At 40.8% G+C, this 70,762-nt stretch overlaps 1 long non-coding RNA gene across 2 annotated transcripts; it reads left to right on the top strand.

The window, feature by feature from the left end:
- The first annotated feature begins 32,868 nt into the window (after nucleotides 1-32,868).
- LOC124095867 (uncharacterized) lies at nucleotides 32,869-52,738 on the top strand. 2 transcript variants are annotated; one of them, XR_009227209.1, is made up of 5 exons: nucleotides 32,869-33,038; nucleotides 46,143-46,326; nucleotides 47,922-49,880; nucleotides 50,195-50,475; nucleotides 52,038-52,738. It is a non-coding gene; the product is annotated as an uncharacterized LOC124095867 (long non-coding RNA). The 2 variants fall into 2 exon arrangements; XR_006852664.2 differs by having other exon boundaries at nucleotides 46,143-49,880.
- Nucleotides 52,739-70,762: the final 18,024 nt, after the last annotated feature.

The following is a 70,762-nucleotide window of genomic DNA, read 5'->3' as shown; positions in this document are numbered from 1 at the left end:
TTCTGGTGGTATATAGAGAATTGATGGTCAGGGGTAGGATGCTATGTTAAGGGGGAAAGGAGTGAGGGTATGAGATTAATCTATCTTAGCAAATTGGAGGAGAACTGTAATGAATAGACAGGGGTAATTTATGGAAGAATGTATAAATTCAAATTCCTTATCTGTATTCATAAAATTACCCTATGTATAAATAGTAAAAGTTGGGAGGTTGAAAGTGGGATAGAGGGAGCAAGAAAAAAGAAGAAAAAAATAACAAGGAAGAAAGAAAGAAAGGGAGAATGAAAATAAGAGAAAATAAAGGGGAAGGGTGAGGTGGGCCTATGCAATTCCTCTATATTATACTATTCTGGTGATTCAGTTCTTAAAGTCCAATTTCATGCAAAGTTCTTGGTTTCATGTATGTTGAGATTGTGAGGGCCAGAGGGGGAAGGGTAGAGGAGAATAGATGAGAAGAGTGAGAATAGAAAAGTCTCTCAGAACTCTGTTTTCTTCCAGTAGGTGGAGTTGTCTATTCCTAGCTTGAGTCTCTGTGCTAAGAGTGGTGGAGGTAGCCAGTTTGAGAGGGCTTGAGATTCTACCTGGAGCCTCCCTACTCTTAGTCTCTGAGTTGGAAACCAGGTACCTGTACAGTTGCTGTTCTGCATTGATAACTACACCCCCCCCAGAGCTTGTGAGAAAAATCTTGAGTTATCACAGCTGGAGGTAGGGGAGTTGGAAACCGGGTACCTGAGCAGCCACAGAACTGAGCTGGTAGCCACAGCCACCGATAGATGGTGAGTAAGGTTTTCCAAGATGGATTCCATCTGTTACCTGTGTAGGGTGTTTGGTGAGGTGGGTGGTTCTGGGGTGACCTTTGGCTGTGTCCAGAGCTTGGTCTGGTGACCAGCAAGCAAAACTTCTGTGTTCTGTGTTACCTACTCTCTGCACCAAGAGCACCTGCATGGCCAAGACTTCCCTCTGAGCTGAGAGCGAACCAACAGCCAAGACTTCCGTCTGCACCAAGAGCTCACACGTCGCTGAGACTTCCATCTGAGCTGAGAGCACATGTGCAGCCGAGACTTCCGTCTGTGCAGAGAGCTCATGCACGGCCGAGACTTCCATCTTCTGACTGAGCTGAGAGCAACCACACAGCTGAGCCTTCCATCTGCACAGAGAGCTCCAGCGTGGCCCTAGTTTTCTTCAAATTTCTATGATATTGGGCAAGATTCATCTTTTACTTAGCCTTACTATGCTCCACAGGTTTGGGCCTTCTCAGTTCAATGGTTCGCTGTCAGGAACAGTTTGTATTTTAAGATTTTCCTTCATTATGGCTTATTGATGTGAATGAAAATTGAGCTGGAAATCAAACAGGGTTGGTAGGAGGTGCTTGAAACTTCACAAATCATTTCTCAGTGGGCACTCTCTGGTTTCTTTCTTTTGAAGGTAGGCCAAAGCTGAAGCATGCAAAAGCAACTGTATCTGAGAGCCCTTAAGGAGAAAACACAGAAATATGTATGTATTGAAATAAGTCTCCCAATGATTTGATCAGATTTCTTTGATACTGTGCATATTCATCTTTAACTTGCTCCACTAGGCTCCACAAGTATGGGACAGCTAAGATCAATGGTTTTCTATACAGGTAAGTGTTAAGGTTACCGTTAGGGTTAGGGTTAGGTTTAGAGCTAGTGCTAGAGTTAGTTTTGTTCAAATTTCTTTGATGTTGGGCTGGATTCAACTTTTGCCTAGCCTTACTATTCTCCCCAGTTTGGGCCTTCTGGGTTCAGTGGTTCGCTGTCAGGAACAGTTTGTATTTTAAGTTTTCACTTCATTTTGACCTATATGGGTAAATGGAAATAGAGCTTGAAATCAAACAGAGTTGGTTTGAGTGTTTGCTTGAAACTTCACACACTCAATCAGTTCTCAGTGTGCATTTTCTGGTTTGTTTCTTGTGGAAGTAGCCTATGCTGAAATAGAAAGAAATAGCTTCATCTGTGAGTGCTTTAGGAGCAATCTTCAATATTTTTTGGTCGAATTACTTTGATACTGTACAGGATTCATCCTTTACCTAGCCTTAATAGGATCCCCAATTTGGGGCCATTAAGTGCAAATGTTCACTGTCAGGAACAGTTTTAATTTTTAGGTGTCACTTCATTATGGCCTATAGGTGTGAATGCCAATGAAGCTGGAAATCAAACAGGGTTGGTACTAGCTGCTTGATACTTCACACACTCTATTAGTTCTCTATGAGCACTCTCTGCTTTCTATTGAATATAGGCCAAAGGAGAAGCATGCAAAAAAACAACTTTATCCGAGAGCACTTTAGGAGACAACAGGGAAATAAGCATGTAATGAACTACCTCCCACAATTATTTGGTCAGATTTCTTTGATACTGTGCATTTTTCATCTCTTAGCTTGCCCCACTAGGCTTCACAACTTTGGGACTTCTATGATCAAAGGTTATCTAAACAGGTTAGGGTTAAGATTACAGTTAGGGTTAGGGCTAGGTTTAGACCTAGTGTTAGGTTTAGAGTTAGTTTTGTTCAAATTTTCTTGATACTGGGCAGGATTCATCTTTTACCTAGCCTTACTATGTTCCCCAGGTTTGGGCCTTCTCAGTTCAATGCTTTGCTGACAGTAACAGTTTGTGTTTTGAGGTTTCACTTCATTTTGAACTATATGGTAAAGGGAAATGGAGCTCGAAATCAAAGAGGGTTGGTGCTAGCTGATTGAAACATCTCACACTCAATCAGTTCTCTGTGTGCACTCTCTGGTTTGTTCCTTGTGAATGTAACCCTAAGCTGAAGCATGCAAAGCAACTTTATCTGAGAGTACTTTATGGGAAAACAAGAAAATAGGCATGTACTGAACTATCTCCCCCAATTATTTGGTCAGATTTCTTAGATGCTGCACAGGATTCATCTATTAGCTTGCCCCAGTAAGCTCCCCACGTTTGGGACATCTAGGATCAATGATTTTCTAAACAGGTTAGGGTTAGGTTTAGGATTAGGGTTAGGGCTAGCTTTAGAGATAGTGTTAATGTTAGAGTTTGTTTTGTTCAAATTTCTTTGATACTGGGAAGGATTCATCTTTTACCTAGCCTTATTACATGCCCCAGTTTTGTGCCTTCTTTGTTCAATGCTTTGCTGTCAGGAATAGTTTGTTTTTAATGTCTCACTTCATTTTGACCTATATGGGTAAATGCAAATGGAGCTAGAAATCAGAGGGTTTGTTCTAGCTGGTTGAAACTTCACATACTCAAGCAATTGTCTTTGGGCACTCTCTGGTTTATTCCTTGTGAAAGTACATGTAAGATGAAGCATGCAAAACTAATTTATCAAAGATCACTTTAAGAGAAAACAAGGCAATAAGCATGTATTGAAATGTCACCACCAATTATTTGGTCAGATATTTTTGATACTGTGCAGAATTCATCTGTAAGCTTGCCCCACTAGTCTCCCCAAGTTTGAAACTTTTATGATCAAAGGTTCTCTTAACAAGTTAGGGTTATGGTTATGGTTAGAGTTAGGGCAAGGGTTAGAGCTAGTGTTAGGGTTAGAGTTAGTTTTTTTTTAACTTTTTTGATACTGGGCAGGATTCATCTTTTTCCTATTCTTAGTATACTCCCCATGTTTGGGCCTCCTAGGTAAAAGGAGTTGCTCTCAGGAGCAGTTTTAATTTTCATGTTTCATTTCATTTTGCCCTATAGGGGTGAATGGAAATGGAGCTGGAACTCAAACAGGGTTTGTGCTAGCTGCTTGAAACTTCACACACTCAATCAGTTCTCAGTGCACATTCTCTCATTTGATTCTTGTGGAAGTAGCCCAAAGCTGAAGTAGAAAGAAACAGCTTTATCTGTGAGCACTTTAGGAGCAAGCTTCAACTATTTTTTTTTTTGCTTGATTGCTTTGATACTGTACAGGATTCATCCTTTTACTAGCCTTAGTAGGATCCCCAAGTTTGGGCCTTCAAGGTTTGCCAGTTCACTGTCAGGAACAGTTTGAATTTTTAGGTTTCACTTTATTATGGTCTATAGATGTGAATGAAAATGGAGCTGTAAATCAAACAGGGTTAGTACTAGCTGCTTGAAACTTCACACACTCAATCAGCTCTCTGTGGGCACTCTCTGGTTTGTTCCTTGTGAAAGTACCATAAACTGCAGCATGAAAAAATAATTTAAACTAGAGCACATTAGAAGAAAACAGGGAAATATGAATGTACTGAAATACCTCCCCCAAATACTTGGTCAGATTTCTTGATACTGTGCAGGATTTATCTGTTAGCTTGCCCCACTAGGCTCCTTTATTTGGGGACTACTATGATCAATGGTTCTCTAAACAGGTTAGGTTAGGTTTAGTATTAGGTTAGGGCTAGGTTTACAGCTAGTGTTTTGTTAGATTTAGTTTTGTTCAAATTTCTTTGATACTGGGCAGGATTCAGCTTTTACATAGCCTTACTATATTCGCTATGTTTGGGCCTCTTGGGTCAATGGTTAGATGTATGGAACAGCTGGTATTTTAAGTTTTCACTTTATTTTTACCTATGTGGGTAAATGGAAATGGAACTGGAAATCAAACAGGGTTGGTGCTTGCTACTTCAAACCTCACACACTCAATCAGTTCTCTATGGGCATTCTCTGGTTTATTCTTTGTGAAAGTAGCCCTAAGCAGAAGCATGCAAAGCAACTTTATGTGAGAGCACTTTAGGAGAAAATGGAAATATGCATGTGCTGAACTACCTCCCCCAATTATTTGGTCAGATTTGTTTGATACTGTGAAAGATTCATCTGTTACCCTGCCCCACTTGGCTCCACAAGTGTGAGACTTCTAGGATCAAAAGGGACTCTAAACAGGTTAAGCTTAGTGTTAGGGTTAGTGTTAGGACTAGGATTAGACCTAGTGTTAGGGTTAGAGTTAGTTTTGTTTTCAAATTTCTATGATACTGTGCAGGATTCATCTTTTTCCTATTTTGACTATACTCCAAATGTTTGGGCCTCCTACATAAAGGGTTTGCTTTCAGGAACAGTTTCAATTTTCATGTTTCTCTACATTTTGCCCTATAGGGGTGAATGGAAATGAAGCTGGAAATCAAACAGGGTTTGGGCTAGCTGCTTAAATCATCACACACTCAATCAGTTCTCAGTGAGGATTCTCTGGTTTGTTTCCTGTGGAAGTAGCCCTAAGCTGAAGTAGAAAGAAACAGCTTTATCTTTGAGTGCTTTAGGAGCCAGCAGAATACACATGTACTGAAAGAGCTTTGAATTTTATTTCTCGGATAACTTTGATACTGTACAGGATTCATCCTTGACCTGGCCTTAGTAGGCTCTCCAAGTTTGGGCCTTCAAGAGTCAATGGTTCGCTTTCAGGAACAGTTTCTATTTTAAGGTTTCACTTCTTTTTGACCTAAATGGAATTGGAGCTAGAAATCAAACAGGATTGGTGCTAGCTACTTCAAACTGCAAACACTCAATAAGTTCTCTATGGGCACTCTCTGGTTTGTTTCTTGTGAATGTAGCTCTAAGCTGAAGCATGCAAAGCAAGTTTATCCGACAGCACTTTAGGAGAAAAGAGGGAAATATAAATATATTGAAATACCTTCCCAATTATTTGGCCATATTTCTTTGATACTGTGCAGAATTCATCTACTAGCTTTCCCCATTAGGATACCCAATTTTGGCACTTCTATGATCATAGGTTCTCTAAAAAGCTTAGTGTTAGTGTTGGGGATAGAGTCAAATCTAGCATTAGAGTTACAATTAGATTTGTTAAAATTTATTTGATACTGGGCAGTATTAATCTTTTCCTTACCATTTTTAAGTTTCCCAGTTTTGGACCTTCTCAGTTCAAATGTTCACTGTCAGGATCACTGTTCATTTTAAGGGTTCACTTCATTTTGATCTCTATGGGTAAATGGAAATGGAGCTCGAAATCAAACAGTGTTGGTGTTAGCTGCTTGAAACTTCACATACTCAATTAATTCCCTGTTGGTACTCTCTGTTTTTTTTTTTCCCTTGTGAAAGTATCCCAAAGATGAAGCATGCAGAAAAAACTTTATCTGAGAGTACTTTAGGAGACAACAGAAAAATATGCATATAATGAACTACCTCCCCCAGTCATTCTGTCAGATGTCTTTGATACTGCACATGATTCATCTGTTAGCTTTCCCCACTAGTCTCCAAAAGATTGGAACTTCTATGATCAAAGGTTCTCTAAACAGGTTAGTGTTAGTTTTATGGTTACAGTTAGGGCTAGTGTTAGAGCGAGTGTTAGGGTTAGAGTTAGTTTTGTTCACATTTATTTGATATTGGGCAGGAGTCATCTTTTACCTAGCCTTACGATGTTCACCAGTTTTGGGCCTTCTTGTTTCAAGGTTCACTGTCAGGAACAGTTTGAGTTTTAAGGTTTCAATTCATTTGAACCTATACAGGTAAATGGAAATGGAGCTAAAAATCAAAGAGTGTTTGTGCTAACTGCTTGAAACTTCACACACTCAATCTGTTCTCTGTGGTCACTCTGTGATTTCTTCTTTGTGAAAGTAGCTCTAAGCACAAGCATGCAAAAACAACTTTATTCAAGAGCACTTTATGAGAAATCAGGAAAATATGCATGTCCTGAACTACCTCCCCCCAATTATTTGGTAAAATTTTTTTGATACTGCACAGGATTCATCTGATAGCTTGCTGTCCTGGGTTCCCCAAGTTTGGGACTTGTATGATGAAAGCTCTATTAACAGGATAGCTTTAGGGTTAGTGTTAGATTTAGGACTAGAGTTAGAACTAGTGTTATAGTTAGAGTTATTTTTGTTCAAATTTCTTTAATACTGGGCAGGATTTCTCTTTTATCTAGCCTTATTATGTTCCCTAGTTTTAGGCCTTCTATTTTCAATTGTTCACTGTCAGGAACAGTTTCTGTTTTAAAGTTCCACTTCAAGTTGTCCTATATGGGTAAATGGAAGTGGAGCTGGTATTCAAACAGGGTTCATGCTAGCTGCTTGTAATTCCACACAGTCAATCTGTTCTCTGTGGGCATTCTCTGGTTTCTTCCTAGTGAAAGTTTTTCAAAGCTATGGCAATGAAAAGGACATTATCCAACAGCACTTTAGGAAAAAATAGGGGAAATAGGCATGTATTGAATCACCTCCCCCAATTATTTTGTCAGATTATTTTTTATACTGGGCAGGATTCATCTGTTACCTTTCCTACTAGGCACCCCAAGTTTGGATCTTCTATGATCAAAGGTTCACTAAACAGTTTAGAGTTAGGGTTAGGGTTAGGTTTACGGCTAGGGTCAGAATTAGTGTTGGGGTTAGAGTTAGTTTTGTTCAAATTTCTTTGATACCAGGGGGGATTCATCTTTTACCTATCCTTACTATATTCCCCATATTTGGGCATTCTCCATTCATGGTTCGCTGTCAGGAACAATTTGTTTTTTAAGGTTTCACTTCATCTTGACTTTTATGTGTAATTGGAAATGGAGCTGGATAACAAACAGGTTTGGTGTTAGCTGCTTAAAACCTCAAACACTCAATCAGTTCTCTGTATGCACTCTCTGATTTGTTCCTTGTGAATGTAGCCCTATGCTGAAGCATGCAAAGCATAGGTTTAGGGTGAAGGCCATGTATAGGGCTAAGTTTAGTGTTAGGGTCAGAGTCAGGGTAAGGGTTAGTTTTAGGGTTAGGGTTAGGAGTCGAATGAGGGCTAAAGTTAGGGCTAGATGTAGGGTAAGGGTTGGTTTAAGTTAACATTTGGGGTTAGGGCTGTGGCTCGGTTCTGTTTTAGGGCTATGGCTTGTGTTAGGGCTAAATTTTGGATTGGTGTTAGAGTTAGAGCTGCTGTTAGGATGAGGTTTAGGATTAGGGTTAGGGCTAGATTTAGATTTAGGGTTAGATCTAGTACTAGGATTAGTTCTAGTTTAGGGTTCTGGAAGGGATAGGGTTATAACCAGGGATATGTCTAGGAATAGAGTTAGTTTTAGACTTAGTACCTGACCTAGGTTAGGATTAATGTTACAGTTAAATTAGGGCTAGGATTAGGGCTAGGGTTAGTGTTAGGTTAAAGTTTATAGTTAGTTAAGTCTTGAGTTAGTAGTAAGTTTAGGTTTAGGCTTAGGATAATGGATATTGTTTGGTTTAGATTTCAGATAATGTTTAGGGTAAGAAATGGGTTAGGTTTATTAATCGGGTTAGGGTTAGCATTAGGATTAGGGTTATTTTTAGTGTAATGGATAGGTTTAGAGCTCGGGTTAGGGCTAGGTTATGGTTTGCATTAAGTCTAGGATTAGGGTTAGGTTTAGGGATAGGGCTAGGGTTTGGTTTAAGGTAAGTATTAGGGTTACGATAAGTGTTAGTGTTAGGGTTAGTGTTTTGGTTAGGTTAGAGTAAAGGATAGTGTTTGAGCTAGGGTTAGAGCTACGGTGAGGGTTAGGTTTAAGTTTATCTGGGTTATGTTTAAGGATATGGTTTGGTTTAGGGTTAGGGTTATGGCTAGGGTTTTAATTAGGGTTAGGCTTAATTTTAGGTTAATGGATTATATTAGATGTAGGGTTAGGGTTAGGTTTAGGGTATGGGTTAGGGAGAGTGTTAGCATTAGGTTTAGTATAAGGCTTAATGTTTCAGCTAAGTTTAGGGCTATTGCAAGGGTTAGGTTTTGGGTTAGGTATAGGGTTATATTTATGTTTAAGGTCAGGATTAGTGTCAGGGATAGGGTTATAATTAGGGTTACTGTAAGTGTAATGGTTAGGATTAGAGCTAAAGTTTGGGCTAGGATTAAATTTAGGATTAGAGCTAGGATTAGGGTTAAGGTTTAGGATGGGGCTAGTGTTCTTTAGTGAAAGGGTTTTTCTTGAGCTAGTGTTAGGTCTAAGGCATGGGTTAGAGTTAAGGCTATGATTAGTGTTAAGGTTATGCTTAGATCTAAGTTTAGGCATAAGATTAGTGCTAGGTTTTATGTTAGGTTTAGGGCTAGGGTTAGAACTATTGGTAATGTAAGAGCTACAGTTATGTTTAGCGCTGGTTTTAGGGTTAGGATTATGGCTAGGTCTAGTTTTAGGTCTAGTTTATGGGTTAGGGTCAGTTTTCGAGCTAGGTCTAGTGTTAGGGTAAGGGTCAGTGTTCAGGATAGGGTTAGGTTTAGAATTATAGCCAGAATTAGGACTAGGTTTAGGTCTAGGCATAGGGTTAGTGTTTGGATTAGGTTAGGGGTTATTGTCATTGCTATGGCTAGGTTTTTGTTGTCTTTGTTTAGGTATAGGGCTAGAGTTATAGCTACTTTTATGATTAGCTTTAGGTCTAGGGCTAGTGTTAGGGTTAAGCATAGACATAGGGTTACCAGTAGGGCTAGTGTTAAGTTTTGGTTTAGGGATAGGGTCAGGTTTAGAACCAGGGTTAGTGTGAGGGTCAGAATAAGGGTCAGGGTTAGGGTTGGAGCTAGAATGAGCACTAGGGTTAGGACTAGTAATATGGTTAGTGTATAAGTTGGGCTAAGGATTAGGGTTAGTACTAGGGTTAGCATTTGGATTAGGGTTAGACTTTGGGTAAGGGAAAGGATTACAGCTAGGGTTAGGGCTAGGGTTAGTTTTAAGGCTAGTGTGAACATTATGATTTGGGTTAAATCTAGATTTAGGGCTTAGATTATGGGTAGGATTTGTGTTAAGTTTAGGGGTAGGTTTAGGACAATGACTAATGTATGAACTAGGATTATGATTAGGGCTAGTTTTATGGTTAGGGTTAAAGCTAGGTCTAATGCTAGGCTTAATTTAACGTGTGGGTAATATTTAGAGCTAGGATTAGTTTTAGGATCAACATCAAGTTCAGGGTTAGTTTCACAGTTAGGGTTAGGGCTAATTGTAGGGTGAGAGTTTGGTTTAGAATAAGGGTTAGTGTTAGGGCTATGGTTTGGTTTTGTTTTATGACTAGGGCTAGGGGTAGTTGAAGTTTTAGGATTAGCATTATTGTTCGGACTGTGCTAGGGTTTGGTTTAGGCTTATGATTATGATTAAATTTAGAGTTAGGTTTATATTTAGAGTTAGGATTAGGGCTAGGACTAAGGATAGAACTAGGTATAGGGCTAGGGCAAGTGTTAGTCTTAGGGCTAAGTTTAGGTTTTGGATAGGACTAAATTAGGTCTAGGATTAGTGCTAGGCTTAGTGTTATTTTTAGGCCTAGGTTTAGGGTGATGGGTTAGGGTTAGGTTTAGGGTTATAGTTAGGTTTAGGGTAGGGAATGAGGTTATAGGTAGGTTTAGGTTTAGAGCAAGGGTTAGAATTAGGTTTAAATCTTGGGTTATGTTTTGGGTTAGGAAATGGTTAATTTCAACTCCAGCCATATGGTTAAAGATAGTTTTAGGTTTAGGTTTATGGCTACATCTATTGTAATGGTAAGTTTAAGGTTAGAGTCAGGATTACAGCTAAGGGTATTATTAGGGTCAGGGTCACTATTAGTGTTTTGGATAGGTTAAGGTTTTAAGTTAGGGCTTGAAATAGCATTAGGGTTAAAATTAGGGTAATGATAGGGTTAGGTTTAGGTTTCAGGTTAGGTTTAGGGTAATGGATAGTGTTATGAGTAGGGATAGGGTTAGGTTTAAGCCTAGGGTTGTCATTAGGGTTAGGGTTAGGATTATGGTAATGGATCGGGTTAGAGGTAGGGTTATGGTTAGGATAATGGATAGGGTGAGAGCTAAGGTTATGGCTAGGATTATGGTTACAATTAGTGCTAGTGTTAGGGTTAAGGTTAGGGTTAGGTTTAAAGCTAGGGTTAGGGCAGAGTTTCGGGCTGGGTTTTGGGTTAAGGCTAGGGTTAGGGTTATGTCTAATATAAGTATTAGGTAGAAGAATAAGGGTAGTTTTATGGTTAGCATTTAGGGCTAAGTGTACTGTTAGATTTAGGGTTAGGGTTAGAGTGATGTTTAGAGCTAACTTTAAGGTTAGGTAAGGTTAAGGGTTAGTTTTAGTTATCGGCTTAAAATTCAAATTAGGGCTAAGGTTGGGGCCAGGTGTAGGGTTAAGGTTTGGTTTAGGTTAACGGTCAGGGTTAGGGCTATGGCTTTGTTTTGTATTAGGGCTAGTGTTAGGTTTAGATTTAGGCTTATGGTTGGGTTAGATTAAATTTAAGTTTAGATCTAGGGTTAGGACTAGGGCTAAAACAAAGTCTAGGGTTAGACCTAGAGTTAGAGCTAGGATTAGGGTTCTGCTAATGGATAGGGTTAGAACTAGTTTTAGGGCAAATGTTTAGATTTAGACTTAGTCTTGGGGCTAGGTTAGGATTAGGGTTAGAGATACAGCTAAATTAGGGCTAAGATTAGGGCTAGGGATAGTGTTAGGGTTAGGCCCAGTATTAGGGTTAGGGTTATGATTAAGGCTATGTATAGGGCAAAGATAAGGGCTAGGGTTTTTTAGGGTTAGGGCTAGGATTATGTTTAAGGCTAATGTTAGGTGTATGGTTTTTTTCAAGCTTAGTTTTTGGCTAGGTCTAGTGTAAGGGTTAGTTTTAGGGTAAGGGTCAGGTTTAGAGCTGGGGGAATTATTAGGGTCATGTTCAGAGTTAGGGTTTGTTTTAGGTTTGAGTTTAGGGTTAGTCTTCAAATTAGTATTAGCGTTAGGGTTATAGTAATAATAGGGTTAGGGTTAGGTTTCAGGTTAGGTTTAGAATAATTGATAGGGTTGGGGTTAGTGACTAGGTTTAGGCCTAGTGTTAGCATTAGGGTAAGGTTTATGTTTAGGGAAATGGATACAGTAAGAGTTTAGTTTAGGGCTAGGGTTACGGTTAGGCTTAGGCTTAGGTCTTGAGTTTGGGTTAGGGTAAGGGTTAGAACTAGGGTTATGTTTAGGGTTATGTTTACATTAGGGTTAGGTTATGAGGTATGGGTAGGGCTAGAGCAAGGGTTAGGTTAAAGGTTAGGTCTAGGAATAGATTTATGGTAGTTTTAGGGTTAGAGTTAGGGTAAGGACTAGGATTATCATTAGGGTTAGGGTTAGATTTAGTGTAATAGATACATTTAAATTAGGTTTAGGTTTAGGCTTAGGGTTAGATTTAAGTTTAGGGTTAAGGTTAGGGCTATGGTTATGTTTAGGTTTATGATTAGGGTTAGGTTTTGAGCTATGGTTAAGGTTATAGCAAGTGTTAGGTTTAGGTTTAGGTCTAAGTTTAGTTTTCTGGTTAGGGTTAGGGATATGGTTAGGGTTAAGCCTAGGGTTACCAATAGGTTTAGGGTTAGGTTTAGGGTATTGGGTAAGTTTAGAGCTAGGGTTAGGGCTAGGGTTATGGGTAGGATTAGGGCTAGGGTTAAGGTTAGATTTACGGATAGTTCTAGGTTTATATTTATGGTAAGTATTAGGCTTTGAGCTAGGGATGGGACTAAGGCTTAAGTTAAGATTAGGGCTAGGGTTAGGGTTAGGGTTATACTTAGGGCTAGGTAAGGCCTAGGATTAGCTCTATGTTTTGTGTTAGGTTTAGGCTTATGGTTAGGGCTATGGATTATGTAAAAACTAGGGTTATGAGTAAGGCAATTTTAGGGTTAGGGTTATGGCTAGGTCTAGTGTTAGGAATATGTATTTTGGTTAGGGTCATTTTTAGAGGTAGGTTTACTTTTAAATGCTGGTCAGTGATCGGGTTAGAGTTAGATTTAGGGTTATAGCTAGAATTAGGAATAGCTTTAGGTCTAGGGGTAGGGGTGGTGTTTGGGTTAGGCTAAGGGTTATTTTTAGGGCTTGGAGTAGGTTTTTGTTTAGGTCTAGAACTAGAGTTAAGGTTATATTTAGGATTAGATTTAGTTCTAAGTCTAATGGTAGAGTTAAGTTTAGGAATAAGTTTATCAGTAGTGCCAGTGTTAGAGTTGGTCTAGGGTTAGGGTCAGGTTTAGACCTAAGTTTAGTGTTAGGATCAGAATAAGGATCAGTGTTAGCATTAGAGTTTGGTATAGGATTAGAGCTAGAATGAGGGCTAGGGTCAGAACTATGAATGGGGTTATGACTTTGGTTAGCCCAAAGATTAGGGATAGGTCAAGGTTACCATTAGGGTTAGGGTTTTGCTTAGGGTAAGGGATAATGTTAGAGATTGGGTTAGGGTTAGAGTTGGGGTCAGGATTAAAGCTAGGCTTATAGCTTGGATTAGGGCTTGTTTTTGCTTTTTGGTTAGGCCTAGGGCTTTGACAATGGCTGATGTTAGAATTAGGGTTATAATTAGGGTTAGTTCTAGGGTTAGAGTTAGGGGTAGGTCTAGGGTTTAGGTTAGGTTTAAGGTTATGTGATATTTAGAGCTAGGGTTATTGTTAAGATATGAGTCAGGGTCAGCGTTAGGTTTAGGACTTGAATTAGCGCTAGGGTTACTGTAAGGTTTTGGTTTAAGTTTAGGATGGTGTCTAGATCTAGAGTGAGCATTAGGATACGAGTCTGTTCCAGGATTAGATTTAAGGTTAGGGTTGGGAGTAGAATATAGGGCTAGGGTTAGGTCTAGATATAGTTTTAGGGTGGTTTAATGTAAGGTTTTGGGATAGAGCCATTGCTCAGTTTTGTTTTACTGCTAGGGTTAGGGTTAGTTATACTTTTATGATTAACATTAGAGTTAGGGCTACTGTTAGTGTTAGGCTTAGGCTTAAGGTTAGGGTTAGATTTGGGTTAGGGCAAGGACTAAGGATAGGGCAAGCATTAATGATAGGTTTTGGGCTAGGTTTTGGGTTATGGTAAGGAATAGGTTTAGAACTAGGGATAGGGCTAGTGTGAGAGATAAAGTTAGTCTTAAGGCTAGGGTTAGGGTTAGGTTTAATTATAAGGTTACCGGTAGGGCCAGTGTTAGAGTTTGCTCTATGCTTAGGTTCAGGTTTAGAACTAGGGTTATTGTTTGTGTCAGAATAAGGGTCAGGGTTAGCATTAGGGTTTGGGATAAGATTAGAGCTAGAATGAGGGCTGGAGTCAGGACTATTAAAAGGGTTCAGATTTTGGTTAGCCTAATAATTAGAAATAGTTCTAGGGCTACCATTAGGGTTAGAGTTTTGCTTAGGGTAAAGGATAGGGATAGAGCTAGGGTTAGGGTTAGGGTTAAATCTAGGTTTAAAACTTGAATTAGGGCAAGTTTTTGTTGTAGGGTTAGGGCTAGGGTTAGGGCAATGGCTAATGTAAGAACTAGGGTTACCATTAGGTTTAGTTTTAGGATTAGGGTTAAGGGTAGGTCTAGTGTTAGGGTTAGGTTTAAGGTTAGAGTGATATTTAGAGCTTGGGTTAGGGTTAGAATATGAATGAGGGTCAGGGTTAGGGTTAGGATTCTAATTAATGATAGGGTTACTGGTAGGTTTCAGTTTAAGTTTAGGATGGTGTTTAGAGCTAGGGTGGGTGTTAGGATATGAGTCAGTGTCAGGGTTACTTTTAAGGTTGGGTTTAGGAGTCAAATTGGGGCTAGGGCTAGTTCTAGAGGTAGTGTTAGGGTGGTTTAAGTTAAGGTTCAGTGTTAAGGATATTGCTTGGTTTTGTTTTACTGCTAGGGTTAGGGTCAGTGCTAATTTTATGATTACTGTTAGGGTTAAGGCTAGTGTTAGTGTTAGGCTTAAGCTTAGGGTTAGGGTTAGATTTAGATTTAGGGTTAGATCTAGGTTTAGGGATAGGACTGAGGATAGGGCAAGTGTTAGGGCTGTGGTTAGATTATGGTATGTAGTAAGGTTAGAACTAGGGATAGGGCTAGTGTGAGTTAGAGTTAGTCTTAGGGCTTGGGTTAGGGAAATGGATAAATTAGGACAAGGATTAGGGCTATGGTTAGTGTTCATCTTAAATATAGAGTAGGGTTTGAGTTACTATTAAGTTTAGGGTAAGGGATTATGTTATAGCTAGGTTTAGAGTTAGGGTAATATTTAGAATTAGGGTTAGGGCTTTGGTTATGGGTAGGGTTATGATAAAGGCTAGGTGTAGTGCTAGGATGAGGGCTAGCATTTGTTGTAGGGTTAGGACTAGGATTTGGGGTATGGATAATTTAAAGTCTAGAATTATGTTTAAAGATAATTTTATGTTTAGGATTATGGCTATGTCTAGTGTAAGGGTTATGTTTATGGGTAGGGTCAGGTTTAGAGCTAGGGGTATTAGTATGGAAAAGGTCTTCATTAAGTTTTGGAACAGGTTAAGGTGTAAAGTTAGGGATCAAATTAGCATTAGGGTTAGGGTTAGAGTAATGATGGGGTTAGTATTCGGGTACAGGTTAGATTTAGGTTTATGGATAGAAATAGAATTAGAGATAGCATTAGGTTTAAGCCTAAGGTTAGCATTAGGATTAGTGCTATGTTTATGGTAATGGATAGGGTTAGACTAGGGTTAGGGCTAGGGTTATGGTTAGGGCTTGGGTTAGGTTTAAAGCTCGGGATCTGGCTCAGATTATGGCTAGGTTTCGGGTTAAGTTAGTACTAGGGTTAGGGTTATGGCTAATCTAAATACGAGAGTTACATTTAGGGCTAACGTTAGGGTTAAGGTTAGGATTAGGTTGAGTGTTAAGGTAAGGTTTAAGGTCAGTGTGATGTTTAGAGCTAGGGTTAATGTTAGTGACAGAGTCAGGGTCAGAGTTAGTGTTATGGTTCAGCTTAAAACTCAAATTAGGTCTATAGTTAGGGTTAGGTGTATGGTTAGGGTTTCGTTTAGTTTAAGAATTAGTGTTAGAGCTATGGCTCAGTTTTGTTTTAGTTAAGGCTGGGGCTTGGGCTAGTTTTAGGATTAGTGTTAGGTTGAGGGCTAGTGTTTGGGTTAGGCTTAGGCTTCAGGTTAGGGTTAGATTTAGAGATAGGTGTTGATCTAATGTTAGTGCTAGGGCTAAGGATAGGGCAAGAGTTAGGACAACAGTTAGGGCTAGGGTTAGGATTATGGTAAGGAATAGGTTTAGAACTAGTGATAGGGCTAGTGTGAGAGTTAGAGTTTGTCTTATGGCTAGGTTTAGGATTATGGTTAGGGATAGGCATAAATTAGGGCTAGGGTTAGTGTTAGGTTTAGGCCTAGGTTTAAGGTTAGAGTTAGGGTTATGTTTAGTTTAAATTAATGGGTTATAACAAGACTGAGGGCTTGGCGAGGGTTAGTATAAGGGTTAGGGCCAAGGTTAGAGTTAGGGTTATGATTAAGGCTAGGTTTTAGGGCTAGGATGAGGGCTAGTGTTTGTATTAGGTTTTGGGCTAGTATTAGGTATAGGGCTAATGTCAGGTCTAGGGTTACAATTAGGGATACATTTAGTGTTAGGTTTGTGTCTTTGTCCAGTGTAAGTTTTAGGTTAAGGGTAAGGGTCAGTTTTAGATCTAGGGTTATTTTTTTATGTTCAGAATCAAGGTTAGGGTTTGGGTTAGGTTAGGGTTTAAGTTTAGGGCTCAAATTAGCATTAGATTTAGGGTTAGGGTAATGACAGTGTTAGGTTTAGGGTTTAGTTTTTGTTTAGTGTAATGGATAGGGTTAGGGTTAGGCCTAGGGTTAGCATAAGGGTTAGGGTTATCATTAGGGTAATGGATAGAGTTAGACCTAATTTTAGGGCTAGGGTTATGTATAGGTTTAGGGCTTTTGTTTGGGTTAGTGTTAGGTTTAAGTTAAGGGTTAAAGCTAGGATAAGGACTCTGATTAAGGCTAGGTTTTGGGTTAGGTTAGGGCTAGGGTTAAGACTATGAATATTGTACGAATTAAGGTTATGATTAGAGCTAGTTATAAGGTCAGGGTTAAGGCTAGGTCTAGTATTAGGGTTAGATTTATGGTTAGAATGATTTTAGATCTAGGTTTAGTGTTAGGGTCAGAGTCAGGGTCAAGGTTAGTTTTCAGGTTATGGGTAGGACAAGAATTAGCGGTAGGGTTAGGGCTAGATGTAAGGTTAGGGTTTGGTTTAGGTTAAGGGTTAGGATTAGGGCTATGACTCGGTTTTGTTTTAAGGCTAGGGCTAGGGTTAGGGTAAGACTAGGTCTAGGTTTAGGGTGATGGTAAGGGAAAAAGTTAGAACTACCCTATAGGTCTAAGGCAAGAGTTATAGTTAGTCTTTGGGCTAGGGTTATGTTTAGTGTTAGGGATAGGTTAAGGTTTAGGGTTGGGGCTCAAATTAGCATTAGTATTATGTTTAGGTTTAGGATAATGGATAGTGTTAACATTAAGGACAGGGTTAGACCTAAGATTAGGGCTAGGGTTAGTGTTAGGGTTAGACCTAAGGTTAGAGTTAGGGTTAGGATTAAGGCTAGGTTTAGATCTGGGATTAGGGCAAGTGTTAATGTTAGAGTTAGACCTAGGTTTAGGGCTAGGTTTAGTGTTACGTTTTAGATTAGGTTTAGGTTTAGGGTAAGAGATGAGATTATACCTAGTTTTAGGGATAGGGTGAGGGATAGAATTAGGGTTAGGTTTAGGGTTATGATGAAGGTGAGGATTATGTCTAGAATGTGGGTTACAGTTTGTGTTAGGGTTAGGACTTAGTATTAGAACTAGGACTAATGTCAGGTCTAGGGTTAGCTTTAGGAATAGTTTTAGGGTTAGGTTTATATCTAAGTCTATTGTAAGGGTTAGGTTTATGGTTAGGGTCAGATTAAGAGCTAGGGGTATTATTAGGATTATGGTTATGGTTTATGGTTAAGGTTCGAATTAGCATTAGATTTAGTTATAGGTTAGCAATAGATTTAGGTTTAGGGTTCAAGTTAGGTGTATGGTAATGGATAGGATTAGCGATGGGCATAGGATTAGGGTTTGGCCTAGGGTTAGCATAAGGGTTAGGGTTATCCTTAGGGTAATGGATAGGGTTATAGCTAGGGTTAGGCCTAGGGTTCTGCTTAAGATTCAGTCTAAGGTTAGGCTTAGGCTTAGGGTTAGGGCTATGGTTAGTGTTAGAGTTAGCTTTAAGGTTAATGATAGGGCAGGTCTTGGATTAGGGCTAAGTTTTGTAATAGGTTATGGCTATGGCTAAATTAAGAACTTATTATGATTAGGGCTTGTTTTAGGGTTAATGTTAGGACTAGGTATAGTTTCAGGGTTAGGGTGATGTTTAGAGCTAGGGTTAGTGTTAGTGTCAGGGTCAGTGTTCAGATTAGGATGATGGTTAGAATTAAAGCCAGAATTAGGACAAGGGTTAGGTCTAGGGGAAAAGTTAGTGTTTGGCTTAGGCTAAGGGTTATTATTAGGGCTAGGGCTAGGTTTTTTTTCATGTCTAGGCCTAGAGTTATGGCTAGATTTAGGATTAGGTTTAGGTCTAGGGCTAGTGTTGGGGCTAGGTTTAGGTATAAGGTTATGGGAGGGCTAGTGTTAGAGTTTGGTTTAGGGTTAGGTTCAGGTTTAGACCTATGGTTAGTGTTAGGGTCAGAATAATGGTCAGGGTTAGGGTTAGGGTTTGGTTTATGGTTAGAGCTAGAATGAAGGCTAGAGTTAGGACTAGTAATAGGATTAGTGTTTGGGTTATCTTAAGGATTAGGGTTAGAATTATGATTAGAATTAGTGTTAAGGTTTGGTTTAGGGTAAGGGATAGGGTTAGAGCTAGGGTTAGGGCTAGAGTGAGGATTAAAGCTAGGTTTAGAGCTCAGATTAGAGCTAGTTTTTGTGTTAGTATTAAGGCTAGCGTTAGAGTAATGGCTAAAGTAAGAACTAGGGTTAAATTTATTATTAATTTTAGGGTTATGGTTAGAGGTTAGACCTCTAGTGTTAGGAGTAGGTTTAATGTTAGGGTAATATTTAGAGCTAATGTTAGTGTTAGATTAATATTCAGGGTCAGGGTTATTTTTAAGGTTAGGGTTAGGACTCAAATTATGTCTAATGTTACTTTAAGTGTTTGGTTTAAGGTTAGGATGGTGTTTAGAGCTAGGGTTAGTGTTAGGATATGAATCCGAGTCAGGGTTAGTCTTAAGGTTAAGGTAAGGATTTGATTTGGGGCTAGGGTTAGGTCTAGGTGTAGTATGAAGAATCGGTTTAAGTTATGGTTTAGTATTAGGTCTATTGCTTGGTTTTGATTTACTGCTAGGGTCAAGGTTAGGACTAGTTTTACGAGTTGCATTAGGGTTAGGGCTAGTGTTTATGTTAGGCTTAGGCTTAGGGTTAGTGTTAGATTTAGAGTTAGGGATAGATCTAGGGTTATGGCTAGGAATAAGGACAGGGCAAGATTTATGGCTAGGGTTAGAGCTAGGGTTAGTGTTACAGTAAGGGATAGGGTTAGAACTAGGGACAGGGCTAGTGTGAAATTTAGAGTTAGCCTTCGGGCTAGGGTTAGGGTTAAGGATAGGGATAATTAGGGCTAGAATTAGGGGTAGCGTTATTGTTCAGCTTAGGCCTAGCATTAGGTTTAGGGTTAGGGTTACGTTTAGGGTAAGGATTGGCATTATAGCAAGGTTTATATGTAGGGGGAGGGTTAGAATTAGGGTAGGCCTAAGGTTAGTGTTAGGGTTATGATTAAGGCTGGTTATAGGGCTAGGGTTTGTTTTAGGGTAGGGCTAGGATTAGGGCTAGGACTAATGTCAGGTATAGGGTTATTGTTAAAATAGTTTTAGGGTTAGGTTTATGGATACAGGTAGTGGAAGGGTTATGTTACTTTTAGGTCAGGTTTAGAGCCAGGGGTATTATTAGGGTTAGGGCCTTGGTTAGAGTTTGGTATAGGTTATGGTTTAAATATAGGGTTTGAATTAGCATTGAGGTTAGGGTTAGGGTAATGATAGGTTGAAGTTTAGGGTTTAGGTTTGGTTTAGGGTAATGGATATAATTAGGATTAGGGATCGGGTTAGGTTTAAGCCTAGGGTTAGCATTAGTGTTAGGGTTATAGTTATGGCGATAGATAGGGTTAGAGCTAGGGTTAGGGCTAGGGTTATGGTTATGATTAGGGCTAGGGTTAGGGTTAGTGTTAGTGTTAAAGCTTGGGTTAGGGCTTGAATTAGGGCTAGGTTTTATGTTAAGTTAGTGCTAGGTTTAGTGTTATAGCTAATGTAAGTACCAGGGTTACATTAAGGGCTAAATTTAGGTTTAGGGTTGAGGCTAGGTCTAGTGTCAGGTTCAGATTTAGGGTTAGGGTGATGTTTAGAGGTAGCGTAGGTGTTATGGTCAGATTCAGGGTCAGGGTTAGTTTTAGGGTTCATCTTAAAACTCGAATTAGGTCTAAGATTAGGGTTAGGCTTAGGGTTTGGTTTAGGTTAAGGGTTAGGTTTAGAGCTATTTCTGGGTTTTGTTTTAGGGCTATGGTAGGATTAGGGCTAGTTTTAGAATTAGCATTATGGTTAGAGCTAATGTTAGGTTTAGGTTTAGGCTTAGGGTTAAAGTTAGATTTAGAGTTAGAGATATATCTAGATTAGGGCTAGAGCTAAGGATTAGTGCTAGGATTATTGTTCCAGTAATGGATAGGTTTGGAACTAGAGATGGGGCAAGGGTGAGTGTTAGAGTTAGTCTTAGTGCTAGGGTTAGGGATAAGGTTAGGGATAGGCATAAATTAGGACTAAGATTAGGGATAGGTTTAGTGTAGGGTTAGGCCTAAGGTTAGGGTTAGGCTTAGGATTAAGGCTAGATTTTGGGGTAAGATAAGGGCTGCGGTTTGTGTTAGGGTTAGGGCTAGGATTAGGGCTAGTGCTAATGTCAGGTCTAGGGTTAAGGTTGGGGATAGATTTAGAATGTTTTATGGCTAGGTCTAGTGTAAGGGTTAGGTTTAGGGTAAGGGTCAGTTTGAGAACTAGGGGAATTATTAGGGTAAGGTTCAGGGTTAGAGTTTCTTTGAGTTTAGGGTTTAGGGTTAGGGCTCTAATATGCTTTAGGGTCAGGGTTAGGGTAATGATAGGTTTTTGTTTAGAGCTCAGTTTAGGTTTAGGGTAATTGACAAGGTTAGGGTTCATGATAGGCTTAGGGTTAGGTCTAGAGTTAGCATTAGTATAAGGTTTATGGTTAGGATAATGGATAGGGTTACAGCTAAGGTTAGGGCTATGGTTATGGTTAGAAATAGGTCTTGAGTTCGGGTTAGGATTAGGGTTAGATGTAGGGTTAGGGTTAGGGTTATGTTTAGTGTTAAGGGTTGGGTTTTGAGCTAGGTTTAGGGCTAAGGTGAGGGTTAGGTTTAGGTTAGGTCTAGGGATAAGATTACAGTATGGTTAGGTTTAGGGTTAGGAATAGGGCTATGGTCATCATTGGGGGTAGTGTTAGGGTTAGGGTAATGGATACGATTAGATGAAGGTTTAGGTTTATGATTAGAGGTGGATTGAGGGTTAGGCTTAGGGTTAGGGCTATGGTTATGGCTACTTTAATGGTAAGGGTTAGAGTTTGAGCTAGGGTTAGGTCTATGGTGAGTGTGAGGTTTAGGGTTATGTCTAGGATTAGTTTTCTGGTTAGGTTTAGGGTTAGGGTTAGGCCTAGGGTTATCAATAGAGTTAGGGCTATGTTTAGAGTAATGGGTATATTTAGAGCTAGGTTTAGTGCTAGAGTTAAGGTTAGGATTAGGGCTAGTTTTAGGGTTAGATTTAGGGATAGGTGTAGGTTTATATTTTGGGTAAGGGTTAGGTTTTGAGCCAGGGTTAGGACTAAGGCGAGGGTTATGGTAGGGTTAGGGCTACAGTTTGTTTTAGGGTAATGCCTAAGGCTAGGTTTAAGCCTAGGATAAGATCAGGTTTTGTGTCAGGTTTAGGCCTAGGGTTAGGGCTATGGATAATATAAGAGCTAGGGTTATGATTAGGGCTAGTTTTGGGGTTAGAGTTATGGCCAGGTCTAGTGTTACGTTTAGATGTTGTTTAGGCTCAGGTTTAGAGATAGGTACACTTTTAAAGGCAATGTCAGTGTTCATGTTAGAGTTAGAGTTAGGGTGAAATCCAGAATTAGGATGAGGTTAGGTTTAGGGGCAGGGTTAGTGTTTGTTTTAGGTTAAGGGTTATTGTTAGAGCTATGACTAAGTTTTTGTTTAGGTCTGTGGCTAGAGTTATCGCTAGATTTAGTAATAGGTTTAGGTCTAGGGCTAGTGTTAGGGTTAGGTTTATGTATAAGTTTACTATAAGGCTTGTTTCAGAGTTCAGTTTAGGGTTAGGTTTAGGTTTAGACCTATAATTAGTGTTAATGTCAGAATAAGGTTAGGGTTAGGTTTTGGGTTAGATTTAGAGCTAGAATGAGTGCTATGGTTAGGACTAGTAATAGGGTTAGGGTTTGAGTTAGGCTAAGGATTATGATTAGGACTAGGGTTAGCATTATGGAGAGGGTTTGGCTTAGGGTAAGAGTTACGGTTAGGGTTAGAGTTAGGTTTAGGACTAGGGTTTGGTTTAGGGTTAAACCTAGTGTTAGGGCTCAGATTAGGGCTATTTTTGTGTTAGGGTTAAGACTAGAGTTCAGGCTTAGGCCAATATAAGAACTAGGTTTATGATTAGGGTTAGTTTTAGGAATGGGACTTCGGGTGGTCTAGTGTTAGCATTAGCTTTAGGGTTAGGGCGATATTTAGAGCTATGGTTAGTTTTAGGCCTAGGACTTGAATTAGATCTAGGATTATGGCTACTTGTAGGATTAGGGTTTGGTTTAGGTTAAGGTTTAGGGTTAGAGCAATGGCTCAGTTTCATTTTAGGGCTAAGGCTAGGGTTAAGGCTAGTTTTAGGATTAGCAATGGTATTAGGGCTAGTGGTAGGGTGAGGTTTAGGCTTACGTTTTGGGTTAGATTTAGAGTTATGGTTAGATCTAGGGTTAGGGTTATGGCTACGGTGAGGGCTAAGGTTAGGGCTAAGGTAAAGGATAGGGTTAGAAATAGAAATAGGGCTAGGTTGAAAGTGAGTTAGTCTTTGGACTAAGGTAGGGGTAGGTTTAGGGTTAGGGCTAAATTAGTTCTAGGATTAGCGCTGGGTTAGTGTTAGTGATAGGCCTACAGTTAAGGCTAAGGTTAGGGTTTGTGTAATTGTTAGGGTTAGGGTTAGTTTTTGGGGATGTGGTGGGGTTATAGTTAGGTTCAGTGCTAGGTCGAGGATTAAAATAAGGGATAGAGACAGGGTGAGGGTTGGGATTAGGATTAAGGCTAGTTTTAGGGCTAGGATGAAGGCTAGGTTTTGTATTAGGGTAAAGGCTAGAATCAGGGCTAAGACTAATGTCAGTTCTAGGGTTATGTTTAGGGTTAGGTTTATGGTTAGGTCTAGTGTAAGGGTTAGGTTTAGTGTAAGGGTCAGGTTTAGAGATGGGTGTATTATTAGGGTCAAAGTTCAGGTTAGGGTTTACTTTAGTTTAAGGTTTAGGGTTAGGGCTCAAATTAGCATTAGGGTTAGGGTTATAGTAATGAATAAAATTAGGTTTATGCTTCAGGTTAGGTGTAGAGTAATGTATAGTGTTAGTTTTAGTGATAATGTTAGGCTTTGGCCTAGGATTAGCATTTGGGATAGACTTATATGTAGGGTAATGGATTGAATAGTGCTAGTGTTAGGAATTGGTTTAAGGTTAGTATTAGGACTAGGGTTAGGGGTAGGCCTAGGGTTAGTGTTAGGGTTAGGTTTAAGTTAAGTGTTTATGGTTAAGGCTATGGTGAAGTTTAGGGTTAGAGTCAGGGCTATGTTTAGAATTAGGGTTAGAGTGAGGGCTAGGGTTACCATTAGTGTTAGGATGATATTTAAGGTAATGGATAGAATTCGAGGTAGGATTTGTGCTATGGTTACTATTAGGATTAGGGCAAGGGTTAAGGTTATATTTAGGGTAAGAGAGATTGAGCTAAGGTTAGGGCTAGGCAACTGTGAGGGTTAGGGCTAGGGCTATGGTTAGGGTTTGGCTTACAGCTAGTTTTAGTGCTACATTTAGGGGTAGGTTTTGGGAGAGGTTTATGGCTAGTGTTAGGACTATGGGTAATTTAAGAACTAGGATTATGGTTATGGCTAGTTTTAAGGTTAGGCTTATGGATAGGTCTAGTGTTAGGGGTATGTTTTGGGTTATGATAAGGTTTAGAACTAGGGTTTGTGTTAGGGTAAGGGTCAATGTTCAGGTTAGCTTTGGATTTAGGGTTAGGAGCCAAATTTTACTAGGGTTAGGTCTAGGGGTATTTTTAGTCATTGCGTTAGACTAATGGTTATTGTTAGTACTAGAGCTAAGTTTTTGTTTAGGGCTAGGGCTAGAGTTATGGCTCTATTTAGGATTAAGTTTACGTCTAGTCTTAAAGTTATTGTTAGGTTTAGGTATATGTTTACTGATAGGGCAGTGTTAGTGTTTCGTTTAGTGTTAGGGTCAGGCTTAGACCTAAGCTTAGTGTTAGGGTCAGAATAACAGTCAGGGATATGCTTAGGGTTTGGGTTAGGGTTATAGATAGAATGAGGCCTAGGGTTAGGGCTAGTAATAGAGTTAGGATTTGGGGTAGGCTAAGGATTAGAGTTAAAACTAGGGTAGCATTAGGGTGAGAGTTTGGCTTAGGGTTAAAGATAGGGTTAGAGCTTGGGTTATGGTTAAGGCTAGGATTATGGTTAGGGTTAGGGTTAAACCTAGGGTTAGGGTTCAGATTAAGGGTAGGTTTTGTGTTAGGGTTAGGGCTATTGCTAATGTAAGTATTTGCATTACAATTAGGGATAGGTTTAGTGTTCTGATTAGGTTTAGGGTTTGGGTGATATTTAGAGCTAGGGTTAGTTTTAGGATCAGAGTCCAGGTAATTATTAGTTGTATGGTTAGGTTTAGGACTCAAAGTAGGGCTAGGGCAAAGGCTGGGTGTAGTGTTAGGATTTGTTTTATGTTAAGGGTTAGGATTAGAGCTGTAGCTGAGTTTTGCTTGAATGCTGTGGCTAGGGTTAAATCTAGTTTTCAAATTGGCATTAGGGTTAGATCTAGTTTTAGGGCGAGGTTTAGGTTTAAGTTTAGGGTTAGATTTAGAGTTACAGTTAGATCTAGGTTTAGGGCCACGGTTAGGGCTAGGCTTTGGGTTTTAATAAGGAAGAGGGTTAGAACTAGGGATATGGCTAGTGAGAGAGTTAGAGTTAGTCTTAGGGCTAGGGATATGATTAGGTTTAGGGTTAGGTCTAAATTAGGTCTAGGATTAGAGCAAGGGTTAGTATGAGGGCTAGGCCTTGGTTTAGGAATAGGACAAGGATTAGGGTTAGGGTACAGTATGATATTATAAATAGGTTAAAGGCTAGGGTGAGGGTTCACTTTACGGTTAGGTCTAGTGTTAGGGTTAGGGTTAGGATTAAGTCTAGGTTTAGGTCCAGGATTATGGCTACGGGTTTTTTTTTTTTTTTAGCATTAGGGCTAGCATTAGGGCTAGGGCTAATGTTAGGACTAGGGTTATGGTTAGGGATAGTTTCAGGGTTAATTTTATGGCAATGTATAGTGTAAGGGTTAGGTTGAGAGTTAGGGTCACTTATAGAGATAGGGGTAGTATCAGAGTCTGGGTCATTGTTAGGGTTTGTTTAGGTTAAGGTTTAGGTTTAGGGCTCGAATTAGCTTTAGGGTTATGGTTAGAGTAATGTATAGGGTTAGTTTTAGGGATAGTGTTAGGTTTAGGCCTAGGGTTAACATTTGGGATAGGCTTATATGTAGGGTAATGGATAGAGTTAGTGCTAGTGTTAGGGATTGGGTTAGGTTAGGTTTTGGACTAGGGTTAGGGTTAGGCCTAGGTTTAGTGTTAGGTTTAGCTTTAGGTTAAATGTTTATGGTTAGGGCTAGGGTGAGGTTTAGGGTTAGAGTCAGGGCTATGTTTAGAATTGGGTTAGAGTTAAATCTAGGATTAGCATTAGTGTTAGGGTTATGTTTAAGGTAATCAATAAAATTTGAGGTAGGATTAGGGCAAGGTTAGGGTTAGGGTTATGTTTAGGGTAAGGGTTATATTTTGAGCTAGGATAGGGCTAGGGCAAGTGGGAGAGTTAGGTCTAGGGCTAAGGTTGGGGTTAGGGTTATGCTTATAGCTAGTTTTAGTGCTACATTTAGGGTTAGGTTTTGGGGGAGGTTTATGGTTAGTGTTAGGACTATGGATAATGTAAGAGCGAGGATTATGGTTATGGCTAATTTTAAGGTTAGGGTTATGGATAGGTCTAGTGTTAGGGATAGGTTTTGGGTTAGGATAAGATTTAGAGCTAGGGTTTGTGTTAGGGTAAGGGTCAGTGTTCAGGGCTAGCATTGGATTTAGGGTGAGGGCCACAATTTTACTAGGCTTAGGTCTAGGGGTATTGTTAGTCTTTGCGTTAGGCTAATGGTTATTGTTAGTGCTAGAGCTAGGTTTTTGTTTAGGGCTAGGGCTAGAGTTATGGCTATATTTAAAATTAAGTTTAGGTCTAGTGCTAATGTTACAGTTAGGTTTAGGTATAGGTTTGCCTATAGAGCTAGTGTTAATATTTGGTTTAGGGTTAGGGTCAGGCTTAGACCTAAGCTTAGTGTTAGGGTCAGAATAACATTCAGGGATAATCTTAGGGTTTGGGCTATGGTTAGATGTAGAATGAGGCTTAGGGTTATGACTAGTAATAGAGTTAGGGTTAGGTAGGCTAAGGATTATGGTTAGGACTATGGTAGCATTAGGGTGAGAGTTTGGCTTAGGGTAAGGGAAAGGATTACAGCTTGGGTTAGGGTTAGGGCTAGGGTTAGGGTTAAGGTTAGGGTTAAACCTATGATTAGGGTTCAAATTAAGGGTAGGTGTTGTGTTAGGGTTAGTGCTATTGCTAATTTAGACCTGGCATTACGATTAGGGCTAGTTTATGATTAGGATTAGAACTAGGTTTAGTGTTCATGTTAGATTTCGGGTTAGGGTGATGTTTAGAGCTATGGTTAGTTTTAGGATTAGAGTGCGGGTCATTATTAGTTGCATGGTTAGTTTTAGGACACGAATTAAGGCTAGGGTAAGGGCTAGGTGTAGCATTAGGATTTGGTTTAGGTTAAGGGTTAGGATTAGAGCTGTAGCTGAGTTTTGATTGAATTCTATGGCTAGAGTTAGGGCTAGTTTTCAAATTAGCATTAGGGTTAGGGCTAGTGTTAGGGTGAGGTATAGGTTTATGGTTAGGGTTAGATTTAGAGTTAAGGTTAGATCTAGGTTTAGGGCTATGGCTAAGTTTTGAGCTAGTGTTAGGACTAGGCTTTGTGTTATGGTAAGGGATAAGGTTAGAACTAGGCATAGGGCTAGGGCGAGAGTTAGAGTTAGTCTTATTTCTAGGGATATGATTAGGTTTAGTGTTAGGTGTAAATTAGGTCTAGAATTAGAGCTAGGGTTAGTGTGAGGGCTAGGCCTTGGTTTAGGGCTAGGGTTAGAATTAGGTTTAGGGTATGGTATGATATTATAGCTAGGTTAAGGGCTAGGGTGAGGGTTCACTTTAAGGTTAGGCCTAGTATTATGGTTAGGGTTAGGTTTAAGTCTAGGTTTAGGGCCAGGATTAAAGCTATCTTTTGGTGGTGTTGTTGTTGTTTTTAGCATAAGGGCTAGCATTAGGGCTAGGGCTCATGTCAGGTCTAGGGTTATGGCTACGGATAGTTTCAGGGTTAGGTTTATGGCTATGGATAGTGTAAGGGTTAGGTTGAGGGTTAGGGTCACCAATAGAGATAGGGGTATTATCAGGGTCAGGGTCATGTTTAGGGTTTTTTAGGTTAAGGTTTATGGTTAGGGCTCAAATTAGCATTAGGATTTTGTTTAGGGTTAGGATAATTGATATGGTCAGGTTTAGGTTTCAGGTTAGGTTTAGGGTAATGGATAGGGTTGGGGTTATGGATAGAGTTAGGGTTATCCTAGGATTAGTATTAGGGTTAGGGTTAAGGTAATGGATAGGATTAGAGCTAAAGTTAAGGCTAGGGTTATGGTTAGGATTAAAGCTAGATTTAGGAGTAGGTTTAGAGTTAGGATTAGGATTAAAGCTAGTGTTAGTGTTAGGGTTAGAGCTCAGTTTTAAATTAGGTTAGGGCTAGGGTAGGGCTATGACTTACATAAAAACTAGGGTTACGATTAGCGATAATTTTAGGGTAAGTGTTAGGTCTAGGTCTAGTGTTATGGTTAGGTTTAATATTAGGGTGAGATAGGGTTAGTATTAGAGTCGGAGTCAGGGTCAGTGTTAGTTTTAAGGTTAGAGATAATACTCAAATTAGGGCTAATGTTAAGGGTAGTTGTAGGGTTACGTTTTGTGTTATGGTTAGGATAATATTAGGGCTAGGGCTAATGTCATGTCTAGGTTTACAGTTAAGTTAAGGTTAGGGTTAAGGCTATGGCTCAGTTTTGATTTAGAACTAGGGCTAGGTATAGGGCTAGTTTTAGGATTAGTGATAATGTTAGGGCTAGTGGTAGTGTGAGGTTTAGGCTTAGGGTTATGGTTATATTTAGTGATATGTTTAAGTCTAGGGTTAGGGCTTGGGCTAGGTTTAGGGGTTAAGTTACAGCTAGTGTTAAGGTTATGGTAACAGATAGAGTTAGTACTAGAAAGAGTTCTAGGGTAAGAGTTAGAGTTAGTCTTAGAGGTAGGATTAGAGTTACGGTTATGGTTGGCACTAAATTAGATCTAGGATTAGAGCTAGTGTTAGTGTTAGGATTAGGCCTAGGGTTACTGCTAGGGTTAGGGTTAGTGTTTGTGTTAGGGTTAGGGTTAGGGGAAGGGATGTGGTAATAACTAGGTTCTGAATTAGGGCGAGGGTTGAAATTAGAGATTAGGCTAGGGTTAGGGTTAGGATTAAGGGTAGGTTTAGGGCTAGGATGAGGGCTTGGGTGTGTGTTAGGTTTAGGGCAAGTATTAGGTGTATGGTTAATGTCAGTTCTATGGTTACGTTTAGGGATAGTGTTAAGGTTAGGTTTATGGCTAGGTCTATTTTAAGGGTTAGATTTCGGGAAAGGGTCTGGTTTAAAGCCAGGTGTATTATTAGTGTCAATTTCTTGTTTAGGGTTTGGTTTAGGTTATGGTTTAGGTTTAGGGCTCGAATTAGCATTAGGGTTAGGGATTGGGTTAGAGTAATTAATAGGGTTAGGTTTAGTTTTCAGGTTATGTTTAGGTGTTGGATAGGGTTAGTTTTAGAGATAGGTTTAGGGTTAGGCCTAGGGTTAGCATTTGGTTTAGGCTCATATTTAGGTTAATGGATAGGTTTAGGGCTAGGTTTATGATTAGGATTAGGGCTAGGGTTAGGGTTAGGGTTAAGCCTAGGGTTAGTGTTAAGGTTAGGTTTAGGGTATGTGTTAGGGTTTTTGCTAGGGCTAGGGCTAGGGTGATGGTTAGGGTTAGTGTGATGTCTAGGTTTAGGTTTAGGGTTAAGATTAGAGCTAGGGTTAGCATTAGGTTTAGGGTTATGTTTAGGGTAATGGATAGAGTTAGAGCTATGGTTTGGCCTTGGTTATGGTTAGGATTAGGACTAGGGTTTGTGTTAGGGTTAGGGCTAGAGTTATGCTTTGGGTAAGGGTTAGTGTTTGAGCTAGGGTTAGGGTTAGGGCAAGGGTTAGGATTAGGGTTAGGTCTAGGTTTAGTGTTAGGGTTATGCTTAGGGCTAGGGTTAGGGCTAGGTTTTGTTTGAGTTTTAGGGCTAGTGTTAGGTCTATAGGTAATGTAATACCTAGAGTTAGGGTTATGGCTAGGTCTAGTGTTAGGGTAATGGCAAGATTTTGGTTTAACATAAAATTTAGCGCTAGTATTTGTTTTACAGGAAGGGTCAGTGTTTGGGTTAGGGTTATATGGCAAGAATTAGGACTAGGTTTAGGTCTAGGGGTAGAGATAGTGTTTGGGTTAGGTTAAGGGTTTTTTGAAGACTAAGGCTAGTTTTTGTTTAGGTCTAATGCTAGATTTATGTCTCAATTTACGATTAGGTTTTTGTCTAGGTCAAGTGTTAGTGTTAGGTTTAGGTATAGGGTTACCCATAGGGCTAGTATTAGGGTTCAGTTTAGGGTTAGCGTCAGGTTTAAACCTAGGGTTAGTATTAGGGTCAGAATAAGGGTCAGGGTTAGGGTTAGGGTTTGGGTTATGGTTAGAGATAGAATGAGAGCTAGGGTTAGGATAGTAATAGAGTTATGGTTTGTGGCAGGCTAAGGATTAGGGTTAGGACTCGGGTAACATTAGGGTGAGGGTTTGGCTTAGGGTAAGGGATAGGGTTAGACCTAGGGTTAGGGCTATTGTGAACGTAATGGATAGGTCTAGCTTAAGGTTAGGGTTCAGTTTAAAGCTAGGTTTAGGTCTCCGATTACAGCTTGCTTTTCTGTGAGCACAGGGCTATGGCTAATATAAGAACTGGCATTAAGATTAGGGCTAGTATTAGGGTTAGGAATGGGGCTAGGTCTAGTGTTCAGGTTAGGTTTATTGCTAGTGTGATGTTTAGAGCTAGGGTTATTGTTAAAGTCTGAGCCAGCGTCAGGGTAAGTTCTAGAGGTAGGGTTAGGGCTTAAATTAGGACTAGGGCTAGGGCTAGGTATAAGCTTAGGTTTTAGTTTAGATTAAGGATTAGGGTTAAGCATATGATTCGGTTTTGTTTGAGTGCTAGGGCTAAGGTTAAGGCTAGTTTTCCAATCAGCATTAAGGGTAGGGCTAGTGTTAAGGTGAGGTTTAGGCTTAGTGTTAGGGTTCTATTTAGGGTTAGGGTTAGGTCTAGGTTTAGGGCTAGGACAAAAGTAAAAATGGGGTTGGGAATAGGTTTAAGGCTAGGGTTTCTGTTATGGTAAGGGATAGATTTAGAACTAGAATTAGTGCTAGGGAGAGAGTTAGGGTTAGGGTTACAGTTAGGGTTAGCTTTAGGACTAAATTTGTGCTAGGATTAGCGCTAGGATTAGTGTTTTGCTAGGTTTGGGTTACATTTAGAGTTAGGCTTAGATCTAGAGTTAGGCCAGGACTAAAGACAGGCCAAGGGTTAGGGAAAGGTTTCAGGTTAGGGTTAGAGTTACAGTAAGGGATAGGGTTAGAATTAGGAATAGTGCTACTTGGAGAGTTAGAGTTTGTCTTAGGCTAGGGTTAGGGTTATGGTTAGGGATAGGGTAAATTAAGGCTAGGATTAGGGCTAGGGTTAGTGTTCAGTTTAGGCCTAGCAATAGGGTTAGGGTTAGGGTTATGTTTAGGTTAAGGGATGGCATTATAGCTAGGTTTAGAGGTAGGGTGAGGGTTAGAGTAGGGTTAGGGCTAAGCTTAGGTTTAGGGTTATGATTAAGGCTAGGTTTAAGGCTAGGATGAGAGCTAGTGTTTGTTTTAGGTTTAGGGCTAGGATTAGGGCTAGGGCTAATATCAGGTCTAGGGTAAGGGTTAGGCTTAGGGTAGGGGTCATATTTAGAGCTAGGATAATTATTAGGGTTAGGGTCAAGGTTAGGGTTTGTTTTAGGTTAGGATTTAGGTTACAGCTCGAATTAGCATTGGGGTTACAGTTAGGGTAATGATAAAATTTGGTTTAACGTTCAGGTTTGGTTTAGGGTGATTGATAGGGTTAGTGTTAGCAATAGGGTTAGAGTTAGTCTAAGGGTTATCATTAGGTTAAGGGTTATGGTTATGGTAATGGATTGGATTAGAGTTTAGGTTAGAATTACAGTTATGGTTAGGAATAGGTCTTGACTTATGGTTAGGGTTAGGTTTAGAACTAGGGTTACATTTAGGGTTATGGTTAGTGTAAGGGTTAGGTTTTGAGCTAGGGATAGTGCTAGGGAGAGGGTTAGTTTTAATGTAAGTTCTAAGGATAGGATTATGTTAGGGTTAGTATTACAGTTAGGGTTAAGGCTAGCACTAGCGTTATCATTAAGGTTAGGTTCAGGATTAGGGTAATGGATAGGGTTAGATATAGGGTTAGGGTTAGGGTTAGATTTTGGTTTAGAGTTAGGATTACAGCTATGGTTATACTTAGGTTTATGGTTAGGTTTAGGTTTGAGCTAAAGTTAGGGCTATACCAAATGTTAAATTTAGGGTTATGTCTAAGGTCAGTATTCCATTTAGGGTTAGGTTTAGAGTTAGGGTTTCGGCTAGGATTATCAATAAGTTTAGGATTAGGGTAATGTGTAGGCTTTGAGCTAGGGTTAGGACTAAGTTGAGGGCTAGGTTTAGGTTAGGGCTAAGGTTACAATTAGTGTTACACTTAGAGCTAGGTTTAGGCCTTGGATTAGCTCTATGTTTAGTGTTAGGTTTAGGCCTAGGGTAAGGGCTATGGGTAATGTAAGAACCAGGGTTATGATTAGGGCTTGTTTTAGTGTTTGACTTATGGCTGGGTCTAGAATTAGGTTTAGGATTTCATTAGGGTCAGGTTTAGAGCTACGTTTAGAGTTAAAGGCAGGATCAGTGATTGGGTTAGAGTTAAAGTTAGGGTTAAATCCAGATTTAGGACTATGTTTTTGTCTAAGGGTAGGGTTAGTGTTTGGGTTAGGTTAAGGGTTATTGTTAGGGCTATGGCTAGGTTTTTGTTTAGGTCTAGAGCTAGAGTTAGTTCTAGATTTTGAATTAGGTTTAGATCTAGGGATAATATTAAGGTTAGGTTTAGGTATAAGCTTTCCATTAGGGCTAGTGTTAGGGTTTGGTTTAGGGTTAGGGTCAGGTTTAGATCTCAGGTTTTTGTTATGGTCAGAATAAGGGTCAGGGTTAGGTTTAGGGTTTTGGATAGGGTTAGACCTAGAATGAGATCTAGCATTAGGACTATTACTAGGGTTAATACTTGTTTAGCCTAAAAATAAGGGATAGGTCTAAGGTTACCATTAGGGTTAGGGTTTTGCTTAAGGTAAGGGATAGGGTTAAACATAGGTTTAGGGCTAGGGTTAGGGTTATGGTTAGGTTAAAGCCTGGATTAGGGCTCATATTAGGGCTAGTTTTTGTGTGAGGTTTAAGGCTAGGGTTAGGGCAATGACAAATATAAAAACTAGTGTTACAATTAGGGTTAGTTTTGAAAGGTTAATAAAATAGGTACTTGTCACTCCGTTTTTCTGTATGCTTAACAAAACACTGTTGAAATCTTAAGAACTGTTTGCTAATCTTGTTCCCAGAATGGGCTGTCCCCAACTATGAACTGTTTGCTAATCTTGTTCCCAGAATGTGCTGTCCCCAACTGCCAAACTGCAGAATGTAACTTCCCTCCCTGCCCTCCCCAAGGGAAGTATATAAGCTCTGCTTAAGCTGTTCTCAGGGCTCTCTTTGCTCTATTCAAGTGAGCTCTGAGCCCCAGCATGCTGGATCCCCAATAAACCCTTTGCTGTTGCATGAGACAGTCTCTTGGTTGTCTCTTCCTCTGAAGCTCGCCCGACCTTTACATCTGGAGGCCCTAGCGAGATCTGGCAGCGGCAGACAAAAGACCCCCAACAGGCCCCTCTTGGGGTAAGTAAGGTGCCTCTTTCTGGTTTCTGCTTTCTGGTTTCTGCTTTCTGGTTTCTGGTTCCAGGTTTCAGGTTTCTGGTTCCAGGTTTCAGGTTTCTGGTTCCAGGTTTTAGGTTTCTAGTTCCAGGTTTCAGGTTTCTGGTTCCAGGTTTCAGGTTTCTGGTTCCAGGTTTCAGGTTTCAGATTTCAGGTTAGGGCTGGCAAAATGGCTGTTGGTGAAGAGTGTGAGCTCTCTCTCTGACAGTGGCTGACAGATGTGTCACAGAGCCACAGACCATGTCCCTGGGGGACGCCCCAGAGGACTCAGGAAATCAAGGAACAATAGTCTCCTCGACTCAGTGATATTTTGTTTCTGATTCGGTATTGCCAGCCCATCGGGTTTTGCTGGCTACTCAGTCCTGGTCTCAGTGTTGGACATCCATTGCCTGTCTTTATTGTCTTGTCTTATCTGTGTCATGTGACATTGCTTTCACTGTTTGTGCATCTTTCATTATGGGACAGAGCACTTCAACGCCTCTGTCCCTGACCCTTGATCACTGGACTGAAGTCCGCTTAAGGGCTCAGAATCTTTCTTTTTCAGTAAAACGTCGGACCTGGCATACTCTCTGTGCCTCAGAACGGCCCACCTTTGGAGTCAGATGGCTCCCAGGAGGATCTTTCTACTCCCCACTAATTCCTACGGTGAGGTTTAGGCTTAGGGTTAGGGTTAGATTTAGAGTTATGGTTATATCTAGGAATAGGTATAGGGCTAGGATTAGGGCTAAGGTTAGGGCTTGTGTTAGGGTTATGGTAACTGATAGGGTTAGAACTAGAAATAGGCTAGGGCAAAGGTTAGAGTTAGTTTTAGGCATAGGGTTAGTGGTAGGGATAGGGTTAGGGTTAAATTAGGGCTAGGATTAGCGCTAGGGTTAGTGTTAGGTTATGGCCTATGGTTAGGGCTAGAGTTAGGGTTAGTGTTAGGGTAAGGGTTAGGGTTAGAGTTAGAGGAAAGGATGGGGTTATAGCTAGATTCAGGGATAGGGCAAGGGTTAAAATTAGGTAGGGATAGGGTTAGGGTTCGGGTTAGGATTAAGGCTAGGTTTAGGGCAAGGATGAGGACTAGCGTTTGTGTTAGGTTTAAGGCTAGTATTAGGGCTAGGGCTAATGTCAGGTCTAGGTTTATGGTTAAGGTAAGTTTTAGGGTTAGGTTGTGGCTAGGTCTAGTGTAAGCGTTAGGTTTAGAATAAGAGTCAGGTTTAGAGCTAGGTGTTTTTATTTAGGGTCAGGGTCTGGGTATGGTTTGGTTTAGGTTAAGTTTTAGGGTTAAGGCTTGAATTAGTGTTAGTGTTAGGTTAGGGTTAGGGTAATGAATAGGGTTAGGTTTATGGTTCAGGTTAGGTTTAGAGTAATGGAAAAGGTTAGTGTTAGGGATAGTGTTAGTGTTAGGCCTAGGGTTAGCATTTATGTTAGGCTTATCTTTAGGGTAATGGATAGGGTTAGAGCTAAGATTAGGGCTAGGGTTAAGGTTAGGGTAAGGGCTAGGGTTAGGGTTAGGCCTAGGATTAGTGTTAGGGCTAGGTTTAGGATAACTGTTAGCATTTTAGCTAGCCTTAGGGCTAGAGCGAGGCTTAGAGTTTTGGTTAGGTCTAGGGTTACTGTTAGGGTTATAATTAGGACTAGGTTTAGTGCTAGGATAATGGCTAGGTTTTGTGTGAGGTTTATGGCTAGTGTTAGGGCTATGGGTAATATAAGACCCAGGGTTATGGTTATGGCTAGTTTTAGGGTTAGCGTTATGAATCAGTCTAGTTTAGGGTTAGGTTTTGGGTTAGGATAAGGTTTAGAGCTAGGGTTTGTGTTAGGGTAAGGGTCATTGTAAAGGTTAGGGTTAGGTTTAGAGTTAGGGCCACAATTAGGATTTCATTGGTTGTAGGGATAGGGTTAGTCTTTGTGTTAGGTTAAGGGTTTTTGTTAGGGCTAGTGCTAGGTTTTTGTTTAGGGCTAGGGCTAGATTTATGACTCTATTTAAGATTAGGTTTGGTCTAGTACTAGTGTTAGGGTTAGGTTTAGGTATAGTCTTACTTTTAGGGTTTGGTTTAGGTTTAGGGTCAGGTTTAGACCTAGGGTTAGTGTTAGGGTCAGAATAAGTGTCAGGGTTAGGGTTAGGGTTTGGGTTAGTGTTAGAGGTAGAATGAGGGCTAGGGTTAGAACTAGTAATAGAATTAGGATTTGGGGTAGGCTAAGGATTAGAGTTAGGACTAGGGTAACATTAGGGTGAGGCTTTGGCTTAGGGAAAGGGATAGGTTTAGAGGTAGGGTTAGGTTTAGGGCTAGGGTTGTTGTTAGGCTTAGGGTTAAACCTAGGGTTAGGACTCGAATTAGGGCTAGGATTTGTGTTCGCATTAGGGCTACAGCTAATGTAAGAGCTAGGTTTCTGATTAGAACTAGTTTTAAGGTTTGCATTAGGGCAATGTTTAGAGATAGGGTGAGTGTTAGGGTCAGAATCAGTGTCAGGGTTATTTCTAGGGTTAGGGTTAGGACTAAAATTAGGGCTAGATTTAGGGCTAGATGTAAATTTAGTGTTTAGTTTAAGTTAAGGGTTACGGTTATGGTTATGGCTCAGTTTTGTTTTAGGGCTAGAGTAGGGTAAGGGCTAGTGTTCCAATTAGCATTAAGGTTAGGGCTAGTGTTAGGGTGAGGTTTATGCTTAAATTTAGGGTTGGATCCAGGTTTAGGGCTAGGGTAAGTGATAGGGCTATGGTTGGGTCTAGGGATAGGCTAGGGTTTGGGTTATGGAAAGGGATAGGTTTAAAACTAGGGATAGGGCTTGGTTGAGAGTTAGAGTTAGTGTTAGGGCTAGGATTAGCACTAGGGTTAGTGTTATTTTTACGCCTAGGTTTAAGGCTAGTGTTAGGGATAGCATTAGGGTTAGGGTAAGGTATGATGTTACAGCTAAGTTTAGGGCTAGGGCAAGGGATAAAATTAGGGTTAGAGCTAGGATTAAGTTTATGGTTAGAATAAAGTCTAGGCTTAGAGCTCGGATAAGGGCTAGGGATAATCAAAGGTCTAGGATTATGGTTTGGGTTAGTTTTAGGGTTAGGTTTATGGCCAGGTCTATTGTAAGGGTTAGGTTGAGGATTGGTTCAGCTTTACAGCTAGGGTTATTATTAGTGTCAGAGTCAGAATTAGGGTATGGGTTAGGTTCAGGTTTAGGGTTAGGGCTCAAATTACCATTAGGGTTAGGGTAATGGATATGGTTAGGTTTAGGGTTCATGCTAAGTTTAGGTAGTGGATAGGGTTAGGGTTAGGGCTAAGAATATTGTTAGGGTTTTGTGGGCTATATTTCGGGATATGAAAAGGTTTATGTTTAGAGTTATTTTAAGTTATGTGTTCTAGCTAGGATTAGGGTTATGGTTAGGTGTAAAGCTATGTTTAGGGCTCAGATTAGGGCTAGGTTTTGGGTTAGGTTAGGGCTAGGGTTGGACTACAGCTAACATAAGATCTAGGTTTATGATTAGGGCTAGGTTTAGGGTTAGCATTAGGTCCAGGTCTAGTGTTATGGTCAGGTTTAGGTTTAGGGTAATGATTAGAGATATGGTTAGTGTTAGGGTCAGATTCAGGGTCAGTGATACTTTTAGGGTTAGAGATAGGACTTGAATTAGGGCTAGGGTTAAGGCTAGATGTAGGGTTAGGGTCTGTGTTAGGCTTAGGGTAAGAATTAGGGATAGGTTTAGTCTAATATATATATATATATATATATATATATATATATATATATATATATATATATATATATATATTAGGAATTAGGTCTAGGGTTACAATTAGGTGATGGTTAGGGTTAGGGTTATGGCTCAGTTTTGTTTTAGATCTAGGGCTAGGGTTAGGGCTAGTTTTAGGATTAGTGATAATGCTAGGGCTAGTAGTAGGATGAGATTTGGGCTTAGATTTAATGCTATGTTTAGATCTAGGTTTAGGGCTAGGGCTAGGGCTAGAGTTAGGGTTAATGTTAGGTCTAGTGTTAGGATTATGATAACAGAAAGGGTTACAACTAGAAATAGGGCAAGGCGAGAGTTAGAGTTAGTCTTATGGCTAGTGTTAGGGTTAGGTTTATGGTTATGGGTAAATTAGGGCTAGGATTAATGCTAGGGTTAGCGTTAGGGTTAGGCCTATGAAAGGGCTAGGATGAGGGTTTGTGTTAGGGCTAGAGCTAGGATTGGGTATAGGGCTAATGTCAGCTCTAGCATTGTGGTTAATGATAGTTTTAGGGTTAGATTATGGCTAGGTCTAATGTAACGGTTAGGATTAGGGTAAAGGTCTGGTTAAGAGTTAGATGTATTATTATGGTCAGAGTCAGGGTTAGAGATTGGTTTCAGTTAAGTTTTAGGATTAAGGCTCGAAATAGTATTAGGTTTTGGGCAATGGATCAGGTTATATTTAGAGTTCAAGTTAGGTTTAGAGTTTTGAATAGGGTTAGGGATAGCTATACAGTTAGGTTTAGTCCTATTGTTAGCATTTGGGTTAGGCTTATGTTTAGGGTAATGGATAGGATTACAGCTAGGTTTGGGGCTAGGTTTATGGTTAGGATTATGGCTAGAGTTAGAGTTAGGGTTAGGGTTAGATTTAGGTTAAGTTTAAGGTTGAGCAAGGTTTAGGGCTAGGGCAGGACTAGGGTTAGAGCAGGTCTAGGGTAAAGGTTATGGTTAGGGCTACGTTTAGCATTAGGGTTAGGATTAGGGTTATGGTAATGGATAAAGTTAAATCTAGGTTTTGGGCAATGATTACAGTTAAAATTAGGGTTAAAGTTATAGTTAGGTATAGGACTTTGTTAATGTTTAGGGTTAGGATTAGGGCTAGGTTTAGAGGTAGTGTTAGGGTTAGAGTCACTTTATTCAAATTTATTTTATACAATTCAAGATTCATCTTTGACTAACCTTACTGCGTTCCCCAGGTTTAAGTCTTTTGGTTCAACTGTTTGGTTTCAGGAACAGCTATTATTTTCATTTTACTTCATTTTGACCTATATGAGTAAATGGAAATAGACATGGAAATCAAACAGGGTTTATGCTAGGTGCTTGAAACTGCACATACACCCTCAATTCTCTGTGAGGACACTCTGGTATGTTCCTTTTGAGTCTAGGCCTAAGCTGAAGCATGCAAAAACAACTTTATCTGAGAGCCCATTAGGAGAAAGCAGGGAAATATGCATGCACTGAAATTCCTCCCATAAATATTTTGTCAGATTTGTTTGATACTGCATAGGATTCATCATTTAGCTTGCCCCACAAAGCTCTCCAAGTGTGGGACTCTTAGGATCAATGGTTCTTTAATCTGGTTAGGGTTAGTGTTAGGTTTAGGTTAAGGGCTAGGGTTAGATGTAGTGTTGGGGTGAGAGTTAGTTTTGTTCAAATTTCTTTGAAACTTGGAAGGAGTCATCTTTTTCCTAGCATTAATATGCTCCCCATGTTTGGGCCTTCTCATTTTAATGGTTCACTATCAGGAGCACTCTATATTTTAAGGTTTCACTTCATATTGACCTATATAGGTAAATAAAAATGGAGGTTGAAATCAAACCGGGTTGGTGCTAGCTGCTTATTACTTCAGACACTGAATCAGTTCTCTGAGGGCACCATGTTTGATCCTCCTAGGTTCAATGGTTCACTGTAAGGAACATTTTATATTTTAAAGTTTCAGTTCATTTTGTCCTATTATGGTAAATGGAAATGGAGCTGGAAATCAAACAGTTTTGGTGCTAGCTGCTTAAAACTTCACACTCCATCAATTTTCTGTGGGAAATCTATGGTTTGTTCTTGTGAAAGTAGGCCTAAGCTGATGCATCTAAAAACAACTTTAGTCTGAAAGTCCTTTAGGAGAAAACAGGGAAATTTGCATGTACTGAATTACTCCATCAATTGTTTGGTCAGATTTCTTTGATACTGTGCAGCTTTTATCCCTTAGCTTTCCCCACTAGGCTGCCTACGTTTGGAATTCTAAGGTCAAAGGTCCCATTAAAAAAGTTAGGGTTAAGGGAAGGGCTAGGGTTAGAGCTAGTTTAGGGTCAGAGTTAGTTTAATTCAAAATTATTTGATACTTGGAAGGATTTATCTATTAGCTAGATTTACTCTGTTCCCCAGGTTTAGGTCTTCTCGGTTCACATGTTTTCTGTCAGGAACATTTTGTATTTAAGATTTCACTTCATTTTGACCTATATGGGTAAGTTAATCATGGTAAAAATTAAATAGGATTTGTGCTAGCTGCTTGAAACTTCCACAATCCATCAGTTCTCTCTATGGACTCTGGTATGTTACTTATGAAAGTAGGCCTAAACTTAAGCACGCAAAAACAACTTTATCTGAGAGCCCTTTAGGAGAAAACAGGGAAATATGCATGTACTGAAATATCTCCCATTATTATTTGGTCATATTTGTTTGATGTTGCGTAGGATTCATCACTTAGCTTGCCCCACAAGGCTCCACAAGTGCGGGAATACTAGGATCACTGATTTTCTAATCACGTTAGGCTTAGGGTTAGGTTTAGGGTTAGGGCTAGGGCTAGGGTTAGAGGTAATGTTAGGGTGAGAGTTAGTTTTGTTCAAATTTCTTTAATACTGGGCAGGAGTCATCTTTTATCTAGCCTTAGTATGCTCCCAAGGTATGGTCTTCTCAATTAAATTGTTCACTATCATGAACACTTTTTATTTTAAGGTTTCACTTCATTTTGACCTATATGGGTAAATGGAAATGGAGGTTGAAATCAAACAAAAGGCATCCCTTCCCCAAACCTAATTGTAAACCTAATATTAAATTTGGCCTGTTTCTTAGGCCTAAGCCTAACACTAATCCTAGACTTATTCCTACCATTAATTTAGCCCTAACCCTAACCCTAACCCTAGCCCTAATAGTACCTCTAACTCTTGCCCTAGCCCTATTCCTAGTTCTAACCCTATCCCTTACCATAACCCAAATACCAGCCCTAACCTAAGCTCTAACACTAGCCATAGCCCTAATCCTAGAATTAACCATAACTCAAAATGTACCCCTAAGCCTAAACTCCCCCAACACTAGCAATAACACTAACGCTCATCGTAAAACTACCCTTAAATTTAGCCTTAGCCCCAAAACAAAGCCGAGCCATAGCACTAACCCTAACCCTTAACCTAAAGCAAATCCCAACACTACATTTAGCCCTAAGCCTACCCAAATTCGAGTCCTATCCCTAACCCTAAAAACTAACCCTGACCCTGACTCTGATATTACCATTAACCCTAGTTCAAAACATCACCCTAAATTTAAGCCTAATTATAAAACAAGACTTAGCCCAAAATAACCCTAAAACTCGACCTAATTGTAACCCTAGTTCTTACAGTAGCTGTATCCCTAACAAGAGCCTTAAGGTAACCCAAAACCTGGCCCTAATCGAAGACACAACCCTAGCTTTAACCCTAACTCTAATTCTAAACCTAGTCCTAAACCTTACCCTAAACCTAACCGTACCTTTAATCTTTGCACTAACCCTACATCAAACCTTAAACCCAGCCCTAACCCTAACCATAACCATAGCCCTAACCCTAGCTCTAACGCTATCCATTACCCTAACCCTAACCCTAAACCTAATGCTAACCCTCAGACTGACCCTAGCACTATCCATAACCCTAACCTATCCATTACCATAACCATAACCTCAACCCTAACCATAACCATATCATTACCCTAACTCTAACCTTAACCCTAATGCTAACTTGAGCTCTAATCCTAAACCTTAATGTAAACCAAACCCTAACTCTTACCCTGAGCATAATAATACCCCCACTTCTAAACGTGACCCTAACACTTATTTTAGCCCTTATACTATACCTAGCCATAAATCTATCCCAAACTATCCCTAAGCAAAACCCTATACCTGACATTAGCCCTAGCCCTAATGCTAGCCCTAATCTTAACACATACCTAGCCCTAACCCTAGGGCTAACACTAGCTTTAATCCTAACCCTACACTTAACCCTATCCCTAACCCTAATTTTAACCCTCACTTTAGCTCTAAACCTAGTTGTAACATCATAACTTACCCTAACCAAAACCTTACCCCTAACACAAGTTCTAACCCTATCCCTAATCATAAGCAAAACCCTAATCCTAATGGTAACCCTATACCTATCCCTAATCCTTAGCCTAATCAAAACCCTAACCCAATTAATAGTCCTAACCCTAGCCCTCATTCTAGCTCTAACCCTATCCCAAACCCTAACCCTAACCCTGAACCTTATTCTGATCATAACAGTAACCCAAGGTCTAAACCTGACCCTAACCCAAGACCAAACCCTAACACTATCCCTACCAGTAAACTTATATGTAAACCTGACCCTACCCCTAGCCCTAAACCTAAACCTAATCCTAAATCTAGCCTTAACTCTAGCCCTAGGCCTAAACAAAAACCTAGCCCTAGCTATAATAATAACCCTTAATCTAACACAAAGACTAACCCTACCCCTAGACATAGACCTAGTCCTAATTCTGGCTTTAACCTTAACTCTAACTCTAACCTGAACACTGACCCTGCATTTAACACTAAGCTATCTCTAATCCTGACCCTAACCAAAAACCTAACACTAACAGTAGACTTAGCCATAATGCTAACCCTACAAATAGCCCTAATAATAATCCTAGCTCTTACATTACCCAAAGCCCTAACCCTATGCCTTAACCTAACACAAAACCTAGAGCGAATCCTAGCCCTAAGTGTAACTTTAACTCTAACCCTAGACCTAATCCAACCCCAACCCTATCCTTAATCTAAACCTTACTCAATGCCTAACCCTTACCCTAAATATATACTTAGACCTATTCCTAACTCTAACCCTAACCCTAGCCCTAACCCTAAACTTAACCTTATCCCTAAACCTAGATCTAAACCTACCCATTACCATAACCCTAACCCCAAACATATTGATAACTCTAGCAATAACCCTAACCATATTCCTAACCAAAAAAAAAAAAAAAAACTAACCCTAAACCTAACTGTAAACCTAACACTCAATATAGCCCTAACCCTAGCTCAAACCCTAACACATAACATAAACCTAAACCTAACCATACCTTAACCTTAACCCTAAAACTAAATCTAACGCTAACCCTAATCATAAACCCAAACCTGCATCTAACCATATCGATTACCTTGCCCAAACCCTAACCCTAATCCTAGTCCTAATCCTAACCACAACCATAGCCCAAACCACAGCTCTAAATCTATCCATTATCCTAACCATAACCCTAAACATAATGCTAACTCTAGCCTTAACCCTAACACTACTTCTATCCCTTGCTCTAATTCTAACCTAAATCCTCAACCTAGCCCTAACACTTAATCAATCCCTACCCTTACCCTTAATCTAACAATAAGAAACCCCTAAGCCTAACCCTAACCCTGACCCTAGCTCTATTCCTAAACTTAACCCTAGCTCTAACCCCACCCCTTAACCTAACCCTAACCATAAACCTCATGATAACCCTAACCCTAACCCTAAAATACTCTAACCATAAGTGTAAACCTAACCCTAGACCTAACCATAAACCTAACCCTTGCCATAGTCCTAACTGTAGCTCAAACCCTAAAAGTTATGCTAAATCTAACATTAACTGTTTTTTCTAAACCTAAAACTAACCCTAACCCTAATCCGATATCTAAACCTGTTCATTACCCTAACCCTAATGATAACGCTAGCCCTAACCCTAATACTAACACTAACCCTAGACCTATCCCTCAACCTAACCCTAGACTTAGCACAAATCCTATCTCAAACCCTAACCAGTACCCTAAACCTAACCCTAACCATAGATTTAACCCTAACCCTAACCCAAACTCTACCCTAATCCTAAACATAACCCTAGCTCTAAACCTAGTTCTAACCCTATCCATTACCCTAATGATAACTATAAACCTAATGCTAACCCTAGGCCTAACCCTAACCCTATTTATGAACCTAAACCTAACCTGAACCCTAAACCTAACCTGAAGCCTAAAACTAACACTACCATTACCATAATCCTAACTGTAATACTAGCAGTAATGTGAGCCCTAACTCTAAACCTCAACCTAACCCAAAACCTGACCCTGACCATTATAATACCCCTAGGTCTATACCTGCACCTTACTCTAAACCTAACTCTGACCATAAACATAGCCATAAACCTTACCTGAAAACTATCCCTAACGATAACCCTAGACCTGATATTAGCCCTAGCCCTAATTCTTGCCATAAACCTAACACAAACCCTAGCCCTCATCCTAGTCCTAAACCTAGCCTTGATCCTAACCCGAACCCTAACTCTAGCCCTATTCCTAATTTTAACCCTTTCCCTATTTCTGAACCTAGATATAACCCCATCCCTTCCCCTAAATCTAACCCTAACCCTAACAATAGACTTAACACTTACACTAATCCTAGATCTGATCCTAGCCCTAATTTAACAGTAACCCTAACCCTATCACTAGCACTAAGACTAACTCTGTCTCCCTAGCCCTATTCCTAGTTCTAACCCTGTCCCTTACCATAACCCTAACGCTTGCTCTAACCTCAGCCTTAAACTTAGCCCTACTACTAACCCTAGATCTAACCATAACTCTAAATCTAACCCCAACACTAAGTGTAAACCTCCCAGTGAAACTAGCCCTAACACTAGAACTAATCCTAAATCTAACCATAACCTAGTCCTAGCCTTAATCAAAACTGAGCCACAGCCCTAACTGTAACCCTTAACCTAAACCAAAACCTAACCCTACACCTATTCCTAACCAAGCCCTAATTCCAGTCATGCTCTAACCCTAAAACTAACCTTGACACTGACTCTGACCCTAACACTAACTCTAGCTCTCAGATCACCCTAAAAATATACCTAACCTTAAAACTAGACCTAGCCCTAACCCTAACCCTAAAAGTAACCCTACTTCTTACATTAGTGTTAGCCCTAATCATAACCCTACTTCTTACATTAGTGTTCGCCCTAATCCTAGCCCTAGCCTAACCCAATACCTAGCCCCAATTTGAGTTCCATGCTTTGTTTTAACCCTAAACCTAACCCTGGCCCTAACCATTACCCTAAAACTAATTCTAACACTAAAACTTGCCCTAAACCTAAACCTCACCCTAGCCTTAATCCTAACCATAATCCTAGCCCTAACCCTAGCTCTAACCATATCCATTCCCTAACCATAACCCTAACCCTAATGCTAACCCTAGGATAGCCGTAACCCTATATCTAACCCTAACTTTATCCATTACCCTAAACCTAAACTGAACCCTAAACCTAACCATATCCATTACCCTAATCATAACCCTAACCCTAATGCTAAACATCTCTAAACATCACCCTAACACAAAATTAACTCTAACACTAGACCTAGCCTTAAAACTAATATTAAAACTAGCATTATTCATAACCCTAGTCAGTACATTAGTAGTTGTCCTAAACTTAGCCCTAACTCTAACAAAAATCCTACCCCTAATCCGAGCTCTAACACCAGCTTTAACCCTAATCTTAACCCTAACACTAGCCCTAAACCTAACCCTAACCCTAGCTCTAACCTAACCCTTACCCTAAGCCAAACCCCAACCCAAATGCTAACCATAGTCCAAACCCTAATCCTCAGCCTAACTTAAACACTAACTCTATTACTAGTCTTAACCCTAGCCCTCATTCTAGCTTTAATCCTAAGCTTGGCTCTCATCTGATCCTAACAGTAACCCCAGGTATAAACCTGACCCTAAACCTAAACCAAACCCTAACACTAGACCTACCAGTAATGTTATACCTTTACTTAAGCCTGACACTAGACCTAGACCCAATGATAATCCTAAATATAGCTACAACTCTAGCCCTAGACCTAAACAAAAACCTAGCACTAGCCCTAACAATAACGCTTAACCTAAACCAAACACTTACCCTATCCATAGACCTAAACCTATTCCTAATTCTGGCTCTAACCCTAACCCTAATCCTATCCCAAACACTGACCCTGATTCTAACACTAAAACTAGCTTTAAACCTGACTAACACTGATTTAAACCTGATTCTAACACTAAACCTAGAGTTAAACTAGACCTAGACATAACCCTAACCCTAAAACTAGTCCTAAACACAACCCTAGCTCTTTTATTACCCATAGTACTAACCATAGCCCTAAACCTAACACAAAACCTAGCAATTCTATCTCTCAAACCATCTGCTCCTCCTCCTCACAATTCTATCTCTCAAACCCTCTGCTCCTCCCTGAGTCTCAGGATTTGACTCTACTGGACTCTCCTCCCCCTCCTTATCTCCTGCCCTCGTCCCCCAACCCCCAACACCCTCTAAGTGAGCACAATCATGGCACAATCATGAGCCACTTGTCAAAAGAAACTAACTTTATTTTTAGAACCACACACGCCAAACAAAACAGCCTCTCAGGAAAAACCCTCAGAGCCCCAACTGCCACCACCAGCTTTCCACAAGCCTCTCTCTCCAACCCCAGCCTCTCTCTCCACCTCCCACAATCCTCCTGCTCTTGAGGCCGATTGGCTGGGTCACATGGGTGGAGCCAAAAAAGTCCCCCAATGAGCAGCTCCGTGGTCTGAAAGGGCAGGGAAACAGCCCAATGAGCATCACCACAGAGGAGCCAATCAGCTGGATGTTGTTGGGGCCGCTGTGAGACAATCATCAGCCGGCAGCTGGAGTTTGCTGGCAGCTGGAAGTTTGCTGGGGCCCCTTTGGCTGTGGCTCTCAACACCCCAAAACCCTCTAAGTGATTCCCCTGCTGCTGACTCAGCCTCTCCACAATTGGAGGAGGCTGAGCTGGCCCAGCGCCCTCCAGATGACTTCCCCGTGTCACACACAGCCCCTCCTCCCCTGGAGGAAGCTGGCCCGGCTAAAGGAACTCACGGCGGCGAATGATTAAAAACCCTGAAGCCCCCGTGATACTCCCCCTCCGTACTTATGGGCCAATGATAGACGATGGCCATGGAGGAGAAATGCAAACCTACCAGTATTGGCCTTTGTCCTCTTCAGACCTATATAACTGGAAAAATAACAATCCCCCTTTTTCCGAGGACCCCACCCATCTCACAGGTCTGATTGAGTCATTGATGTTTTCACACCAGCCTACTTGGGATGACTGCCAACAACTCCTAGGCACTCTCTTCATGACAGAGGAACAAGAGAGAATCCTCCTGGAAGCTAGAAAAAATATCCTGGGACCAGATGGGCGACCGACACAACTTCCCAACATAATCGAAGCCGACTTCCCCTTGAACCGACCCAACTGGGACACCAACACCTTTGAAGGTAGGGAGCATCTGTCCACTTATCGCCGGGCTCTAATAGTGGGTCTCTGAGAGGCCACTAGGCGACCAACTAATTTGGCCAAGGTAAGAGAGATTATTCAATGGCCTGATGAATCTCCCTCTATGTTTCTAGAGAGAATTATGGAGGCATATAGGAGATATACTCCTTTTGATCCTCAGGCAGAGGATCAAAAGGCATCTGTCATGATGGCCTTTATTGGGCAAGCTGCCCTGGATATTAAAAGAAAGTTACAATGCTTAGATGGATTACAAGACATGACTTTGAGAGATTTGGTCAGAGAAGCCAAGAAGGTATACTATAAGAGAGAAACTGAGGAAGATAAAGAACAAAGGAGGGAGAAAGAAAAGGAGCAAAGGGAGGATGAGAGAAGCAAAAGACAGACTAAGGCATTGACTAAGGTCCTGGTCACAACAACAAATAGGCCAGAAATTAAGAAACAGGGAGACAGGAAGGGATACCTGGGCCCATGCCAGAGGCCACCTCTGGCCTCAGACCAATGTGCCTACTGTAAAGTAAAAGGACATTGGGCCAAAGAGTGCCCTAGAAAGAGACAGCCACACCAGCCAGCCATTCTAACTCTGGAGGATGACTAGGAAAGTCGGGGCTCGGATCCCCTCCCCGAGATCAGGGTAACTTTTGAAGTGGAGGAGACCCCAGTAAACTTTGAGGTGGATACAGGGGAAGTATACTCAGCCCTTAAGGCCCCATTGGGCCCTCTATCAAATAAAAGGTCTCTAGTTCAAGGGGCTAACGGCAGTAAATATCGGGCTTGGACAACTAAGAGGACCGTGGACCTGGGGAAAGGAAAAGTCCATCACTCCTTCATAGTGATCCCAGAATGTCCGGCCCCATTGACGGGCAGAGATCTGCTCACCAAGCTCCGGGCCAAAATAACTTTTAACCCTGAAGGCCCCCAATTGGAATTTCTAAATCCTTCAGTAAAAACTCCTATAGTCACGGCTTTAACTATGTCAGTAGAATATGACTATCAACTCTTTACACCCCCCAAGGCTGATCAAACAGGCAAGCTACCCCAGAAATGGATAACAGATTACAAAGATGCCTGGGCAGAAACTGCTGGGTTAGGCCTAGCCATGAAACAACCTCCAATAACAGTGGAGTTAAAAATCTCAGCCTCCCCAATTAATGTCAAACAATATCCTCTGAGCAAAGAAGCTAAAGATGGGATAAGGCCCCATATTCAGAATTATCTGGCCTTAGGGGTCCTAAGGCCCTGTCAATCAGCCTGGAACACTCCCCTGCTACCACTAAAAAAGCCAGGATCCGGGGACTATTGCCCCGTACAAGACCTAAGAGAGATCAACAACAGGGTGCAGGACATTCACCCCACAGTACCTAATCCGTACAATAGCTCAGTACTCTGAGCCCTGAGTGAAAATGGTATACTGTTCTGGACTTAAAAGATGCTTTCTTTTGCTTGCCTCTGCATAAATATAGTTAGTTGCTGTTTGCTTTCGAGTGGGTAGACCCAGAAACCGGAACATCTGGTCAACTAACTTGGACTAGTTAGTTGAACTAGGGGTTCAAAAACTCCCCCACTCTCTTTGATGAAGCCCTCCACAGAGATCTCAACAACTTCAGAAGTACGCACCCCAAAGTCACCCTGCTTCAATATGTGGATGACCTGCTACTGGCAGCTGACACCAAGGAAAACTGTGAGTCTGGGATCCAAGCACTATTATCCGAGCTTGCTCAACTCGGGTATAGAGCTTCTGCCAAAAAGGCCCAAATTTGCCAGCAAGAAGTAATCTTCCTGGGCTATTCCCTCAGGGGCGGTAAATGATGGCTCACTGAGCCCAGAAAACAAACTGTTGTGCAAATACCACCTCCATCTAACAGGAGGCAACTCAGAGAGTTTCTTGGGACTGCTGGCTTTTGCAGGTTATGGATACCTGGGTTTGCATCCTTAGCTGCTCCTTTGTACCCGCTGTTAAAGGGAGATGCCCAATTCCAATGGACCCCTGAGCACCAGCAAGCTTTTGATAACATCAAGAGGGTGCTGCTATCTGCTCTGGCCTTAGCACTCCCAGATGTAGAAAAGCCCTTTACTCTCTACATTGAGGAAAAGAAAGGAATAGCACGAGGAGTGCTCACTCAGACTCTAGGACCCTGGAAAAGGCCTATAGCCTACTTGTCTAAAAAGCTGGACCCAGTGGCTGGTGGATGTCCCCATTGCCTAAAAGCTATAGCAGCGGTGGCCCTACTAATCAAGGATGCTGATAAGTTAACGCTGGGGCAGAAGCTAACCATTATAGCCCCCCATGCCCTAGAGAGTATCATCCACCAGCCACCAGACAGATGGCTATCAAACTCTAGAATAACACACTATCAGAGCCTGTTGCTTGACAAGGACAGAATAATGCTGGGACCCCCCGCCCCGCTTAACCCAGCTACACTACTACCTGAACAATCATCAGGACCCTTCACTCATGACTGTCAACATATACTGGCAGAATAAACCAGTATACGGGATTTAAAGGATCAGCCACTGCCCCACCCTGAGGTCATATGTTTTACTGATGGCAGTAGCTTTCTCCAGGACGGTAAGCAGCGAGCTGGGGCAGCAATAGGAACTAAAGTCATCTGGTCCTCTAGCCTCCCGGAGGGAACATCAGCTCAAAAGGCAGAGCTGATCACCCTAACGAAGGCATTAGAGCTAGCGGCAGGCAAAAAGGCCACTATATACACAGATAGCCGCTATACCTTCGCTACCGCTCATATACACGGGGATATCTAGCAGCAAAGGGGACTATTAACCTCAGCGGGAAAGGAAATAAAAAACAGAGATGAGATCCTCCGCCTCCTCTCAGCAGTGCAAAGCCCTAGAGAACTAGCTATAGTGCACTGTCCAGGACACCAGAAAGGAAACGATCCCATAGCGGTCGGGAACAGGAGGGCAGATGAAGAGGCTAAATTGGCAGCCCTAAACAGAGTAACCATGTTAACACTTTCCACACCGGAGGAACATAAGTCAGGAGATTTGACTATGTCGGAGCACCCCGACAACTTAACATCTAAGGACACTGACACTGAACTCCTCGATTTCACTGAGCCCAGCCTGCAATTTCAGAAAGCCCTACACTACGTTAAAAATGTACATCAACTCACTCACCTTGGTTCAAAGAAACTGCAGGCATTCCTGAAGGATCAAGAACAGAGTTTTCCACTAACCGACTCACAGCGAAAGGAAATATCTGAACGGGTAACAAAAGCCTGTCGGGTCTGTCAATTGGTTAATGCTTACCCTTCCAAGCTTCCTGCAGGAAAGCGCCTATGAGGAACCAGACAGGACAATTCTGGGAAGTGGACTTTACTGAAATTAAGCCAGCAAGGTATGGACTTAAATATCTCCTAATCTTTGTAGATACATTTTCAGGATGGATTGAAGCCTTCCCCACAAAAAAAAAGAAACGGTGCAAATGGTGGTCAAAAAGATCCTGGAAGATATTTTTCCAAGATACGGCCTGCCTAAGGTAATAGGATCTGATAATGGACCGGCGTTCATGGCCCAGGTAAGTCAGGGGTTAGCCAGGACCCTGGGGATTAATTGGAAGTTACATTGTGCTTATAGACCCCAAAGCTCAGGACAGGTAGAAAGAATGAATAGAACCATTAAAGAGACCTTAACGAAATTAAGCTTAGAGACCGGCATAAAAGATTGGACTATGCTCCTGCCTTATGCACTGTTTCGTGCAAGAAATACTCCCTCTGTTTCTTTGTGTAACCTCACCCCCTATGAAATTCTCTATGGTGCCCCTCCTCCAGTAAGGGACCTAACCCCAACTCTAAGACCTAACGATTCTTTTCACACCCCCTTGCTTGACAGACTTAAAGCTCTTGAAAGAACCCAGCGATACCTGTGGAAACAGCTGGCCACTGCCTACCAACCTGGGGACAAAGGGACTCCACACTGATATCAAGTGGGAGACTTCGTCTACATAAGACGACACCAGGTGTCATCCCTGGAACCCCGCTGGAAAGAACCATACCAGGTGCTACTTATAACACCTACAGTGGTAAAGGTAGACGGAATCACTTCCTGGATCCATGCCTCTCATCTCAAGCCTGCGCCCTGTCCAGACTCTGGCTGGAAATTGGAAAAGACTGGTAACACTCTCAAATTGTGTATTTGCCATGTGGATAGGGCTATAGACTCTCCCCTTGACCACCAGTAGTCCTAACATTCATCAGCCCATTCAGCAGCGATGGCTGATCACAAATCCTACTGGACAGGAAGTATGGTCTATCTCACATACAGCCCCCTTAGGGACCTGGTGGCCATCTCTCCTCCCAGACATTTGTCAGTTGGCTATGGGTCTTTCCTATTGGGATATCCCTGATGAAGAGGATCCCACTAAAATTTCATTAAATCCCTTCCGTACCATAGATAATGGAAACAAACATTATGGATGTAGAGACACGCAAGCCAGATGTAGGTTGACTAGCCTAGATTACTATGTTTGCCCGGTGGACTATTGAAGCCGCAAACAGTCACAGCTGTGTGGGGGAAAAGCCAACATCTTCTGTAAGTCATGGGGATGTGAGCATACAGGGGCTGTCTGGTGGAACCCAAACTCCCCTGATAGTCTGATTCGGGTAGGAAGAAATAATACTAAGTTAAGTCCCAAACAATGTCTCCCATTTAAATGGCACCCCCAAACAGGGACTTCTGGATTAGCTGACCCTACTCCATGAGACACAAGTAGCCTATGTAACCCCCTAAATATAACCTTCACCTCCAAAGGAAGAAACCGAAATATCTGGACATGGCTTTCAGGAAAAACCTATGGAATGCAATTTTACACCATAGGATATGATTTTGCCTTTGGTTCACTATCCGGTTTGAAAGAAAAGAAATTCCCTTTACCATAGTGCCCAATCCCCTTAAGCCAGAAATTAGGCCTCATAGACCTCCAGAACCTAAATCTACTAGGGTCCCTTCCCATACTTCTCAAGTTTCACCTTCCTTTACTTCCCCAATCCAGAGTGAAGTCAACCCCTCCCCCTGGGGGCTAATTGAAGGAGCCTTTGCTGTACTGAATTCCACGCAACCAGACATCACTCAGTCTTGTTGGCTCTGTCTCTCAGCTGCTCCTCCTTACTATGAAGGGATAGCAATTGACGGGACTTATGCAGTAAAAGCGCAGAGTTCCTCCTGTAATTGGGGTGAAAATGCTAAGTTAACCCTCCCAGAAGTAACTGGGGCAGGCTTATGTATAGGGTCCCCACCTAAAAGTAAACAACACTTATGTACCCAGATAAAAAATAAAAAAAAAATAGCACCATACAGGGTTTCCTTACCCCTGAAAATGGAACCTGGTGGGCATGTGACACAGGATTAACTCCTTGCATTTCAGCCCAGGTATTTAACAGCTCTGTAAATTATTGTGTAATGGTGCAGATGTTTCCCAGAGTGCTCTATCATGACGCAGGTTCATTTGAAGATCAAATAGGGAGGCATACAACCCGGTTCCGCCGGGAACCTGTATCCCTAAATTTAGCCATCCTATTAGGAATGGGAGTTGCTGCAGGGGTGGGCACAGGAACCACTGCCCTGGTCCGTGGGACACAACAAATGACCCAATTAGAAACAGCAATGGACCAAAACTTAAAGATATTAGAAACCTCTATCACAGCTTTGCAGGAATCTTTAACCTCTCTCTCTGAAGTTGTTTTACAGAACAGGCGAGGGTGGAACCTCCTCTTCATGAGAGAAGAGGGCCTTTGTGCTGCATTGAGGGAAGAATGTTGTTTTTATGCCGACCATACTGGAGTTGTAAAAGAATCTATGAGTAAATTAAGAAGACGCCTTGAAGAGCGTCAGCGAGAGAGAGAAGCCCAAAAAGGGTGGTATGAGTCTTGGTTCACACAGTCCCCCTGGTTAACCATGCTTTTATCAGCCCTGGCTGGTCCATTAATAATCCTCATATTATTGCTAACTGTAGGACCTTGCTTGCTCAACCATGTAGTTTCCTTTCTCCAAGCTCAAAGTGGACAAGTTTAACTTATGGTAATCAGACAACAATATACCCCACTAGCAGACATAGAATGTGACACCCCCCAATGATCACTTTTATGATTAAAAGTAGCCAGAAGAAGAAGTGGGGAATGAAAGGTTAATAAAATAGGTACTTGCCACTCCGTTTTTCTATATGCTTAACAAAACACTGTTGAAATCTTAAGAACTGTTTGCTAATCTTGTTCCCAGAATGGGCTGTCCCCAACTGCCAAACTGCAGAATGTAACTTCCCTCCATGCCCTCTCCAAGGAAAGTATATAAGTTCTGCTTAAGCTGTTCTCAGGGCTCTCTTTGCTCTATTCAAGTGAGCTCTGAGCCCCAGCATGCTGTATCCCCAATAAACCCTTTTCTGTTGCATGAGACACTCTCTTGGTGGTCTCTTCCTCCGACGCTCACCCGACCTTTACAGTTTTAGGGTTAGGGGTAGGGGTAGGTCAGTGTTAGGGTTAGGTTTAAAGTTAGATTGATATTTATAGCTAGAGATAGTGTTAGGATATGAGTCAGGTCAGGGTTAGGTTTACAGTTAGGGTTATGACTCGAATTAGGGCTAGGTTTACTGTTAGGATTTGGTTTAAGTTCAGGGTTCTGTTTAGAGCTAGGGTGAGTGTTAGGATATGAGTCAGGGTCAGGGTTATTTTTAAGTTTAGGATTAGGACTTGAATTAGGGCTATGGTTAGTTCTAGGTGGAGTGCTAGTGTTTGGTTTAAGGTAAGGTTAGTGTTAGGCCTGTTGCTCAGTTTTGTTTTAGTGCTATGGTTAGAGTTAGGGCTAGTTTTATGATTAGCTGTAGGGTTAGGGCTAGGGTTATGGTTTGGGTTAGAATTAATGCTGGGTTCAACACTAGGATTAGGGCTAGGTTTTGTGTTAAGTTTAGGGCAAGAATTAGGGTTAGGGCTCATGTCAGGTCTAGGTTTACAGTTAGGGATAGTCTTAGGTTTAGGTTTATGGCTAGGTCAAATTTAAGTGTTATGTTTAGAAAAAGGGTCAGGTTTAGAGCTAGGCGTATTATTAGGGTCATGGTCAGGCTTCAGGTTTGATCTAGGATAAGGTATAGGTTAAGGGCTCGAATTAGCCTTAAGGTTAGAATTAGGGTAAAGGTAATGGATAGGTTTAGGATTAGGGTTCAGGTTAGGTTTAGAATAATGGATATGGTTTTGGTTTCTGATAGGTTTAGGGTTAGACCTAGGGTTAGCATTAGCGTTATGGTATCATTAGGGTAATTTCTAGGGTTAGATCTAGGGTTAGGGCTAGAGTTATGGTTAGGATTAGAGCTAGAGTTAGGGTTAGGGTCAGAGTTAGGGCGAGGGTTAGATTTAGGATTATGTTTCGGGAATGTTTTAGGGTTTGAGCTAGGGTTAGTCCTAGGGTAAGGTTAGTGCTAGGGTTATGGTCATGGTTAGTGGTAGGGTTAGTGTTAGGGTTAGGGCTATGGTTATCATTAGGGTTAGGGTAATAGGTTTGGATGTCAGGTTCGAGTTAGGGATAAGTTTAGGTTAGCGTTAGGGTTAGGTTTAGGGTTAGAGTTAGGGTATGAGATAGCTTAGGATTAGGATTAGGGTTAGTTTCACTGTTAGTTCTAGGGTTAGGTTTATGTTTAGGTTTAGGGTATGTTTAGCTTTAGGTCTAGTGTTATCATTAGGTTTAAGTTTAGGGTTAGGGTAATGTGTAGGATTCGAGCTAGGGTTATGGCTTGGGTTCAGTTTAGGATTAGGGCTAGGGTTAGGGTTAGGGTTTGGGTTATCCTAAGGGATAGAGTTAGAACTAGGGCTAGGGCAAGAGTTTGAGTTAGTCTTAGGATTAGGGTTTGGTAGGTTTAGGGTTAGGGCTTTTTGGGGCTGGGATTAGAGCTAGGGTTAGTATTAAGGCTAAGCCTAGGTTTAGGGCTATGTTTAGGGTTATGTCTATGGTTAGGCCTGATGTTAAAGCTAGGTTTAGAACTAGGGCAAGGGTTAAAATTAGGGTTAGGTTTAGAATTAAATCTAAGTTTAGGAGTAGGATTAGGGCTAGGGTTTGTGTTAGGGTTTGGGCTTCATTAGTGCTAGGGCTAATGTCAAGTCTAGGATTATGGTTAGAGATAGTTTCAGGGTTAGGATTATGGCTAGGTATAGTGTAAGGGTTGGGTTAAGATTTAGGGTAAGGTTTAGAGCTAGGGGCATTATTTAGTGTTAGCTTTATTTATATGGCTATTGTAAGGTACAGGGTTCCGAGTTGGTTTAGGTTAATGTTAAAGTTAGGGCTCACATTAGCATTAGTTTTAGCATTAGGCTTAGGTTTATGGATATGGTTAGGTTTAGGGTTCAGGTTAGTTTTAGTGTAATGGATATGTTTAGAGTTAGGAATAGGGTTATGGTTATCCTAGGGTTAGAATTAGTGTTAGGGTTAGGATTAATGTAATGATAGGATTAGAGCTAGGTTTAGGGCTAGGGTTATTGTTAGGATTAGGGCTAGGGTTAGGGTTAGCTTTTGGGTTATTGGATGGATTAGGGTTAGCGTTAGATCTAGGGTAAGTGTTAGAGCTAGGGTTATGGTTATTGTTAGTATTAAAGCTTGTGTTAGGGCTTTGATGAGGATAAGTTTTGGGTTATGTTAGTGCTAGGGTTAGGGCTACAGCTAATGTAAGAAATAAGGTTACAATTAGGGCTAGTTTTCCAGTCTACAGAACCCTAAAGAGAGAAATAGAAGAAGATCTTAGAAGATGGAAAAATATACCCTGTTCATGGATAGGCAAAATTAACATCATCAAAATGGCGATATTACCAAAAGTTCTCTATAGGTTTAATGCAATGCCAATCAAAATCCCAACGGCATTTCTTATAGAAATAGAGAAAGCAATCATGAAATTCATATGGAAAAATAAAAGACCCATAATAGCAAAAACAACTCTAAGCAGGAAGTGTGAATCAGGCAGTATAGTGATACCAGACTTCAAACTATACTACAGAGCAATAGTAACAAAAACAGCATGGTACTGGTACCAAAACAGGCGGGTGGACCAATGGTACAGAATAGAGGACACAGAAACCAATCCACAATATTACAACTATCTTATATTTGATAAAGGGGCTAAAAGCGTGCAATGGAGGAAGGATAGCATCTTCAACAAATGGTGCTGGGAAAACTGGAAATCCATATGCAACAAAATGAAACTGAATCCCTTTCTCTCACCATGCACAAAAGTTAACTCAAAATGGATCAAGGAGCTTGATATCAAATCAGAGACATGGCGTCTGATAGAAGAAAAAGTTGGCTATGATCTACATACTGTGGGGTCAGGCTCCAAATTCCTCAATAGGACACCCATAGCACAAGAGTTAATAACTAGAATCAGCAAATGGGACTTACTCAAACTAAAAAGTTTTTTTTCTCAGCAAAAGAAACAATAAGAGAGGTAAATAGGGAGCCTACATCCTGGGAACAAATCGTTACTCCTCACACTTCAGATAGAGCCCTAATATCCAGAGTATACAAAGAACTCAAAAAATTAAACAATAAGAGAACAAATAACCCAATCAACAAATGGGCCAAGGACCTGAACAGACACTTCTCAGAGGAGGATATACAATCAATCAACAAGTACATGAAAAAATGTTCACCATCTCTAGCAGTCAGAGAAATGCAAATCCAAACCACCCTAAGATACCATCTCACTCCAGTAAGATTGGCAGCCATTATGAAGTCAAACAACAACAAGTGCTGGCCAGGATGTGGGGAAAAGGGTACACTTGTACATTGCTTGTGGGACTGCAAATTGGTGTGGCCAATTTGAAAAGCAGTATCGAGATTTCTTGGAAAGCTGGGGATGGAACCACCATTTGACCTAGCTATTCCCCTTCTCGGTCTATTCCCTAAAGACCTAAAAAGAGCATACTACAGGGACACTGCTACATCGATGTTCATAGCAGCACAATTCACAATAGCAAGACTGTGGAACCAACCCAGATGTCCTTCAATAGACTAATGGATAAAAAATGTGGCATTTATACACAATGGAGTATTACTCTGCATTAAAAAATGACAAAATCATAGAATTTGCAGGGAAATGGATGGCATTAGCGCAGATTATGCTAAGTGAAGCTAGCCAATCCCTAAGAAACAAATGCCAAATGTCTTCTTTGATAGAAGGAGAGTAACTAAGAACAGAGTAGGGACAAAGAGCAAGAGAAGAAGATTAACATGAAACAGGGATGACAGGTGGGAGGGAAAGGGAGAGAGAAGGGAAATTGCATGGAAATGGAAGGAGACCCTCAGGGTTATACAAAATTACATACAAGAGGAAGTGAGGGGAAAGGGAAAAAAAACGAGGGGGAGAAATGAATTACAGTAGATGGGGTAGAGAGAGAAGAGGAGAGGGGAGGGGAGGGGAGGGTGTATAGTAGAGGATAGGAAAGACAGCAGAATACAACAGACACTAGTATGGCAATATGTAAATCAGTGGATGTGTAACCAATGTGATTCTGCAATCTGTATACGGGGTAAAAATAGGAGTTCATAACCCACTTGAATCAAAATGTGAAATATGATATATCAAGAACTATGTAATGTTTTGAACAACCAACAATAAAAAGTATAAAAAAATAAAATAAAAATAAATAAATAAATCACCTTAGGGAGAGGAGGGGGAATGGGGGTAGGAATGATAGTAGAATTAATTGGACATTTTTACCCTATATACGCATATATGATTATGTGATCTGTGTAACCCTATATCATGTAAAATCAGACAAATGAGAAGTTATACTTCATTTATGTATGATGTATCAAAATGTATTCTGTTGTCATGTATAACTAATTAAACCAAATTTAAAAAAAAAACAATTAGGGCTAGTTTGAGGGTTAGGGATAGGGCTAGGTCTAGTGTTTGGGTTCGGTTTAGATTTTGGGTGATGTTTAGAGCTAGAGATAGTGTAGGATCAGAGTAAGTGTGAGGGTCAGTTTTAGGGTTAGGGTTACGACTCTAATTAGAGCTAGGATTAGGGCTAGGTACAGACTTAGGGTTTGGTTTAGGTTAAATGTTAGGGTTAGGGCTATGGCTCTGTTTTGTTGTAGGGCTTGGGCTAGGTTAGGGCTAGTTTTAGGATGAGCGTTAGTGTTACAGTTTATGTTAGTGAGAGATTAAGGCTTAGGTTTAGGGTTATGTTTAGAGTTAGGGTTAGATGTAGGATTAGGGCTAGGACTTGGGTTAGGGCTAAGGTTAGGACAACTTTTAGGGTTATGGTAAGGATTGAGGTTAGAACTAGGAATAGGACAAGGGTGAGAGTTAGAATTAGTCTTAGGGCTAGGGTTAGGTTAGGTTTAGGGCTAAATTAGGGCTAGGATTATGTCTAGAGTTTGTGCTAGGTTTAGGCCTAGTTTTAGGCTTAGGTTTAGGTTTAGGGATAGGGTCAGGTTCAGGGGAAGGATGGGTTTATATCTAGTGTTAGGGCTAGGTCGAAGGTTAGAATTATGGTCATGGCTAGGATTATGTTTTGAGTTAGTAATAAGGCTAGTTTTAGGGCTGGAATGAGGGCTAGGGTTTGTTTTAGGGATATGGCAAGAATTAGGGCTAGGGCTAGTGTCATGTCTAGGGTTACAGTTAGGGATAGATTGAGGGTTAAATTTATGGCTAAGTCTAAGGTAATTGTCAGTTTTAGAGTAAGGGTCAGGTTTAGAGCTGGGGGTATTATTAGGGTTAGAATCAGGTTTCGGGTTTGGTTTAGGTTAGGGTTCAGGATTAAGGCTCAAATTAGCATTAGTGTTAGGAATATGATATGATAGGGTTAGGTTTAGGGTTTAAGTTTGGTGTAGGGTAATTGATAGGCTTAGAGTTAGTGAAAGGGTTAGATTTAGGCCTAGGGTTAGCATTAGGGTAAGAGTTATGTATAGGGAAATGGAGAGGGTTAGAACTAGGGTTAGGGCAAGGATTATGGTTAGTAGTATGGTTTGAGTTAGGGTTAGAGTTAGGGTTAGGCCCAGGGATAGAATTAGGTTTAGTTTTAGGGTATGGTTTAGGGTTTGAGCTAGGGTTAGCACTAGGGCGAATGTTAGGTTTAGGGTTAGGCCTAGGTTATAGTTACGGTTATGGTCAAGGTTAGTGTTAGGATTAGGGCTAGGGTTATCATTAAGTTTAGAGTATTGGATAGGGTTTGAAGTCAGGTTAGGGTTAAGGTTAGAATTAGGCTTCGGCTTAAGGTTAGTGTTAGGGATAGTTGTAGGGTTAGGTTTAGGGTAATCGTTAGGGTTGAGCTATTGTTAGGTCTATGACAAGGTTTAGGTTTATGGCTATTTCTAGGGTTAGGGTTAGGGTAGATTTAGGGTTAGGGCAAGGGTTATCTTCAGGGTTATGGTTAGGGTATTGGATAGGTTTAGAGCTAGAGTTATGGCTAGGGTTAATGTTAGGATTATGGCTAGGTTTAAGGTTAGGGTTATGTTTAAGCCAAGGGTTAGTGTTAGGGTTAGGTTATATTTAAGTGTTAGGGATTGTGCTAGGATTTGCACTAGGACGAGGTTAAGGGTTATAGTAGGGGTTAGGGTTAGGGCTAGGGTTAGCATTAGGGTTAGGTTTATGGTTAGGGTAATGGATAGAGTTATAGGTAGGGTTTGGCCTATGGTTATGGCTAGTTTTAGCATTAGTGATATGGCTAGGTCTAGTTTAGGTTTAGGTTTTTGGTTAGGAAAAGGTTTTGAGCTAGTGTTTATGTTAGGGTAAGGGTCAGTGTTCGGGTTAGGGTTAGGTTTATGATTAGGTCCAGCAGTAGGTCTAGGGTTAGGTCTACTGGTAGTTTTAGTGTTTGGGTTAAGTTAAGGGTTATTGTTAGGGCTAGGGCTAGGTTTTTGTTTAGGGCTAGGGCTAGAGTTATCGCTAGATGAAGGATTAGGTGTAGATCTAGGTCTAATATTTGGGTTAGATATAGGTATAGGGTTACAGCTAGCGCCAATGTTAGGAGTCATTTAGGGTTAAGGTCAGGTTTATACCTATGGTTAGTATTAGGGTCAAAATAGGGTCAGGATTAGATTTAGGGTTTTGGATAGGGATAGAGCTAGATTGAGGGCTAGTGTTAGGACTAGTAATAGAGTTAGGATTTGGGTTAGGCAAAGGATTAGGTTTAAAACTAGGTAGCTTAAGGGTTAGAGTTTGGCTTAGCATTAGGGATAGGGTTAGTGCTAGGATTAGGGCTAGGCTTAGGGTGAGGGTTAGGGTTAGGGCAAGGGTTAGAGTTAAAGCTAGCATTAGGGCTTGGATTAGGGCTAGGTTTTGTGTTAGCTTTAGGTCTATGGCTATTGTAAGAACTAGGGTTACAATTAGGGCTAGTTTTAGGGTTATTGTAACGTATAGGTCTAGTATTAGTTTAGGTTTAGGGTTAGGGTTATGTTTAGGATAATGTATAGGTTAGGGTTAGGGAATGTGTTAGGGTTAGTCTAAGGGTTAGCATTAGGGTTAGGGTTCGAGTTAAAGTATTGTATAGGGTTAGAGCTAGAGTTAGGGCTAGGGTTTGGTTAGGGTTTGGGCTAGGTTTAAGTTTAGGTATAGGGTTAGTGTAAGGATTAAAATTAGGGTTTGTTTTAGGGTAAGGGTTAGAGCTACATTTCGGTTAGAGATAGGGTTAAAGCTAGGGTTTGGGCTCAGATTAGGGATAGGTTTTGGGTTTTGTTAGGGCTAGTGTTAGGGATATGGCTAATGTATCAACTAGGGTTATGATTAGAGCTAGTTTTATGGTTACAGTTAGGGCTAAGTTTAGTTTTATGTTTAGTTTTATGTTTAGTTTTAAGTTTAGGGTGATGTTTTGAGCTAGGGTTAAAGTTAGGTTCAGAGTCAGGGTCAGGGTTAGTTTTGGGTTAGGGATAGACTTGAATTAGGAAGAGGCTTAGGGCTAGATGTATGGTTAGGATTTGGTTTAAGATAAAGATTAGGGTTAGTGCTATAGCTAGGTTATGTTTTAGGGCTAAGGCTAAGGTTATGGTAAGGGATAGGGTTAGAACTAGAAATAGGGCTAGGAGACAGTTAGATTTAGTCTTAAGCCTAGGGTTAGGGTTAGGGTTAGGGCTAAACTAGGCCTAGGAATAAGTCTAGGATTAATGTTAGGGTTAGGCCTAACGTTAGGGCTATGTTTAGGGTTAGGTTTAGGGTTTTAGAGAAAGAGATAGGTTTATAGGTAGGTTTAGGGCTAGGGCGATGATTAGAATTAAGTTTAGGGATAGGGTTAGGATTAAGGCTAGATTTGTTGTTAGGATGAGGGCTAGGGTTTTTGTTAGGGTTAGGGAAAATTTTAGGGACAGGGATGATGTCAGATTTAGGGTTATGGCTAGGGATAGTTATAGGGTTAGTTTCATGGCTAGGTCTTGTATAAGGGTTAGGTTTAGGGTAAGTATCCGGTTTAGAATTAGGTGTTTTTTAAGGTCAGCTTCAGGTTTCAGTTATGGGTTAGGTTAATTTTTAGTGTTAGAGCTCAAATTAACATTAGGGTTAGAGTTCTGTTTAGGATAATGGTAGCTTAATGTTTAGGATTCAGGTTAAGTTTAGGATAACGGGTATGGTTAGGGTTTTCAGAGTTAGGGTTAGGCCTAGCATTAGCATTTGGGTTATGGTTATTGTTAGGGTAATGGATAGCATTAGAGCTAGGGTTAGGGCTAGCATTTTGATTAGGATTAGGGCTAGACTTAGGGTTAGGGTTAGGGCTAGGGCTAGGGTTAATGTTTGGGTTAAGTTTAGGGTATGGGCTAGGTTTTGAACTAGGGTTAGTGCTAGGGTGAGAGTTAGGTTTAGTGTTATGTCTAGGGTTATATCTACAGTTAAGGTTAGGTTTAGAGTTAGGGTTAGGGCTACGGTGACCTTTAGAGTTAGGTTAAGGATAGGATTATATGTCAGGTTAGGGTTACGGGTAGTTTTAGGTTTACTGTTAGTGTTAGGATTTGGGCTAGGGTTAGGGTTAGAGTATAGTTTAGGGTTTGATATAGGGTTAGGGCTATGATGAGGGTTAGGTTTAGGGTTAGGACTAGGATTAGGTTCACAATTAGAGTCAGAGCTAGGGTTATCATTAGGTTTAGGGTTAGGTTTATGGTATTGGATAATATTAGAGATAGTATTAGGGCTAGTTTTAAGATTATGATTAGGGCTAGGGTTAGCATTAGGTTTAGGGATAGGGCTGGGTTATGTTTAGGGTTAGGGTTAGGGTTTTATCTATGGTTAGGTCTAAGGTGAGGGTTAGGATTAGCATGAGGGATAGGGTTAAGTTTAGGGTTATGCTTAGGGCTAGGTTTAGGCCTAGGTTTAGGGCTAGATTTTGTGTTAGATTTAGAGCTAAGGTTAGTGCTATTGGTATATAAGGGCTAGGTTTAGTGTAAGCGATGGGGTTAGAGCTAGGTTTGAGCTAGGGCAAGGGTTAGAGTTACAGTTAGGTATAGGGTGTCATTAGAGTTATGATTAAGGCTAGGTTTAGGGCTAGAATGAGGCCTAGGGTGTTAGGGATAGGTCTAGGGTTACCATTAGAGTTAGGGTTTCACTTAAGGTAAATGATAGGGTTAGAGTTAGGATTAGGGATAGAGTTAGAGTTTGGGTTAGGTTAAAGCTAGGTTTAGGGCTCAGATTAGGGTGAGTTTTGTGTTAGGGTGAAGGCTAGGGTTAGGGCAATTTCTAATGTAAAAACTAGGGTTACAATTAGGGTTAAGTTTATGGTTAAGTTTAGGGGTAGGTCTAGTGTTAGGGTTAGGTTTAAGGTTAGGGTGATATTTAGAGCTAGGGTTAGTGTTACAATATGAGTGAGGGTCAGGGTTAGGGTTAGGACTCAAATAAGGATTGGGGTTACTGTTAGGTTTAGGTTTAAAGTTAGGATGGTGTTTAGAGCTGGGGTAAGTTTAGGATATGAGTCACGGTCAGGGTTAGTTTTAAGGTTAATGTTAGGACTCGAATTTAGTTCACGGTTAGGTCTAAATGTAGTGTTAGGGTTTAGTTTAAGTTAAGGTTTAGGGCTAGGGCTATTTCTTGGTTTTGTTTTACTGCTAGGGTTAGGGGTAGTGCTATTTTTTCAAGATTAGTGTTAGGGTTAGGGTTAATGTTAGTGTTAGGCTTAGGTTTATGGTTAGGGTTAGATTTAGAGTTAGGGTTAGATATAGGATTAGGGCTAGGACTAAAATTAGGGCAAGGGATAGGGCTAGCGTTTGGGCTAGGGTTAGGGTTAGGGTCAGGGTTATGATTAAGGCTAGGTTTAGGGCTACGATGTGGGCTAGCATTTGTTTTAGGGTTAGGGCTAGGATTAGGTCTAGGGCTAAATTCACGTTCAGAATTATGGTTAAAGATAATTTTAGGGTTAGCATTTTGGCTTCGTCTAGGTTAAGTGTTAGATTTAGTGTTACAGTCAAGTTTAGAGCTAGTGATATTATTAGGTTCAAGGTCTGATTTAGGGTTGGGATAGGTTAAAGTTTAAAGTTAGGGCTCAAATTAGTGTTAGGGTTTGGGTTAGGATAATGATAGGGTTAGGTTTAGGGATCAGGTTAAGTTTAGGGCAATGGATAGAGTTAGGATTAAGGATAGGGTTAGGTTTATGCCTAGGGTTAGCATTAGGGTTAGGGTTATGGTTATGGTAATTGATAGAGTTAGAGATCAGTTTAGGGCTAGGGTTATGGTTATGATAAAGGCTAGGGTTAGGGTTGGGGTTAAGGTTAAAGCTAGGATTAGAGCTCAGATTAGGGCTATGTTTTGGATTAAGTTACGGCTAGGGTTATGGTTATGGCTAATGTAAGTACTAGGATGATGATTAAGGTTAGTTTTAGGGTTCCAGGGCTAGGGTTAGTGTTAGGATTAGGATTAGGGTAAGGGTAATGTTTACAGTTAGTAGTGTTAGGGTCACTGTCAGGTTTAGGTTTAGTTTTAGGGTTCAGCTTACAACTCATATTAGGGCTAGGGTTAGGGCTAGGTGAGGGGTTAGGGTTTTGTTTAGGTTAACACTTAGTGTTAGAGCTATGGCTTTGTTTTATGTCTAGCGCTAGGGTTTGGGCTAATTTTAGGATTAGTGTTATGGTTTGGGCTAGTGTTAGGGTTAGGCTACGGCTTTGGTTTATGGCTAGATTTAGACTTAGGTTTTTATAAGGTTAGTCCTAGGGCTGAGGATAGGGCAAGGGTTAGTACAAGGGTTAGGGCTAAGGTTAGGACTATGGTAAGTGATATGGTTAGAACAAGTGATAGGGTAGTGTAAGAATTAGAGTAAGTCTTAGGGCTAGGGTTAGGGTTAGGGTTAGGTAAAGGGCTAAAGTATGGCTAGGGTTAGTGTTAGGCCTTGGTTTAGGGTTAGTTTCAGCATTAGCATTAGCATTAGAGCTAGTTTTAGCATTAGGCTTAGGCAGCAAGTTAGGGTTAGATTTAGAGTTAGGTTTCAATCTAGGGTTAGTGCTAGGGCTAAGGATAAGGCAGGGTTTATGACTATGGTTAGTGTTAGAATTAGGGTTTTGTTTAGGGTAAGGGATGTGGTTATAGCTAGGTTTAGTGTTAGGGTGAGGGTTTGTATTAGAGTTAGGGCTAGGGTTATCATTAAGCCTAGGTTTAGGGCTAGGATAAGGATTAGGGTTTGTGTTAAGTTTAGGCATAGTATTAGGGCTAGGGCTAAGGTCAGGTATAGGTTACAGTTAGAGATATATTTAGTGTTAGGTTTATGGCTTGGTCCAGTGTAAGGTTAGGTTTTTGGTAAACGTCAGACTTAGATGTAGGTTTTTTTGGTGTTGTTTTTTTTAGGGTCAGAGTCAGGATTAGGGTTTGGATTAAGTTAGGGTTTAGGTGTAGGGCTCTAATTAGTGTTAGATTTAGGTTTAAGGTAATGACAGGTTTAGGTTTAGGGTTCAGGTTTGGTTTAATGTAATGGATAGGGTTAGTGTTAGGCCTAGGTTTAGCATAAGGGTTAAGGTTATTGTTAGGGTAATGGATAGGGTTAGACCTAAGATTAGGGTTAGGGTTATGTATAGGATTAGGGCTAGTGTTTGGCTTAGTGTTAGGTTTAAGTTTAGGGTTAAAGCTAGTTTTATCACTCAGATTAAGGCTAGGATTTGGGTTAGGTTAGTGCTAGGGTTAAGGCTACCGCTAATGTATGAAGTAGGGATAAGTTTAGTGCTAGTTATAGGGTTAGGTTTATGGCTAGGTTTGGTGTTAGGGTTAGGTTTATGGTTATGTAGACCTAAGGTTAGAGCTGGGGTTAGTGTTAAGCTCAGAGTCAGGGTCAGGGTTAGATTTGGGTTAGGGTTAGGACTAGAATTAGGGTAGGGTTAGGGATAGGTGTAGGGTTAGGGTTTGGTTTAGATTAAGGGTTAGGGTTAGGGCTATGACTTGGTTTTGTTTTAATGCTAGGGGTAAGGTTAGGGCTAGTTTTAGGATATACATTAGGGTTTGGGCTATTTCAGTGTAAGTTTTAGGGTTAGGTTAAGTTTTAGGGTTAGGGGCTGGGCTAGATTTGTGGCTAGATGTAGTCATAGGGTTAGGGTTAGATTTAGAGTTAAGTTTAGATCTAGGGTTTGAGCTAGGGCTAAGGATAGGGCTAGGGTTAGGGCTTAGTTTAGATCTAGGTTTAGTGTGATGGTAAGGGATAGGATTAGAACTAGGTATAGGGTTAGGGCAAGAGTTAGAATTAGTCTTAGGTCTAGGGTTAGGTTTAATGTCAGGGATAGGGCTAAATTGGGGCTGGGAATAGGGCTAGGGTTAGTGTTAGGGTTAGGCCTAGGGTTAGGGCTAGGTTTAGTGTTAGGTTTAGGGTTAGGGTTAGGTTTAGTGTAATGGATGGGATTATAGCTAGTTTTAGGACTAGGGTTAGGATTAGGATTAAATTTAGAGTTAGGGTTAGGGTTAGGGTTATGATTAAGGTGAGGTTTATGGCTAGGATGTGGGCTCAGATTTGTGTTAGAGTTAGGGATAGGATTAAAGCTAGGACTAATGTCAGGTCTAGGTTATGGTTAGGGATAGTTTTAGGGTTAGATTTATGGCTAGGTCTATTGTAAGGGTTAGTTTTCTTGTTAGGGTCAGGTTTAGAGCTATGGGTATTATTAGGGTCTGGGTCAGTGTTACGGTTTGGGTTAGGTTAAGGCTAAGGATTAGGGCTCAAATTAGCATTAGGGTTAGGGATAGGGTAACGATATAGTTAGGTTTAAGGTTCAGGTTAGGTGTAGGTTAATGGATAGGGTTAAGGGTAGGGATTGGAGTATCGTTCGGCCTTGGGTGAGCATTGGGTTTAGGGTTATTGTTAGGATAATGGATAGGGTTAGAGATAGGCTTAGTGCTAGGGTTATGATTAGGATTAGGTCTATTTTTAGGCTTAGGTTTAGGGTTAGGGCTAGGGTTATGGTTAGGTTTAGCTTTAGGGTTAAAGCTAGGGTAGGGCTTGGTTAGGTCTAGGTTTTGCAATAGGTTAGGGCTATGGCTAATGTAAGAACGAGTGTTATAATTAGGGCTAGTTTTATGGTTAATGTTAGGACTAAGTGTATTTTAGGGTTAGGTTTAGGGTTAGGGTGATGTTTAGATCTAGGGTTAGGGTTAGTTTCAGAAAAAAGTGGTTGGATTAGGGTGATGGTTAGTGTTAAAGCCAGAATTAGGACTAGGTTTAGGTCTAGGGTTAGGGTTAGTACTTGTGTTTGGTTAAGGGTTATTGTTAAGGCTAAGTCTAGGTTTTTCTGTAGGTCTAGGGCTAGTTATGGCTAGATTTATGATTAGGTTTAGGTCTATGGCTAGTGTTAGGGTCAGATTTAGGTATAAGGTTAATGGTAGGATTAATGTTAGGGTTCGGTTTAGAGTTAGGTTCAGGTTTAGACCTACAATTAGTGTTAGGGTCAGGATAAGGGTCAGGGTTAGTGTTAGGGTTTGGGTTATGGTTAGACCTAGAATGAGGACTAGGGTTAGGACTAGGAATAGGGTTAAAGTTTGGATTAGGCTAAGGATTAGGGTTAGGACTATGGTTAGCATTAGGGTGAAGGTTTGGCTTAGCATAAAAGATAGGGATAGAACTAGGGTTAGGACTAGGTTTAGCGCTAAGGTTAGGCTTAGGTTTAGGGCTAAGATTATTGCTAGTTTTGTATTAGGGTTAGGGCTATTGTTACTTTTACAGTTAATGCCAGAACTAGGGTTAGTATTAGGATTAATTTTAGGGTTAGGTTTACGGCTAAGTCTAGTTTTAGGTTTAAGGTTTGCATGATGTTTAGAGCTAGGGTTAGTGTTAGGATATGAGTCAGGGTCATGGTTAGGTTTAGGGTTAGGGTTAGGACTCGAAATAGGCCTATGGTGAAGGCTAAGTGTAGGGTTAGGGTTTGGTTTAGGCTAAAGGTTAGGGTTAGGGGTATGGCTTGAATTTGTTATAGGGCTAGGGCTAAGGTTAGGGGTAGTTTTAGGATTAGCCTTAGGGTTAGGGTTCGTTACAGGGTTTGGCTTAGGCACCCGGTTAGGTTTAGATTTAGAGTTAGGTTTCCATCTAGGGTAGTGCAAGGGCTAAGGATAGGGCAAGAGCTGTAACTAGTGTTAGGGCTAGGTTTAGGATTATGGTAAGGGATAGGGTTAGAACTAGGGATAGATCTTGTGTGAGAGTTATAGTTTTTTTTAAATTATATGGTTAGGGTTAGGGTAAGGAATAGGGCTAAATTATAGCTAGGATTTGGTTAGGTTTAGTTTTAGGGTGAGAGTAAGGGCTAGACTTAGAGTTAGGGTTTTGTTAGGGCTAGGGGTAGGATTAGGGTTAGTGTAAGGTTTAGGGTTTAAGCTAGGGTTAGGACTAGGGCGAGTGTTAGGTTTAATGTTAGGTCTAGGATTATGGTTAGGGTTAGGGCTATGGTTTTTATTAGGGTTAGTTTTAGGTTTAGGTTTAGGGTTGGTTAGATGTAAGTTTAGGGTTAGGGTTAAGGTTAGGTTTAGGGTTAACTTTAGGTTTAGGTTTAGATATAGTGTTGAGTTTAGGGTAAAAGTTAGGGTTTGAGTTAAGGTTAAGGCTACGACAAGGGTTAGGTTTAGCATTAGATCTAGGGTTATGTTTATGATTAGGGTTAGGAATAGGGTTAGGTTTAGGGTTAGTGTTATCATTAGGGTTAGATATAGGTTAAGGTAATGGCTAGGGTTAGAGCTAGGCTTATTGATATGGTTAAGTTTAGAATTAGGGCTAGATTTAGGTTTATGGTTAGGGATAGGTATAAGATTAGGTTTAGGCCAAGGGTTATGCTTTGAGCTAGAGTTAGGAGTAAGGTGAGGTTTAGGGTCAGAGATACATTTAGGGTTATGGTTATGCTTATGGTAGGTTTAGGCCTAGGATTAGGGCTAGGATTTGTGTTAGGTTTAGGCCCAGGGTTGGGGCTATGGGTAATGTAAGATGTAACATACTGATTAGGGCTAGTTTTAGTGTTAGGTTTATGGCTAGGTCTAGTGTTAGGTTTAGGTTTTGGGATTAGGTTCAGGTTTTGATCTAGGTTTAGTGTTTATGTAGGGGCAGTTTCAGTTTAGTTTTAGGGTTAGGGTGAAACCAGAATTAGGACTAGGTTTAGGTCTAGAGGTATGATTAGTGTTTCCTTTGTTTAAGGGTTATGGTTAGGGGTAGGGCTAAGATTTTTTAGGTCTAGGTCTAGAGTTATGGCTAGATGTAGGATTAGGTTTAGGTCTAGGGCTAGTGTTAGGATTAGCTTTAGGTATAAGTTTACTGGTAGGGCTAGTTTTAGGGTTCATTTTAGGGTTAGGGTCAGGTTTATACCAAGGGTTTGTGTTAGACTTAGTATTTGGGTTAGGGTTACAGCTAGAATGAGGGATAGGGTTAGGACTAGTAGTAGGGTTAGGGTTTGGGTTAGGCTAAGGATTAGGATTAGGACTAAGGTTAGCATTCGGATAGGGTTTGGCTTAGGGTAAGTGATAGAGTTAGAGCTATGGTTAGGGATACGGCTAGGTTTAGGGTTAGGGTTACATCTAGGTTTAGGACTCAGAATAGGGCTAGTTTTTCCTTAGGTTTAGGCCTAGGATTATTGTCATGGATAATGTAAGAATTAGGGTTAAAATTATGGTGAGTTTTAGGGTTAGTTTTTGGTCTAGGTCTAGTTTAGCATTATCTTTAGGGTTAGTGTGATATTTAGAGCTAGGTTTAGTGTTAGGATATAAGTCAGGGTCAAGGTTATTTTTAGGCCTAGGATTCAAATTAGAGCAAGTAGTTTTGGGCTAGGTGTAGAGTTAGGGTTTGTTTCAGGTTAAGGTTTATGATTAGGGCAGTGGCTCTGTTTATTTTAGGGCTAAGTCTAGGGTTAGGGCTACTTTTAGGTTTAGTGATAGTGTTAGGTCTAGTAGTAGGGTGAGCTTTAGGCTTAGGGTTAGGGTTAGATTTAGAGTTATGGTTAGATCTAGGAATAGGTATAGGGCTAGGATTAGGGCTAAGGTTAGGGCTTGTGTAGGATTATGGTAACTGATAGGGTTAGAACTAGAAATAGGCTAGGACAAGAGTTAGAGTTAGTTTTAGGCATAGGGTTAGTGGTAGGGATAGGGTTAGGGCAAAATTAGGGCTAGGATTAGTGCTAGGGTTAGTGTTAGGTTGTGGCCTATAGTGAGGGCTAGAGTTAGGGTTAGTGTTAGGGTAAGGGTTAGTGTAAGAGTTAGAGGAAAGGATGGGGTTATAGCTAGATTCAGGGATAGGGCAAGGGTTAAAATTAGGGATAGGGCTAGGGTTAGGGTTCTGGTTAGGATTAAGGCTAAGTTTAAGGCAAGGATGAGGGCTAGGGTTTGTGTTAGGTTTAGGGCTAGTATTAGGGCTAGGGCTAATGTCAGGTCTAGGTTTATGGTTAGGGTAAGTTTTAAGGTTAGGTTGTGGATAGGTCTAGTGTAAGTGTTAGGTTTAGAATAAGAGTCAGGCTTAGAGCTAGGTGTTTTTTTTTTTTGGGTGAGGTTCTGGGTATGGTTTGGTTTAGGTTAAGTTTTAGGGTTAAGGCTTGAATTAGTGTTAGTGTTAGGTTAGGGTTAGGGTAATGAGTAGGGTTAGGTTTATGGTTCAGTTTAGGTTTAGAGTAATGAAAAAGATTAGTGTTAGGGATAATTAGGCCTAGGGTTAGCATTTATGTTAGGCTTATCTTTAGGGTAATGGATAGGGTTAGAGCTAAGATTAGGGCTAGGGTTAAAGTTAGGGTAAGGGCTAGGGTTAGAATAAGTGTTACCGTTTTAGCTAGCCTTAAGTCTAGGGCAAGGCTTAGAGTTTTGGTTAGGTCTAGGGTTACTGTTAGGGTTACAATTAGGACTAGGTATAGGGATAGGATAATGGCTAGGTTTCGTGTGAGGTTTATGGCTAGCATTAGGGCTATGGGTAATGTAAGACCCAGGGTTATATTTATGGCTAGTTTTAGGGTTAGTGTTATGGATCAGTCTAATTTAGGGTTAGGTTTTGGTTTAGGATAAGATTTAGAGCTAGTGTTTGTGTTAGGGTAAGGGTCATTGTTCAGGTTAGGGTTAGGTTTAGGGTTAGGGCCAGAATTAGGATTTCATTGGTTGTAGGGATAGGGTTAGTCTTTGTGTTAGGTTAAGGGTTATTGTTAGGGATAGTGCTACACTTTTGTTTAGGGCTATTGCTAGATTTATGACTCTATTTAGGATAAGGTTTGGTCTTTAGCTAGTGTTAGGGTTAGACTTAGGTATAGTCTTACAGGTAGGGGTACTGTTAGGGTTTGGTTTAGGTTTAGGGTCAGGTTTAGACCTAGGGTTAATGTTAGGGTCAGAATAAGTGTCAGTGTTAGGGTTAGAGTTTGGGTTAGGGTTAGAGGTAGAATGAGGGCTACGGTTAGGACTAGTATTCGAATTAGGGTTTGGGGTAGGCTAAGGATTAGAGTTAGGACTAGGGTAGCATTAGGGTGAGGCTTTGGCTTAGGGAAAGGGATAGGTTTAGAGGTAGGGTTAGGTTTAGGGCTAGGGTTTTGGTTAGGGTTAGGGTTAAACCTAGGGTTAGGACTCGAATTAGGCGTATGAATTTTGTTCGCATTAGGATTAAAGCTAATGTAAGAACTAGGTTTCCCATTAGAGCTAGTTTTAGGGTTAGTATTAGGACGATGTTTAGAGATAGGGTTAGTGTTAGGGTCAGAATCAGTGTCAGGGTTATTTCTAGAATTAGGGTTAGGACTCACATTAGGACTAGATTTAGGGCTAGGTGTAAATTTAGTGTTTGGTTTAAGTTAAGGGTTATCATTATGGTTATGGCTCGGTTTTGTTTTAGGGCTGGGGTAGGGTAAGGGCTAGTGTTCCAATTAGCATTAAGGTTAGGGCTAGTGTTAGGGTGAGGTTTATGCTTAAATTTAGGGTTAGATCCAGGTTTAGTTCTAGGTGGAAGGATAGGGCTATGGTTGGGTCTAGGGATAGGCTAGATTTGGGTTATTGAAAGGGATAGGTTTAGAACTAGGGATAGGGCTTTGGTGAGAGTTAGAGTTAGTGTTAGGGCT

This window comes from Marmota monax, unplaced genomic scaffold, assembly GCF_021218885.2.
Source record: "Marmota monax isolate L192 unplaced genomic scaffold, Marmota_monax_Labrador192_F-V1.1 WCK01_AAM20220418_F8-fsc00270, whole genome shotgun sequence".
NCBI classification, from domain to species: Eukaryota; Metazoa; Chordata; class Mammalia; order Rodentia; family Sciuridae; genus Marmota; species Marmota monax.
This window is presented reverse-complemented; position numbering and strand designations above follow the sequence as displayed.